The sequence below is a fragment of the Vicugna pacos genome, chromosome 24, assembly GCF_048564905.1.
Source record: "Vicugna pacos chromosome 24, VicPac4, whole genome shotgun sequence".
Taxonomy (NCBI): Eukaryota; Metazoa; Chordata; class Mammalia; order Artiodactyla; family Camelidae; genus Vicugna; species Vicugna pacos.
In genome coordinates, this window is record NC_133010.1 from 9,518,572 (window position 1) to 9,590,660 (window position 72,089).

The following is a 72,089-nucleotide window of genomic DNA, read 5'->3' on the forward strand; positions in this document are numbered from 1 at the left end:
AAACAAGCCCTTTACAAAGGGATATATAGGGATATCCATGAGGCAAATGAAAAAGTGCTCAACGTTATTAGTCATCAGAATTTAACCACCATGAGACATATTTACACTCTCATCAGAACGGCTAACATTTTAAAAAATGACTAAAACACTAAATATTGGTGAGGATGCAGAGCAACTAAAACTCACAAGCATTGTTGAAAACATTCTGGCGGTTTATCATAAAACTAAATTTACATCTTTCTACCCTCCAGCCCAGTAATTTACCCCTCCACATTTACTCAAAATAAATGAAATTATACATTCACAAACATTCTTGTACAAAAATGTTTTAGTAACTTCATTTACAACAGTAAAAAAAAAAAAAAACAAAACTGGAAATAGTCCAGGTGCCCATCAACAGGAGAATGAGTCAACAAAAGGTGATGTATTCTCTTAATGAAATATTATTTAGCAATAAAAAAGAACATATTACAAATACATGGAAAAAAACTGCATGGATTTCAAAAATGTACTGTGTGATAGAAATCTTACAGAAATCAATACATACTGTATGTCTCTGTGTGTGAAACTCTAGAAGAGGTATAACTAATTTATGATGGAAAAAAATCAGGATAATGACTGCCTCCAGAGGATGAGGACAGGATTTCCCTGGGAAAGGATATAAGATCTGAGATGATGGCACTGTTTTCTATTTTGATACGGGTTTATATTACATACATGTATGCTTCTGTCAAAATGCAATAAAAGTTCATTTAAGATTTGTGCATTTCTTTGTAGACAAAGTAGAAGGAAAAAAAATGGCAGACATGAGTTGAACTTTGGCTGATGACATGTGTAATGGAGTATCAGGACAAAGACAGTTTATGCCCACACTTTGCTTTAAGCCCCATCAAAGAAATGAGCTGAATGGATGAGTGGATGGATGGATGATGGAGTTCAGTGACATGTGGTGATGCAGTCTGAGTGTTGAACATTTAGATGCATAATCCTTTCACCTTTGCTTTGTGTTTCAAGCTTACCATAGTGTAACATTTGCCTAGTGGAACAGAATTGGAGGGAGGCTCCTACCTGATTTTTTATTTCTGCTCTCCACCCCCACAACATAATCGGAACATAGCCGATTAAAAAGCAAACAAACAATTCAGATCAAGTTCTTCCTTTGCCCAGAAGCCTCCACTGGATTCCCATCTCTTTCAGACCCAAGGACAAACCCCTGAGGTCACACTACTTTGTCCCCTCCTGTTCTATCTCTTTGACCTCAGCTCCTAACACCCCATGGGTTTTGCTCAGTCACACCGTCCCCATCAACCTTCATGCTGTTTCCCAAGCACATCCCACACTTTTCTCCTTAAAGGCTTTACCCATGCTGGACCATTCTTCCCCAGACATCCACAAGGTGAGGTCTCGGGCCTTTTCCCAGCTGTCACCCTCATAGAGACCCCTCCCTGCCTACTCTGTCTCAAGTGACTGTCATTCCCCCATGCGCACAACCTCTTCCCTGCTTCACGCCTTTCCCCTAGCATTCATCTCTAAAAACATGTTCCATTTGTACTGACTTCCCTCTTTCATTTCTTGACTCCATGGTAGGGAGTTTTGTGTTTTGCTTACTGTTCTTTCTCCAGGACGCATAACAGGGCCTGGCACATAGTAGGCATTCAGTCAGCATTTATGGAGTGAATACAACCTGTCATGTTCGTATGCTAACCCGGTGCTTATTAATAAACCATATTTTTCTTACACCTACCGGAATACATACAGGCCATCGTATTAGAGCAAATGTGGTGAGGTGTTGGGCTGGGAGCAAGATTACTCACTGACCGTGCGGTCTTGGATTTTTCACTTAGTCCTTTGGGTCATCATCACCTTCCCCTTTGACATGTGCTGTTGCATCAAACTGGGCTACTAAAAAACGTAAGGATGAGTCCTTCATACACCTGGAGGCACGGGAGAGCTGGGTAGGCAGGTTTTTAGAGCTCCCCCCATCACTTCTACCTCTCTTTTTTTTTTCCTTTTTTTCTTTTAACATATTGGCTTTTCATAACAGATTACATCTTTTCTTTGCTCCAGCTAATTATGTTAAAAAGCCATAGATGGAAAACCCACTCAAGTCACTAACAAAAAATGCTGCCATTGTATCTGAATCTGGGGACAGTGTTTGCAAAGTCATTATGAAAGCTCTAGGGCTCCCATTTTGGACCCACCCCTTTGGAATTATATGATTAGACCCCTTTGTGCTTCAGTTTCTTCACACAAAAAAGAAGGATGGGATTAACACAGGATCTGTGTAACAAGGCATTTTGTTTTTTGTTTGTTTATTGTTTTGAGATAAAATCATGTGAGATCAACCTTTTATAAAGCACATAATGTCATGACTGGCACAAGCTAAATGTTCAATAACTGACTGTCTTTTACCTTCATTACTTATTTCAGGATTCCTGGTATAACTGGCCTGTGAAGTCTAACTGTTGTTCTTCAAATTGTCCATTTAATATACATTATAAAGAGTAAAAGAGAAATATGTCTGGTATCCTCCAAAATATAGACAGTTGCAACTTCCTCCTCGCTCGGTTCCTCCACCTCCCTCCTGCCCCTCCAGCCACTACCCAGTATATCTCATCACCAGGCACACATATGTGACAATGATAAAAAGGTCTGTGCTGGGAACAATATAGTGGGTAATAAATCAAGGCTGGGAGGGGGGTACCAAGCAGGATGGGAGGAGGGGGGAAGGCATTGTGAATAATCAATGCAACAGACTCTGTAAGAACATGGCGAAACATCTTACTTAACATGCTTAATAAAGCTGGAGAGGGGAAAGCAGTGATAACATGGAAACAGGCTGTCAGGTTGCTCGAGAGCCTTTCGCCCACTCAGCCCAGAGCAGGGAGAGGAACGGAGCAGCCTCCACCGCGCTGGACCCAGCACCGACCGCCCATCCCACTCAGTGCTCAGTGTCTGGGATGGTACCCATTCTTCTTCCTGACTCTACGCCAACAGTTTCAGGAATAAAGAGGGGGAAAAAAAAGCTATTTGAAATGTTTCTAATTGTGGTTATATCCAGGAATACACAGCGATACTGCTGCAGAGCAAAAGGACCCCTCTCCACTTAGAGCAGAAAGATAAAAAGAATATTCAAGGATGCTTGAACCGAGATATGGAAGATACTTGCCCCAGAATGATGGCGCAGGAAAGAATTCCTGGGACACTGCAGTCCAGCCCTCTGGTGTGTGAGAGGGAGGGAAGAGAAGTTCATGGAAAACCAGCAGAAAGTCACACAGATAGTCAGTGTCAGAGTAGAAACTAGGGCCTCGGTGTCCAGTGTAAGACAGTAAATTGTAAGATGTGCCTTGCACACAGGAGATAACTCCACAAATGGGAGATCACTTTCTCTTTCCTTCATTCCTACCCTCTTTCACTTCTCTTTTCTGCATCTGGAGCTTAAAGAGAGATGGAAACAACCGAACGAGACCAGGCCACTAAAGACATTGGTTAGAAAGTTGGGTCTTCTACGGACTGGTATGATGCAGGACAAATCACTGACCTGGGGCCTCAGTGTCTTCCTTTCTAAGGCCTTGTAATCCTGCAAAACTACAAAGTAAGCATTCTTAATTTGAAGCATTTTAAAATTGAATATGACCCATTTACGTAATGGAAGGGGAGAAAAATACAAAGAAATGAAAAGTGCTATGATTTTATAAGGGCTCGCCCTTGGTAGCTTTGGAAGGAGGGTGTTAATGTTAAATTCTGTGGTGCCATCTTAGCAAGGCAAACAGAAGTGCAATGTTGGCTAACTGAATGATAAAAATAATACTTACCTTTGGTGTAGAATGCAAAGTCCTCAGTGGTGAGCCCTGATTGTATAAATGGAAGCAGCTATCAGAGCCCCAATCAGATTGGAAGGGACTCATTCCGATTATATCTGGGTGGTGCTGACCATGTGCCAGGCGTGGAGTGCCTTCTGTCCATGGAAGGCTACTCTTCTCAGATGCTGCAGCAGGATGAGGGCAACATGGTGACTCACTGCTCTGAGGGACCTGGGTCTGGGAAGAAAGCTAGAACCTCCTTAACCGGCATCCCAGCCCGGGCAGTGGGGTGGTAGATGGGGTAAAATGTTGACATGCTGCCCAGGAGATGCTCTTACCACATCCACAAGCGTCCCCTGCAGTACTTGACTTAGTAGATCAAGCATTTCTCTTGGAAGCTTTTCTGCCCCTAAAATTAGTACCAGCAACCTTGGTTGGGGACAGGAAATCTATCTTCAGAGACTCAGGATGCTGAGGACAGGGTATATGCACTTCTCATAAGCCTGGCTCAGTGCACTCTGGACAGAGGCAGCCAAATGACAGTGAAGCACATCGCAGACACAGCCCAGCCACGCCACCGGGGGAGAGTGGGCACGGCTTCTGCATCTTTGGTGCCTGCAGAGTGAGTGGGACAACAGATACTCTGCTTCCTCGCCCATCCTGAGCAACGTGGAGAAGTCAGAGTGAAACAGCAGGGGACGGAGCTGTGCAACGACAGACCAGCTGTGCCCCAGAGAAATAACGCCTGGGATCTGTCTGCATTGCCTCCTCTGGCTCACCCCTTCCGCATGTTCATTATCCCTGTTCCCCACCTCTCTGGCGAGCATCTCCTGGACCTCATCTAAGCTGTGTTTGTTTGTTTGTTTGATTTGTGTGTTTATTGTTCCCTTGATTCCCCTGATTCAAGCCTAACAAGTGATCAGGGTGAAAAATGATGCTCAGGAGATGACTGCTGATTGAGGAGTTGATTGAGGATCTGATTGCTTGACTCATTTGGAATAACTTGTCCAAATCTAGCTTACCACAAATTCTCACAGAAACTTAGGCGAGAAACCATTTTATTGTCTCACCAAAGATATGTGAGAGTTTTGTTAGGGCTCCTTGTCAGAATATTTTCAATGAGTTTTCTATTATACAACAAATTTTCTTTGGAGATCCCCTTTCCTCTCGCTTACAGCTCTCACTCGGCTTCTAATTCCAGCTCAAGCTGTATCTCCACACGCGGTCTCATCCCCCATCTCTCTCTAGCCCCCTCCCCACCCAAATCATATCCACTTTTTTTTTTTTCCAGAACGCAAAATATAGAAACAAGCACATGTTTGGACAAAATCAGTTTTCACTTGTGAAAAGTGGATGCTTTGTAAAATCACAGGCAACAAGAAAAATGTCAGAGAATGGAACCAAATGTTGGAGGGCTCACAAAACCTTCAGTCCTCAGTTGGATGAGCCGAGGAAGAGGTTTGCTAAAAATTAAAGAGTCAGGACATATACTGACTTTCTCCTGTCAGTACTCGGTGTTATGAGCAGATATGTGGGAGGAACCATGTGACAAAGGGATGTCTGTTCCCTTGTTTTCACACAGGGGTATTCCAAAAGTTACGTTCTCTTGAATAAGAAACATTGTTCAGGCTCTCGCTTCCAAATAGCAATGCTTTGAAAAGTTCTCAATTCGATTAACACTAATTATGTCTGTAATCCATGAAAAGAACGTGCTGTGAATACTTGGCTCTTCAGTTCCTGGGTCTTTCCATCTTTGTAATTTATCTGCATGAATGTCTTGGGCCATTAATTTGTCTTGGAGGACCTAGAATTCATCTCTGGCATAAAGTTTGAATTATCTGTTATTAATTGAAAGGATATGAGGCAAAATACCTGGTGTGTGACAATTGAGCTCAATCAATTTTTATTGGTTTCCAACTTCTTACGGGCCAGACCCCTCGAAAAGTGAAAAAGACACTGACCTCACCTTTGAGCATCTGTCATCTTGCAGGACAGGCAGGAATTGCACATCCTGCATCCGCTGGTTAAAAGGAATGATGTACAAGAGACAGCTGGAACAGGAGCGCACACTGCAGATTTCAAAGAATTTCTCAAGTCTTTTTGTCCATCTTCACACTACCTAAGGCATCTCGTCCAACATCCCCAGTTAGCAGGATTTCAATACACGTGGAGCAGTCAATTTTTCCAAAGTTAAGGCACTTTCCACCAAAGCTGGTAACTATTATACAAACTCTTTGAATTCACAAAACTAGATTCTACGTCTTAAGAGAATGGTTTTGAAAGATCTCAAATTTTTTTCAGCTTTCTTTGTAAAAGTAGTTTTGGGAATAAGATATGGTCTATCCTACCACGCATCTCATTGCCCCCACCACTCCTAAAGCAGAAATTGAATGATGGAAATTACACAGCGATCGTTTTAGACTTTGTATTTTTAGAGTTCCTAGAGTTATAATTCACTAAGTTTACTAGCATAAACACGACTCTTCCTTACTAACGTCTTTTCAAGTCGGGTCAACATAATTCCTTCTACCATGAGCTCCAACCTGTCCTTCGAAAGAACAAAGACAGAAACTATGTTCTTTGACCTTCAGGAGTTTATATTTAACAGTGTTTATGGTTTACAGAGTTAAGTGCTTTATGCAGGCATCACAGGTAACATTATGGAAAGCTATCTAATCAAACCTGGAAGTGGAAGATTATGGAATTTATGCATAGTTGCTGCCCAAATTGAAAAGGCTTTCCTGGAGGAGGTGAACTTGGGCTGAACCCTGAAACCAATAAGAATTGATGTGAGGAAGAGTTAGAATGAAGGTGTGACTCACATCAAAAACCAAAACCAGGAATGCAATAAGCATGATACTGTAAGTTCAGAAGGGTAGGTTGGAATTAAAGTATTCTTTGAAAATGTGCCTCTTAATTGTACAGGATAAAGACAAAACTTCCTAGCCAGGAATTCAAGTACCTTCAAACTCTAGATTCATCCTGCTTTTCCTGTTTCATTTCTGCGTCTTCCTCAATGACTAAGCCAGTCTTGGACTTTCCAAACACTATGCATTTTTCTTACCTTCCCTTTCTCTTTGAATGAGAGACTAATCTCTACTTTCTATTTCATTCTGCCAATCAATAATAATTCACCCGTGATAGACTTACGTGGAGGATTCTGGTCCTCCTCTGAGCTCAGTTATCACTTACTGCCTGTATCCAGATCTGTCTTGTTACAAACATGACATTGATATTTAAATTTTTTCAAAACCACTTCAAATTAGAATTGCAAACATCCTGAGGCTAGTGAACTTCTTTTAACACTCCCCATATCTACCCATATATTCCTATACATTATTTATAGTGTTTAACAGAGTCATGATACTCAGCTAATTGGTAGGCAGAGGGAAATATGGAAGGTAAATATCCTTTCCAGCATCTCTGAACTCTTACCATGTAATGTTTCTTCTGACCTTGTTTCAAGTCCCACATTGGTTTCAAGTCCTTGTTCCACCATTGTTTCCCAATGGAAACTCCAACAATCACTCATGCCCTGAGTCTCCAGGAGCTTTATTTTCAAATAGTTAATAAGAGTCACCTTGCTGAGTGTATTTGAAGGAAGAAGCCTAGAAAAAAAAAATGACGTGTTGTAGATACTGACCTATTTCTTCAGACTTTTGAATTTCTAAAGCCAACACCGTGGGCAAAATGGTACAGCTTCTTTTGATGCAAATACAAGCAGACAAGGGGACTGAGAAAATGGACCTCAGTGAAGGAGGAAGCAGTGACAAGAAGAAGAAAATCTTATCACAGGAAACGTTAAGTGACTGCCATGTTGTTTCTCTTGGAAGCTGGGCCTTGATGCAACTGAGTGATGCTGAAGGCTACTTAGCTTAAAATAATTCGTCCTCCCGAGCAGACGTGATCTGCCAGAGCAGATGTCATTTTTTGGTTTCTTAGGGACTAAATTTGGCTATGACCCATCCCCTAGAACTCCAATTCCTTCTTATGATTAGACGGCTTTTTTTTTTTTTTTTACTGCGTTCTTAGTGACCCAGAATGAGAATCCTCACAGCCGTAGAAGTGGATGAGCGCCTGGACCCAGGCGATAACTAAGTTCAACCAAGGGAATGAAGTTTGCAGCCCACAGCTAGGAGTCAGAACTTCATTTTTTTTTAATGCCTGTGGCTGACTGTGGACAGCAGTGCCCCATGCCAAGACAGCATTTAAATACCAAGGGATGAGATACATCATTGCACAGGCATTATGCCTGGCACCCACGCTCTCTCCAGATGGCTTGATGTGCAGAAATAGCCTTTGAGATCAAACTCAGTGTGGAGAAGTCCAAACTCGTGATCTGTCCCTCAGGACTTCTCTGTAGCACAAGTACCCCTGTGCTGCTTAGAGGCACACACAGCTCACAGTCCGGTAAGGTGCAACCGAGTATCAGAAATCATCCTTCTCACCAACAGCTCAGGTACTGATTGAGATCCTACCGTCTGCAGGACACTGAACTAAGCACTTAGAATATAGAGGGATATCGCATGACCATTGCCCTCAAGAGCTTCCAGTCTAGTAGGGGGTAAAGGCATATAAAGCCGTCACCCCTTATCCATGGGGAATATGTTTCAAGAACCCCAGTGAATGCCTGAAATCACAGATAGTACCAAACCCCATGGATAATACGGTTTTCCTGTAGATCTGTAGAAGTGAAACAAGGATTACTTGAACATAAGCACTGCAGTACCAGGACAGATGATCTGATAACCGAGAGGTCACTGCTGAGTGAGCCACGAGCAGGGTACTCTGGATGCTGGATAATTTACATCCAGGACGGGACCGTGCGAGACTTCATCACACTACTCAGAACAGTGCGCAATTTAAAACTTCTGAACTGTTTATTTCTGGAATTTTGTATTTAATATTTTCAGACTGCAGTTAACCGTGAGCAAATGAAACCACAGACAGCAAAGCCATGGATAAGAGAAGACTCCTGTGTCAGCAAACATAAACATCCATGAGTTTGCATCATAATACCATGTAATTGTTCTTACATTTTTTATTGAGTTATAGTCATTTTACAATGTTGCGTCAAATTCCAGTGTAGAGCACTAAAAGGTCCGCACAAAAACTACTAGAACTAGTTGAAGAATTCAGCAAGGTGGCAGGTGACGAGATTAATGGTCGAAAATCAGTTGCATTTCTTTATACTAACGATGAACCAACAGAAAAAGAAAGTAAAGAAACAATCCCCTTTAAAATAGCACCCAAAGTAATAGAACACCTAGGAATATATCTGACCAAGGAGGTGAAAGAATTAGACACAGAAAACTATAAACCACTGTGAAGGAAATTAAAGAAAACTTTAAAAAATGAAAAGGCATCCCATGCTCCTGGATTAGAAGAAACAATAATGTTAAAAATGCCATGTAATTTACGTACAGGAAGATGACGTAGAGTTTCAAAGAAGAAAAGCAGCATCTCGAATTCTGCAGCCAAACGCCCCAAAGACCAATAAACATCAGAGGTACTGACCCCAGAAATCATCTAGAGCAATGCTGGCCAAGGGAACTTTTTGTGACGATGAAAATGTTCTGTTCTGCACTGTCCAGTAGGATAACCTTTAGCCACATGTGGCTATGAGCTCTTGAAATGGGCTAGTGTGACCGAGAAACTAAATTTTAAATTGCATTTGATATGAATGTAGTGTAATTTAATTTTGATAGCCAACATGAGGCTAGCGACTTTCACATCGTATAAAGAAGCTCTTCTTGAATATACACCTATCACTCATTCTGCACGTGAAAACACAGGCACGGAGATGTTGAGTTGGCTACATTCAAGGGATGCGTTATTTAGAAGCTGTGCTAATTCCTGATCCAGCAGGATCCTGATCTCATATCAATGCTCATCAGGAAGAAAAGCGCTATTCTCATTGCATCGGGCAGGTGCAGGCCCTCTCGGCTTAACTTTGTGTTGTCCTCGTAAAAAAATCATGATCATTAGAATGTGTGCTCCTTGAGGGCGGGGGCTTCATCCATCTCGTTCACCGTCATATTCCCAACACTGAGAAGAGTAAATGGTGCACAGTAAATGAGCAAACGGCATGGACATAAATTAGTAAATGAATGGGCAAAACATTATGTGTTGTTACAAATATCTGACTGGGTGAATCAAGCTAATTAATACCGGGGGTAAGAATTCTGTGACCTAGATGAGGAACACTGCCTGCCTGCGGGATGGACGTGAGTTAGGCTGAAGGAAGAGCCCAGAGACAGCACTGACAGTTTACTGGCTAGGGAATCGGACAGGTCTCAAGCAAAGGTCCTGGAGTGACACCCCATGGTGTGCAGCAGACTGTTTTGTTGCCTTTTAAAATGCCAAGATTTATTAAAGTGCATTTTTACATGTAATGAAGTACAAGTGGATTCGTTCTGACATGTGCATACAGTCGTGGGACTATCACCGAGAGCAGATAAAATGCTCTCATCCCTCCGAAGACCTCCATCAGGCCCTTTTGCAGCCAGCCTCCTTCCCCGTCCCCAGACACACTGCTACCTACTGGATACGGTGAGCTCCACCATCCAATACCCAGAACTCAGTTCAGGTGCAACAAAGAAGCCAGGCATTTACTGGCCTTGTAGATTTCCCGTGCTCGGTCAATACTCACCGAATAAACAGGCTGTGTTTATTTCAGTAATTGCTTCTCCCAGCTAACTATTCGTCACAGGGATTTTTGTCCCCCTGCCCCCCCTTTTTTTCCTTATCCCATGGAATACCTAAAAGTGGAACCAGTACATACCAGATTCTCCAAGCTTCACTGGTTGGATTCTATGGAAAGGCATAAAGGCAGTTTCGAGCGGTCTCTACTCTTTCAGATGGACAAGGTGGAGGAGACCAGAAATTCTTTATCTTTTTTCCGTGTCTTTATTCTACATGGCGGCTCAGCAGATGTAGCTTTACAGTATAAAGCACATAAAAATCCACCTCGCCTAGTGAGATTTTAGGGAAGGGGTTGGGCAAGTAACCAGTGTGAAGTCCCGTTACTATTTTTATAAGTTGTAAAATGCTGTTTCTGCCTCACCTCTCCTCTTGCCTTTCTATCACTTTTTTGTTGGTTTAATAACTTCTCACATACATCTTTTATACAAATAAATCAAAAGATATTTCTGGGAAAATCCAGAAAAAGAAGGAAAGCCAAGCTTTCTGTTTCCCAGTGATGTGAACGCACACGGATGCACTTGCTCCTCCCCAGCGGAGTGGGCACGGGAATTAACCCACACGCTGGCACAGGAACTTCTTGTTCCTGCCAAACGTGTCAGCTGAGATGGAGTTGCTAATTTATTTATGGGGACATATGTCAATGTCACTCTGAGAAAATGGTTCCAGGACACACACACACACACAAACGGACGACTGTCAGGGCTGACCTTGCGTGTCGGTGGACTAGCCACCTGCTCACTCACTTCTTGGGAGATTAGGGGAGCCTGGGGGCCTGCCTCGTCTCGGTCCTTGCCCAGACTCTTTCTAAGTGAACTTCCCATGGTTTCCATCGAAACAAAGTCAGTGCCCCTACAAAAGAAATGTGTCGTATGCTCGCACAGTCATTCTCCACTAAATGTCATCAGAGAGCCAGTTTTGCTAGGGGTTGAAAGCAGGTATGAGAGCAAATGGGTAATGCTTACTACCAGACCCTAGGGGGAAGAGAGGGATGCAAAATAATGAAGCTGGAAGCCACAAAACGTCGCTGTCTGTAGAGATTTCTATAGACAAAACAATAAAGTGTAAACAATGTAAAAAGTGCATCTATTCATGTCTTAAACCCAAGTCTCAGAGGTAATCAAAGTTAGTTTCTCTGCAGCGCTGACCACGGGAAAACAATTTTGACATCTCTGTTTCATGCTCCGTAAGAGGCACTGTTTTCCTGTGGGTTATCTGAGATCCTTCTAACTTTCTTTAACACCTAGGATCCGAAGCTGTTCATGCACAGCAGGCAATGAAAGAAGTGCCTGTCCTAGGATCTTTGCCTGCCTTCATGTCTCCTGTTCAACAGAACCATTGTCCCTGCCTCTGTGATCGCTGAGTCTCCGGACCCTGACTGTTTGGGCTTTTGATAGCTACCTGCCTAGCTGACTTCCCTGGAAAGTAGCCTCTGACCTGCCAACTTCCTGCATCTTCCAGCCCTCGCTTGTGCGACCAAGCCCTCAGCCCCGTCTCCTCCTCGTCTAGTCTGCCTGAGATCGTTGCTCTCCTCTTCCCAGCAGGACACCCAGGGTCCTGCCTTGAACAACAAAGGGACATCAAAGCTTCACTACAAGGCTGAGACGACTGTTAGGACTGCTGTCTTTGCCGACAGTCTGATGGCGGTGGTCCTGGCGGGAAAGGAGGTAGAAATCAAGTTGATACTAGAAACCGTGGCAGAGAGATGGAATCTAGTCTCTGCTGTTGTCAGCTGCATGACCTTGGGTGGCAGACTTAAACTCTCTGAGCTTCAGTTTCCCCATCTATAATTGGGTGATACTAATATCCACCTTGGTGGCTCTTGGGAGAATTGAATGTTTGAAAGTGCCCAGGACAAGTCTTGGCACATAGTAGGTAATCAATACGCAGGAGATTCTTTTCTTCCTTCCTTAAAATAACTGAGCATGAGCCGAAGGTGAGAGTTGAGATTGGCGAATATCAATTTACTCCTTTGTGCTAGGACTTCCATTTCTTACACCTCAAATCTGCAGGCATCGCCCCTCTGTGTCAGAGGCCCCCTGTACACAATTTGGGCAGAGGATCCATAAGGTTCTTTGGTGTTTGGCAGCCCAGACATTGGATTCCCAGGATCTTTACCCCCTGAATTCAGAAGTCCTTTGGGTGTATTCCTTATTTCAGCACTGACAAAGCCGCATCAGAGGAGAAGAGAGATGATTAAAGGGAGACAAAGCAGTCATGAGAAAGACAGGATACAGTAGGAGAGAATATGTCAGAGACCTTGGAGGTAGGAAAAATATGGGGGAAAGAAGCAGAAAAAGCCCGGGAGTAGTGGAAGGAAAAAGGAATGCATTAGGAAGAAAAGGAGAATGGAAAAAATGTAAAAAACTCAAAGACAGGGGTCTTTAATATGACTGGGGAGGCTACAGGATGCAGAGCATCTCACTTTGAGGTCTCTTTTGACAAGCACATTTTCGAATGGAAATGATAATGGAAAAAAGAATCTGAGAATTCAGATTACTTCTCAGTTCTTATAGTAACCCAGTTTTCTCTTTGTTCAAGGTCATTCCGTCTTTGCTCTCCAAGTCTACACTAGAGCCTAGATTTGCATCGCATTAGGTTTAAAAGACCTCCCTGTGTAAGTATAAAGCTCTCCAAGGTCAAAGCCCAAGGACCCCAGGTTCACCATGCTCTTCAAAGGATCTAGCCCAGTGTTGCATGTAGTCAGGCTTAGACGAGGCAGGGCGTTGACTCTTCACCCACGCATCCATCTGTCCTCCAGGAGAGCTGATGAGTGCCCTTCGTAGCTCTTCAAAGAGGCTGGTCTGAATAAGGTAGCTTTGGGGGTGACGCACAGCTTTCTCTGGGACCAAAGAAGCCACTCAAAATGGAAAGGAGGCTCTAGGTAAAAAATAGGGTGAGAATTGTCTAGCTTGTCATCAAAGAACAGTTTCCAAAGGAGACTAAACCCCTACAAATGAGTTTGTGTCTGTGCAGATGTAAATCTTGTTGCTGTTTGTTTTGCTTTTTAAAATTTTATTCGGAAACCTCTTTCCTTGGGAAAATGGTTAGATGATCAGGAGGGGAAAAAAAAAAACACAGCTAGAGTCCTTTACAAGTAGAATAGTCAGTAGATTAAAAAGCCTGCTCCCCTATCTGCCATCTTGAAATTCCTGTGCATGCTCTTGTATGGAAAATCCCCTGCCAAGGCAACTTGGGTAACTGCAGTGTTACAATGGGAATTGGAATTTCACTGTCCCTGATTTCCACTGCACTTGGATCGCATGGCAAAAGTGGAACGGGCAGTGGATTAAAAGACCTAGCTATGGAAATTTGGATAAACTGGGTGACCTTGCCAAGCTTCAGTTTTCTCATCGGCAAGATAGCCAGGTATGAACTAACAAATGTAAAATCGCAGAACACAATGCTGGCCTTGTGATAAGAGATCTGTGAATGCTCATTGATGCAGTCTGGATTGTCTGTGTCTGTATCCTTTATCTTGTAGGTGTTATTAAATATGGCATTGTTGAGACTGACTTGCAATCTGATTCCTATTTAGTCCAAGTTTCTCAGAAAACATTCAGCATCTGAGTTTGGCAGTGATGGTAGTCGAGGCGAGGGAGACAATGAAAAAAAAAATCTAAGGGCACAGATAAAATTCTTCAGTAAGCAGAATTTGTACAGCTCCTTATCTAGAAACAAGACTTTAATTAAAATCTTGTGGTAGCTCACAGCGAAAAAGAATGCAACAATGAATATATGTATGTTCGTGTATAACTGAAAAATTGTGCTCTACGCTGGAATTTGACACAACATTGTAAACTGACTATAACTCAATAAAAAACAAGTAATTAAAAAAAAAGAAATCTGAGATAGAAAGTTTTCCAAATACAAAGTGACCACATTGTTAACCCATCACTCCCCTATAGTTCTTCATTTTGGCTTAAGCTCTCAATGAATCTGATGTGATATAATAAAAGAAAACGGGACTTGATTCAAGGGATCTGTATTTTAATCCCATCTCTGCTGCTTCCTAGTGAGTTAAACTAGACCTGGTGACTAAACAGACTTAAGTCTCAGACTCCCCATGTGTCATATGAGAACCCTCCACTACAAGATCATAGTTAAAGCCAGATGAGGTTAGATCCATTTGGCTATCTTGTATGTAGCAGCCATTAAATAACTGTCTATGGAAGCTGTAGTAATCCCTGGATGGAGGAAAGAGAGCCAGGCAGGGTTCTTTTCCATTTTCAGGTTAGGAAAAGAGCAATCAGTGAATCAAGCCTCACAAGTTAGAGGCAGAAGCATGGCTGGCACTCAGGATGCCTGATGCCTGATTTAGAGCTCAGAGCTATCACCTCTAAACAGTACCGTCTTGTTTTGTGACTAATCATATTGAAATTGTGCAGGTCTGGTGTCTAGATAACAGAATAGACCTGGTCCTGCGTTATTGAATGCAGCTAGTCATTTCCAGTTTATGCTCTCATTTCCACCACTGCCATCAGCCCAAGAGAGCACAGAAAAATCATCTCCAGTCCCACAACTGACCCAGGAATGACCTCCACTTGTTTGCTCTGTGTGTGGGACTCCTGGTTTTCTGCCTCTTTCTAATTCTTGACTACAGATTTATTTCCTGTTTCCATATATTCATGGACAACCACAGTGACATGGTCTCACCATATTTTATACCTCCGAGATCACAAAGTAACATCAGTTACTGTCACTCAGGTGGCTATGACAACAGTCATCCTGAAGTGAACCACCCATTATAACCTGCACAGTGAGTTACAACAGTTTAAGACAACAAACAACAACAAAAACAAACAAACTCCTGGAGATCACACTCGAGCATCCTTTTAAGGAATGCTGATTCATCAACCCTCTTCAAGGCTCAGAAGACAACATCATTTGCAGACACGTGAGCATCAGTGTCCAACTAAAGAAGTAATTGAGAAAAGTCAGAGTTTGAAAAGATTGAGTACCTCCCAAAGCAATGCATCTTGCCTATGTTTTCTATTTATGAATAACAACAGAGTTTTTCTTAAGAGCCTATGTCATAATAACTCTAAAAGAACTCTTCCAATTAAAACAAATTGAAAATACGAAAACTGTATCCAATTATTGTTCATTTCTCTGTTTTTCATTCATAAGAAATTTTTTTTTCTCTTGTATCTTTCCTATGAATGTCTTCCTTTACCATGAACGACATTATGTGTGGTGTCTTCCACTAGTAATCCATTCAGATTTCCTCCTCTGGCAGCTGCCCTGAGCTCCTTCTCAAGTCTTGATTCTGCCTGCAAATGCGATGGCAGTGCCCTCTGTAGTTTGGGGTGAGAGAGTAACTTTCCCCCATTTTTTTTCTTTCTTCACACAGATATCTAGATCAAATCCTCTGTTGTAATTTGGATAGATAATATGCAAAACTGATTTTATAATTGCTTCTTCAAATAAATTAGCTTTAGAGTCATTATTGCTATAAAGAGGAATAAAAGTATAGACATTATTATTCTGGAGCTAATTTCCTTGGATTTTTCATCTATAAAATAGGTTTTGGAATGTTCTGATTCATGAGCAAGCTTAAAAGATTATATAGAATAATACATCTGAATATACTTTTTTAAAAATGTAAAAAAGATACAGTCAACACTTACTGCTCACTTTTGTTATTCTTTTTTACGATTTGTCTGAAGATATTTTTGCTAAAAGTTCTAATACCAAAGTGAGGCCAGCAGACTTTAAAATCAGTTAAATCAAATAAAAAGTGGGTGAAAAACAGCTGGCCAAGGTGCCTTTGCTAAACCGGAAAGTTATGAGAAAAGTATAATGAGATTATATGGAGAACACAGCCCCGCAACCCGGCCCCATCTAGCCTCCATGTTTGAGTGACCACAATCTCATCTCGATGGTCCAACTCCATCTGAACTTGCAAGGACTAAGGAGAAAGGAAACTCAAAACCTCAGTCATGGACTGCCAAGATTTTGAAATATTATTTGACCTTGGATCATAAATCTGAAGGCAAAAAAAGAAATCAATCAATTCAATCTTTATGTGCAAATCACTCTGCTAAAAACCAACAAAAAATATCTTGATCTTTATACACCAGGACAAATGACTGAGAACTAATATGATTGGAAGTAAGCAAAATGAAATCCATACCTTATGTTTATGTAGTGCTTTAAAATTTACAGAAGAATTTCACACACCTTCTTATTTTGTCTTCACAGCAATTTGTGGAGGAGATTATTCCCATGATGGATGAGAGAGATTAATTGCTTTCTCAAAGTCACACAGACTGACTAGGTGGCAGAAGTTAGGAACTATGGCTAATTCACTGGTGCATCCCCACCTGACAGTGTCACACTACATTGTATATGACAAAGGAGTGTTTCAAAGAGCATGTGGCATTATGGTTCAGATGAGTAAAAGAACATGCTAGCCTAGCTGGTTAGGAGATGCTCCTGGAAACCATGACGATTACTTATGGTCAGAAAGGATGGGAAAAATGTAAACATCCCAGGGGAGTGGCAAATAGATACTCTAGGTGGAAAGAACTGAGAAAACAAAGTGAAAGAAGCGAGAAATTGTGTGGAAGATTCCAGAGGATTCATACATCAGCTTCCTGGCTTGACCTCCAGGGATCAAATTCATGCATGTCCCCTAACTGTTATAATTTCAGAAAGAATCATATGACTTGACCAGGAAAGCAACTGGTTCAGTCGTGAGTCACGAGGGGCAGGGATGAATTGGTGGCATTGCCAGCAGGGACATGCTGCTGGGTGCCTATGGTATAGCTGCAATGCTTCGTGGGTGGAAGTGAAATTAGTAAGTGGGAGGCAGAAACTAGTTAGTCTGCAGGAAAAAGAAATAATGAAACTGGAGACCCCAAATATGCCAAACTAGTGCAGGGCTTCAGGGCTTGGCACCTGTCTGCCCCTGCTGTACATACACAGCCCTCAGCTTCCACAGCTAATAAGCAGGCAGAGGAATGACAGGCTTTACCTAATGAAAATGGCAGCTATCAGTCTGTGGCTCAAAAGGTCTGGCTCCAGCTCCTCTTGCAGTTGATGGTTTGATCCTCATCGAATTAGCGGGGCTGCAACAAGGAGGCTGCATGTGAAAGCTGCCAAGTGTTCTTTTAAGTCCTCTCCAACTTTTTCCTTTGCGCTTCCCACGGAAAATTGCGGCTACTTAGAATTGCATGCGTTCTTTCCTTTCTCTCCCAGGAGAAGAGTGTTACTCTTTACTGAATACCTGTCACCAACAGCAGATTGGGAAACCTCAAAAATGTCTAACTGGGTCAGTATTTGGCTCAAGAATGTAATGATTTTCACCGATCATCACATTTACCTTTACATTCCATTCATCCAAATGCAAAGCCATAATATATGTGCCTCATTTATGATCTCTCAGTAGCCCGTGTGGCTTTCAGTCTTGACCTGATTGGTACTCAAATCAATTTGGCCTCAGTTGGTTGCTTTGGGTGACATATTCCCTCTCACAACAGGGCTTGGAGAGCAATGATGAACAGAGTCACTTAGACGGGACAACGCGGAGCTTAACTTACAAATTACGCAGATGCTCTGAAACATACCAACTGTGCGGGCCACCTCAGACCCCTCCTCCTCACAGTGTCAGACCCTCCCGCATTTTTCCACCTCTAGTGTTTACAATGGAAATGTCTACTTTTAACAGATACTTTTCAATAATTTAGCAGTTTCCTCAAAATGTTCTGTAGAGGCAGATAGAACAGGAATTTTCATCTTATTTTAGAGACAGTAAAACTGAGACTCAATGAAGCAAAGGGAGTTTGAAGGAATGTTTGGAGACCAGATCCCTCCACCCGGCTCTAAATCCAGTCCCCTTTCTATCACTAAAATTTTCTCTACGATTCTTTTCTGCAACCACGTGACTCAAAAATCTGGTCAGAGAGAAAGCTACCAAGGAAAGGAACATATATATTCACGTGTAAGAATAACCGGGCTTAGAGCATTCATGCAAGTTTTCCAAAGCCACACAGCTAGGAATCAAGGGAATAAGCACCACAGCTCGGGTTCTGAACGCCTCATCAGAAACAGATAATAAAATAGGTAGCCTTAAATTGCACCGCATGCAGGCTTTGGGAAGCGCCTCTGCAGTAACCAGACAACAGGCAGCCGAATGGTCAGCCCGGCGGCTCTGGATTCCTGAACAAAAGCCTCTGCTTGAAACAAGTGGCAAAAGCATGAAGTGCTCACAAAGAAATCAAATCAAATCAAATCAAATCAAATCAGCATTTGACTCCTTAAGGAAAGGTTCCTCGAGACAGCAGCCAGCAGGGCTGTCATGTAGGGCCGTGTGGCGTGCGGGCAGCCATCCATTCAGGCCACTGGCTACCAGCAGCTGACTCTAGGAGTGGTATTTGAATCTACCCTGAGGGGGGCCGGAGCCCACAGACAGCTGGGCCATCTGTTCTGATTATACCACATTACTCTCTACACTCAGTAATGAAGGCTCCTGAGTAATCTTTCATCAGAATGACTTCACGGCATTAAAAATGTATTTCAATACATAGCTTGTTTAAATATTTAACCCTCTTCGGCTTTGAGAGATTGATTCAGAGCTGCAGTGTTTATATGGGCAGGAAACATTGATTTTCACATGCATGCATGCATTAATTCAGGAAGACTTGGGCACACACCAAAGGTTTTGATAAATGGATCTTTAAATCTCGGACTTTAATGGAGAATATTGGTTTGCCGCCCAGATCCCGTCCCTCTGCCAGTATTTAAATATTTTCAATTCTCGTTCCCCGATGGTGAGGGGAGAAGTCAGTAGATGAACAGATTTTGGAAAATTATTTTGGGTAAAGTTTGTTTATACAACACACGCATTCACACACACACAGATTATTCACTTTGCTGGCCTGTAGTGGGAGCTATTTGCACATAGGGCTGTCCAACTTTCAGTAGATCTGTCTGCAGCTCACCTTTTTCTGGTATCTTGTCAATAAATCCAAAGACAGCAGTGCAGATTCAGCATATGCAGGGCCCAGGGACAGAAAGCCTTTTTAGGAATGTCTTTATGTGGTGGCATCATTTAAGCTCACTCCTGTACCCAGAATTACTTTATTTAATCCCCTACCTCCCTCACTTTATTTGAGGCTTCCATGCTGGGAGTTCTGGTTAACTCCAAACATCCTTGCAAACATCACTGTGTTTGGAAAACAAGCCTTGCTGTGCAGGAAGGACCATAAGACTTGTTGAAAGAGATTCTTAGCTCTCAGCTTCTAGGTACCGTGTAGATTGTTACTCAACATCACCTCCTTTATCTTCTCTCCAGATGTTAGCAACAAACCCATGAGATATTTAGCTGACGTATTATTATCACCACTGAGTAACTGAGAAAACAAGCCTCCATGAGTTTAAACTTTTCCAGCTGCCTTCAGCTGGCAAGTGGTAAGCTGGACGCTTGGCTTTTTAGATTGCCCACCATGTTGGTGAAGACACATCAGTCTTCTAAAAGAGATATTCATGGACTAATTAGCAAAATGAAATCAAGATCTACGGGCTGTATATTAAATATCAGACAATGTTTTGGCACTGGTATTACAGTGATAAATAGGGTGGAGTTCTGCCTTTAAGGAAGCTAGAGAAAGAAACAGGCTTTGGAGCAGAAACTTAGGAAGCAAAATGTTAGTACAGGGAGAACGATAAACACACTGCGGATATACTGGGAAGAGATGCTCTGCAGAGATCATCCAAACAATGAGTTAAGTGTTAACACAGCCCAAGTACAGACTTCCTCCGCCTCTGCAGCAAGAGTGTCGCCATAATGGCCTGAGGTTTCCATTAAATTTAATGAGTTAACGTCTTTCCTATGAATATAGGATGGTAGGAGTTATGTACCATTCTTGGGAGAAGTGAGAAATGGTTACTCATCGGTTTCTGTGTTTTGTGGTTGACTCTAGGGGAGAGTAAATGAACAGGATCATGGAAAGCTTCCTGGAAAAGAGAGAGCACTGAGGTTTTTTGGTTTTGGTTTTGGTTTTATACATAGTTTGATGTGAAAACACAAATAGTTCTTAATGGCAGTCCTATGCCCCAATGTACCTCCTGTACCACCACCCTATGTCTTCTCGGAATCATCTCCGTACATCTAAGTATTATGTAGATAATGCAATATTTTGTATTGACTTTAGACATTATTACTCACACAACATTGGCATCTTATCTTCTATATGTACACAAAATAGTAAGTCCCTCACTTAGTTAAAAACAGAATTATATTAACATTATAATAATTATACAAATATTATCCACTGCTGAGCCAAATAATATAGTAATCACATTCCCTTTCTTTACAACAGTTTGCTTTCCATCACTTTTCTATTTGCCTTTCTTTTTCTCTCTTGCTCTACCTGGTACACATAAACCCTACAGTTTTCCTGGATGTTCTACCATATCAGATATTCTGTTACCTCTTTCTGTTCCCTGAGGACTCTTCTACCAGACCATTCTTACTACAATCTAGACTTGACCTCTCTCTTGAAGAATGTTTTTTTCTTTACAAGTCTAAGGAATTCTTTTAAATACTCTCCTGGCATGATGACATTCTTTCCTGGATGTGAAATTTCAATCTGTCTTGGTTGACTAACTACACATTTCCAGAGCACATCATGTTGCTTCCCACAAAAGGGTGACTGCGAGGTAAATTTCTCCTCCTTGCTTGTCTTCGCTTTGTCCTCAAATGCAGCTGACATTTGGACTGGCTACTGAATTCTAGGTTGAAAACATTTGCTCCGAGTTTTGAAGGTATTCATGTCTAGCATTCGTTCTTGCTGTTTTGAAAACATAATCCATGCAAATCATTACTTTGTGTGTGGCTAGTAACTCTATTAACATTCCCTGCTCTTTTTCGCCCTCTGTGCTTAGGCCTGCCCTGCTGTCTTTCATGCTTCTCTCTCCGAGAAGGATGCTTTAGCTGTGTTTCTTCTTCACACCTGTTCTCTTGGCAAGTGTGAATGAATTCAGGAACAATCTTCATGTTATGAAATAAATTCGGGCATCCTTTCTAAAAATGAGATCTGTAAGAAGATGATCTCTGACAGAAAAAAGGGATTCTGTACTTCTTTATGAATTTGAGAATTATTGCATACACTAAATCCCACTCTTGGAGATTCGTAATTCACATAAGCATGACACAGTCTGCGTAAAATCTCCCATTAAAAACCACATAACTTTATTTAATATCCTTTCTCTGAAAACTATTGGACATTGGACCAATAGTGTGTTTAGAAATGTAACAACACATGTGTTTGTAAAAAAGAGATAATGCTTTGGTACATTAAGAAAATATTGGAATATAGTAAAAAAAATTGACAGAGAATGACAAAACTCGGATTTTAATTTGAGTTCTGTCACTAAACAACTATGTGATAATTGTCACCTTTTTTCCTAAAACATAGAATAATAGTTTCTTATCTTCTATTGCTTTAAGATAAATTTTTATGAATGAAATAGATCATTTCAATGATATATGACTAACTAGAGTGAGTGATGCTTTGGTAGAGGGTAAGAAAGTGCTTTCCCTGTTCTCTACAAGTGATACATGCAAATAAATGCCTTCCTAGTAGCCAGGTATGCTGGACCTCGTGCTCAAAGGTAACCAGGCTGAGCCTAAGAAGACTGAGGTTTGAAAAACAAACCATGAAGGAGAGGAATCTTAAGAAAGAAAGGAAAGAAAGAAAGAAAGAAAGAAAGAAAGAAAGAAAGAAAGAAAGGAAGGAAGGAAGGAAGGAAGGAAGGAAGGAAGGAAGGAAGGAAGGAAGGAAGGAAGGAAGGAAGAAAGAAAGAAAGAAAGGAAGGAAGGAAGGAAGGAAGGAAGGAAGGAAGGAAGGAAGGAAGGAGGGAGAGAGGGAGGAAGGAAGGAAGGAAGAAAAGAAAGAAAGAGAGAGACAGAAAGAAAGGAAGGAAGGAGGGAGGGGAAGGAAGGAAGGGAGAAAGGAAAAAAGGAAGGAAGGAAGGAAGGAAAATTGAGGATGCCTGTGCTGAAGGGATGGGGAGCAGGATTCAAGATGGTTACCCTTACCAAGTCTCTAATGTCAGTATGAAACTCACAAACATGAAGATGGACCCAGGCTTTGTTTCCATAAAGAAGAGGAATCCCCTGCACCTTGAGAACCTGTTAGGAAAAGTTAAGTTTCCCATACTTGTGACACAACTATCACAAAGGTGAGAGTTCTCGGACCTAGGACTTGACATTTGAATACGCACAATCTAGGGTTGTTATGTAGATCGGCTGTTGAAGCAAAGATGCTTGATCATTACAAACAGGGGAAGGGCCATAGCAGGGCACGTGCTAAATAGCTGAGGAGAGCAGGTCAATTGTGGTCATTCAACAGAGCAAGATAAATACAGTGGCCTGGAAGGACATGTTCTAATCTTCAGTCACACTTCAGACAATAATGCATACTGTCCAGGCTGATGTGAAGGAGATTCCCACCAAAGGATAGAGCCCAGAAATGCTATAAAATTCAAATTACCAAGAACAGCAGTCAAGGGCTACTCACTGGATCAGAGATTCAGTCTCAGGTTTTGGCTCATAGAAAAACTCCCACTGGACAGTATTTTGGCACACCATCCCCGATCAGAGTTGCAGAAATGGTATTAGGTTACTGAAGTAGAATTATTAAGTATTGGAAATATCAGATGGAAAAGATGTGGGTCCAGTGAATCCTCGCAAGACTAAGCTTCTTTAAAAGCAGTCAGATGCCATTTGAAGATCGTGGCATCTATCTCCCTTCATAATCTGCTCTTTGTGCATTTTGTTTTATGCTTTACAGTTTGGAGATCATTCTCTTTGATAGATAGAATGGGAGTGAAAGAAGATTTGAATGAATCATTCTGCCTTTGCTGTCATTTTTAACAGTACCTTAGCTAACCTAAGCCATGTTCTTCTTCCAGCTCTGTACAGAGTAAAAATTACCATTTACCTGAATCCAGTATTTGTTCTTAATTTTCACCTCGTTCTGGCTTTTCACTTTCCAAGTGAGCTTCTTAAAGATACAAGGGGCTCTTTCACATATCTGTTTGCATGTCCCTCTTTCTATCTTTGATGCATGTCCTTTAGAACATGACTTCATCAGATAATTCACATTTTAGTCACTCTGCTCCAGTTGGGGAGAGTTGAAAATACAGACAGGAAGTAAGAATATGTGTAATCAGCTAGTATTTTTCTCTTCCAGAAAGTGAATATACATATCAAGCATCCGAAAAAATATACACAAATTAGCCAATATGATAACTGCTATAGAGAACGTAGGATCAGTACGAAACTGAGAAACATAAAAGTGAATTTTTTTTTATCACTGCTACCTCTCAGAAGGTTTCTGGAGACACAACTGGTAACAAACAGGAGGCACAGAGAAAGAGGCAAGAGTCTGAATACTGATGGAGTCAGGGAAATCTACATGGTAGGATGTGGTGTCCATACGGATCACATGCTTAGTGATGCCTTCACCAGACAGCTCAGAGGAACCAGGTCATCTATTAAACAGTGTATATTTCTTTCTCAAAGTTGTTTTTTCCAAGATGATATAATCATGTTTCCCCAAGGTTCCTGTCACTGCAATTCTACCGATCAAGTTTTCCTGTTTATTACAGTCAATTATGGAATCTTACTGTTTTCTCATCCTCATGAAAGGCAAATTTATCAGCCAGTAGAGTCAGGAGATGCCATACAGTGCCTTTTGCAGATGTGAATTTTGAATAGATTCATGTATGCACTGATTTTCTCATTCAGTAATTCAACAAGTGATATCTGTGTATTCGATTCCTTGGGCGTGCTAGAATGACAATATCATTGCCCTAGCTTAGCTTAGAGTCTAAGAAGAAAAACAAATATTTCACAGATACTTGTGCAATGAATTACAGTTGTCATCAATGGTTTGAGGAAAAGGTAATTACGCTATGAGTAGATTTGGTAAGAGGATCCAAGCTCATCTGAGGGAAATGTGAGCTGACCCAGCTGATGGATGAATAGAGTTAGCCGGGAAAAGGGAAAGGGGACACCATAGTATGAAGGGCTAGCTATGAGAAGGTCCAGAAGGGAGCACAGAATATTTTAGAACTGATAGAAGACTCATGCAATTACAGAATAAGGATGAGTTGCAGAACAAGAATGAGAAATTCTCAAAAAGTAGCAAGGTGTCATACCACGGAAGGCCTTTCAGCTTATGTAAGAGCATTTGACATTCACTCTAATGATAATTGGAAGGTATTTTAAGAATTTTAAGCAAGAAAACGTCTTGAATGGATTTATTCCAAAAAATATATATATTTCTTTGGTGACTGAGCACACACAGATGCGAGAGAGATCTACTGGGAAGCAACTGCAAGAGGCCAGAGGAGGCATGATGCTAAGATGTGGATAGAGTGGCAGTAATGGAACAGTTTATATGTTGACCGTAGGGTTACAGAGGGTGACAGAGAGGACAGCAACTATTGGAAAGTGAGTAAGAAGGAGAAGTGATGAGATCTGAGATCTGCTTGATTTTATTTATTTATATTGGGTAGGCTAAAGAGCTATTGATAGAAGAAAGGAGAATACAAACAGAAAGTATGGTTAGGCAGAGAAGAGTTCACATGGATGTGGCAAATTGAAGAGAGAGGGATGAAAGAAAGATTTTGAGGTTGAGCACCATGGGTGTCACACACACACACACACACACACAAATCTCTCCCTTTCTCTCACCCACTCTCTTTCTTTCTCCTTCTCTCCATCTCTTCCTTTCTCTCTTCTCTCTCTCATGCACATATATACACATATCTTGTGCAAAAGACAAGTTGATTTTTAAAATATTTTTTCATGACTTGGTGTGGTTTTGAGAAATTTAAGTAAAGACTTAAGTTGACTAAGTTTTTTTTAAATTAAAATCTTGCTGAAACTGGACTGTTCGGGCAACTCCATTTTATTCAGGTTACAAAGAGGACTGAGTGATTGATTTGACTTAAATTTTTAGGGAGAGAAGATTGTCAAGTACAATACTCAGGTTTCTTACTTAAATAATTGTAAGGATGATATTTGCTGAGAAAAATATGAAAATATTTGAAAAGCTCTTGCTCCACCTCACACTCCCTGCATTTTAACTTCTTTGTGTGTCATTTTTGTGCTCTGTATTAGAAAAACTATAACCATATGTTTTCTCTCATGATTTTCTGTATAATAGCTTCTCACAATGATGTCACTTTGTTTCCTTTTTTTTAACTTAATCACCAAAGTGCTTTTCACTGTACTGTATCAGACAAGTTTTGAAGACTTCTGTTCAGAAATATGTTTCTTTGATTGCATCGCTATTTCCTCCTGTCCTTCATTTAAAAAGCTTTTTTTCTTTTAAGGCACAACCTTCATGTGTCATCTTCTAATCACTTGCCTGGACTCACTAAATTTCAGTGACAGTGTCATCACTGCATTTACATTCTTATGTCAAATTTCAAATTCATTCTTTAGACACCAAGTACTCAGTACACTGATATAGATAATCGCTCTTTTTGTTCCTTTTTTCTTTTATTTCCTTTTTTCCTTTTTTTTTGGCAACAAAATGTACTGAGTGTCTGCTATGTACTAGACATTTTCTGACCACTAGTATTATGAAAATGGACAAGGCTTCTTTTCATAAATTAGTGTCCTAGTTGGAAGGGAAGACATAGAAGGAAAATAAACATGAATACTGTGGATGAAGATATGTGGTATTGAGATAAATAAAACAGACTGATATCATGGTGACTTGAAAGCTACTTTGGCTTCCCTGGGAGGTGACATTTAAGATGATAATGGAATAAGAAGCTATATCACACCCTGTGAAGGCCATGAGGGGTAACATTCCAGGTAGAGGAGATAGGTCTAAGGCAAGAATGAGCTTGGGTTGTGTAAGGAAGAAAAAAAGGACCAAAATGACTGAGCCTTAATGGGAAAGGGAGGAGTGATCAGAGATAAGAGCTTTGTGGGCAAGGGCCAGGGGGTGAGTGTTTGCCCAAACGGAATGGCGCATCCTGAGAACAGTTTGAGCAGATGAGTGGTATAATCTGAATTACTCTTTTAAAACGTCCATGTACTGGCATTTTTGGGAGGATGACTCGAACACGGACATATGGAGAAGCAGGAGGTCAGTAGATGCTTGTCTTGAGAGTCCAGGGAAAAGATGGTTAATTCTTGATTTCGAATGATAGTGGATATTTCGAGGAGTGAACCAATTTGAAAAATACTTCAGAGGAACAATGGATGAGACTCATTTGAGGGACCGTGGTGGGCTGAGTAAAAGAGAGGTTAACAAGGAGGACCCCTCGATTCTCTACTTGAACAATTGAGTAGATGGGGGCGTCTTTCTCCCAAAGGGGTGGGGGAAATTTTTTTTTCATGAAAAATTAGAAGTTGCCTTTTTCTGTTTTGGCCAGGTAAAGTTTGAGACGGCTATTACATATTTATGTAGAATTTTTAAGCATCAGTTGGAGAACCTAGTCTGGAGTTTAGGGAAAGCCCGGGATAGAGACGAAGGATTTGCAGGTCATTTTAGAGACGCAAAGCAGAGCTCTGAGGATAACAAAGGTCACCCAGGTCACCCACGAAGAGGGAACAGAGATGAGGAGAGAAAGATCTAGAAGAGGCACAGAAGCCTGGAGAGACAGAGGTTAATCAGGTAAAAGAAAATCCTAGTAAGAGGACAGTATGTTCTCGCTGCGGAAGCTGAAGGAAAAACAAAGTGATATTTTGAAGAGAAGGGATCTTTTAATAGCTGATTGCTGCTGATGGGTCAAATAATATAAAAACAGAAACGTAAGCATCAGCACGTGCCCCATGGGACATAAACAATGCTCTAAAGAGATCATCTTGTACCTTCTATTTAAACATTTTTTATTGATTTATAATCATTTTACAATGTTGTGTCACATTCCAGTGTTCAGCGCAATTTTTCAGTTATACATGAACATATATATATATTCATTGTCACATTTTTTTCTCTGTGTCTTGTATCTTTATGGGAAAATTGCTCAGCACTTCCCCGTGTGTACGAAATACCTATTTTCCTGGACTCAAGTTCTACCCCATTGGTGGTTTAATTAATTTTTTGTTGTTGTTGTTGTTCACCAGAATCACCTAGAAGGTAATCCTCAGGATGGTAATTCTGCTCAGGGTAGTAATGGTCCTTCTCAGCTTCTGTTTCTTTGATCTGTGCTCCTGGGCATATCCACAGAAATGAAGAGCAGCCGGTAGGGCTGGCAAGTCAATGCAGATAAGAAGAATCTACTCAGGCCTCCTGGAGAACAGTCACATTTGGGAATCACAAGATTTGGAGTCAGACAGAATCAGGAGTGAGACCCATTTCTGACATTTACTGTGAGCCCAGGGGTCAGATGGCTACGTCTCTCTAAGATCAGATCCTTGAATGGGAGGCAGGGTCAATGAAACCTACCTCATAGGGCATATGTGCAGACAAAACGAGGTAATAAAGGGTAAGTGCTTAGCACGGTCCCTGGCACATGGTCAGTGCTTCATAAACGCCAACTACTACCAATAAAAATTATGACTGCACTTGCAGAGCTGGCCCGTGAAAGGGGGGGAGAACAGAAACTGGATCAGAAAAAGCACAAAGGTGCTGTGCAAGGTGCGATGATATGGACAAATATAGGAGAACACGGTAGAAATCCGTTTTGAATCGAACAGAGGTCACTCAAAGGGCCAACTAGCCATCCTGTTTAGTGACATCGTTTCTCGGTAAAACCGCAGGAGAGACGTGGGCTTGCCTCCAAACCGTCAGAACAAAACTCCTGGTAAAACTCACTTCTCGCAGGATTGAAGAACGCCTGCTCCGTAAGCAGCCCTCCCGGAGCCGTCTGTACCGTATTTACAGGTCAGCGGCAGCCCCCCGAGTTCCCTCACCACGTGCTCCATCCGCAGCTTTAATTTAGCTCGCTTTCCTTTCTCCTCGTTTCCTCTCCACATTGTCTAAGTGCTAATAATAATAATTCAATTTAATAACACCCATCCTCACAGAGTACTCTAGCCCATCCGGTCCTCAAGGACACCTAACCCTTCCCGGGCTCACCTCTCAGCTTCTTTATCACACTTGAAGCACATCATAAACTACGTCTTCCCCAGACCTTGTCATAAAGGGTGAGGCCGACATTGCAAGAATGAAGTCAGGGAAGTACAACCTTGAACTGGTTTATCTCCTCTCCTCCCCTCTTCTCTTTGACCCGTGCTTTTCCTTTGCAACCAGAAAGAGGAAAAACTTAAACTTGTGTTCCCACTGGGGCTTCCTGGGATGGCTCACTGTCTGTTTGGCAATTGAAGCCCGATCGCAGATGAGTGATGCTCGGCATTGACAGCTGCCTCAACAGTCATTAGTTTGCTAATAGAAATTGCTTTTTGATGATGCAGGTCAGGGTGATGGCCTCCAGTTTGTGGGTAAAGAAATTGAAACATGAAATGTTAAATGTCTTCTACCCAGTGACGGAGCTGAGGATATTAAGTGAGGGAAAGGACCCACTCAGCTGGCATTTAGCTCTCTGAAAACTTTAGCTTCTTGAAATGTATGAAAAGAAAAGGAAAAAATGTATATAACGTTTATGAACAGGCAAAATAATTATAATAATATGTGGTTAGAAACACTCCTGCATTTGATGAACACAATTGTGCTAGATTCATTTGTTCTCAGTTGACACAATTTTAACAACATTGTATATTTTGCCTCCAAGTACATTAAAAAAAAAAAACCTTTAAAGCCAGAAATGGTTTTAAATACTAGCTGAAAATTATTAAGTACAAATTATAGGATGGACATTATTGTTGTTAAATCTTTAATTTCATTATTTGGATCATTTATTTTTACCACATTACGGGTGAGAAAACTAGGACCTTGAGGGGATAACTCACTTAAACAAAGTCACACAGCAGTTTGAAGGAAAAGACAGAATGTAACTTCTGTATCTATAACATCTTACTCCATCTGAAAAAAAACAAGACACCACCTACCACATGAAATTGCTCTGAGATCGTGTCTGAATGTATAATAAAGAGTTAGAAAGATAAACAGGAAAGATCTTATTTTTGCAGAAATTCCTAGGAAAGGGGCACAATGTTAAGCTGTCATCAGTGTCTTAATGAAGATTAATTGGCAGTGAGAAACTGGTCAGGCTGGGCAGAGAACTAGACGAAGACAGGCAGCGTTCCTAACCACCATAGAGCACCGAAGCCTCCACTCTGAGTTTTCATTAATTTCTTTTTTTTATCAGGGTCCACTCTGTAAAACCAGACTGTAGATGTTAGACTCTGTAATTCTCAGTGCCGCCCTCTCTTGGCATCCTTCTGCAGAGCGGCACACACACTGCCCAGCCCAGGACCACTAGCTGGTGCATAAGGATGACCTTGCCAGGCATTTGGAAGAGGTCCCACCAAATGGGTGTCAGATTGGGAACTAGCTACTGGAGTCTTCAGGACTTTCACACTTTCTCCTCTCAGTTGCACTGATTTCTCTATTAGTGATTTTTTAAAACATTTTTTTATTGAGTTATAGTCATTTTACAATGTTGTGTTAAATTCCAGTGTAGAGCACAATTTTTCAGTTATATATGAACGTACATATATTCATTGTCACATTTTTTTTCGCTGTGAGCTACAAGATCTTGTATATATTTCCCTGTGCTATACAGTATAATCTTGTTTATCTATTCTACATATGCCTGTCAGTATCTACAAATTTTGAACCCCCAGTCTGTCCCTTCCCACCCTCCGCCCTCTTGGCAACCACAAGTTTGTATTCTATGTCTATGAGTCTGTTTCTGTTTTGTATTTATGTTCTTTTTTTTTTCAGATTCCACATATGAGAGACCTCATATTGTATTTTTCTTTCTCTTTCTGGCTTACTTCACTTAGAATGACATTCTCCAGGAGCATCCATGTTGCTGCAAATGGCGTTATGTTGACATTTTTATGGCTGCATAGTATTCCATTGTATAAATATACCACATCTTCTTTATCCAGTCATCTGTCGATGGACATTTAGGCTGTTTCCATGCCTTGGCTGTTGCAAATAGTGCTGCTATAGTGATTTCTACCTTTGGAAATCTTCTGTTGTTTTGCTTTCTACCACTATATCCTATAGTGACAGCGGACCTGGCAACTTTTGCTGAAAACTTATCTGTCTTCATTGAAAAGGAACTGATCATAATTCACTCTGAAGAGCAGGAAGCAAACATGTCTATACGTTTTGTAGTGGAGGCTGTGATTCTATGGTATGCAGCCCAGACCTTCTCCTTTTAAGGAGCAAAGTACTATTTCTTCCAGGTTGTGGGAATATTGGCAGCTGACAGCTCAGAGGTGAACTCTTCTATGAGAATTGCTTTGACCAGAAGAGAGTCACCTTTACTGAGGTCACACTCTTTCCTGAGAGCATCCCACATTCAGTGACCGAGTCACATGAGTAGATAAAACAATGGCTGCCTTGTCTCCATGTGGAAGGCTTCCGAAAGGCCATTTCAGGTCAGGAGTTCTCATCAAATTGTCCTACTGCCTTTGTTGTGTGTGCATAAAAGTTATCTTCATCCTCTACCCAATTCTGCATCCTTTAGTCTCTCATAAGGGTGGTTTCTGGAATCCTGGAATTGGAATATATCCAGTATGACCTTGCATTTCTTGCCTGGTAGACCTGATTCATCATTTTTATCTCAGAACTTGCTTCCCACTTGGTTTTGGTACAACAGAGGACTGTATCCTGAGTAGCTCTGTACTGGACCAAGGGAGCCTCTTTGGAACAGAAGGTGTGGCAACACATAGATGACCACAAATGGGATCTGATGGTCATATCGTATTCCACGCCACCCAGATGATGCCAATCTCCTAGAATGAGCTGTAAATAAGGCACCAGCCTGGTGGTGATAACCCTGTGAGGAAGGCATGCCATCTTCCAGGTCCCATCGAGGATCCCTACTGTTTATAAGACATCAAGGATTCCAACAGTTTATATCATGGGTCTGGCACCCAAGACACAGAGCTAGGAGGGGCCCACTGACTATCAGCTTCAGTGGTTCACTTGGGGAATGTGTGCTTCCCATCTCCAAAACTGGGGGCTCTACAAGATTAGAGGTCCTAGTCCCTGGAAAGAGAAGCCTTCTAACGGGGGAAAGGGGGGAAGCATGAATACCATTGAACTTTAAGCTACGTCTCCCACCCCATCACCTCAGCTTCATTGTTCCACGAGACCAGCAGGAAGGCAAAGTGAAAGTTATGCATCCTACCAGGAAGCGATGGGAATGCTGTTACACTATGCAGAATAGAACGCGTTGGACACACACTTGGAAAATGTCTTGGTGTCACTTGGCTTAACTTTGGTGAGTATCCATGGCCATTTAAGACCCGCACTAATGGGAGCTCCAGCTCATCCCACTAAGCTTGATTTTGCATTTCCACGGGCAAAGAGACCCATCAGAATCCAAGAGGAGCTTATTACACACAGTGCATCTGACAGTAACAAGGGATTAACTAGCCTAAATTGTAGCGGATGCTGTGATAACACTGCCCAGATCCCTACCCTTTAAGACAGAGGCGCTCATTCCTCCACTGCTGGGACTGTTGGCTGTTGACAGCCCCCAGCTTAGTAGCTCCCCTGGAATTCCCCAGTGCTAAAGAGAACCATCTCATGCAAGCGTACTTTCTCATCTCAGAGACTTATCTAGTGACTGATTGATGTATATCCCACAGCTGTTATCTCCTGAGAGCACTCCCCAATAAATTTGATGTTTGCCAGTCATTGTCTCAGAGTTTATTTCCAGAGGATCTCAACCCCGTATACCTATATATCTCTACCTGTCCAGGGAGAATTGAATTAAAACCAGACAAAATGAAGCCAACAAACAGAAAGCAGTACCTTCACCCTCCGAAAAGAAGTTTTAATATGGAAGGAGTTTCCAAGAATCTCTGCTTTCCCAGAGGGAGAAATATGTGGGGAAGGAAATACTTTCAGGAGACCATTAAATCATACTTATGCTTTGCCACTCTAAGTGTAATTCAAGGTCTAGCAACACCAGCCTCACCTGGGAGTTTGTGAAAAATGCAAACTTCCTAACCCCATCCCAGACCTACTGAATCACCATATGCATTTCACAGAATTCCCCAGATGTTTGGTGTATATATCCAAGTTTGAAAAGAACTGCTGTAGAACAGGACTTTTTAATTTTTTTTGAATTGCATATTCTTATCTTTAAAAAAAATTGAGCATGTACTCCTAATATTTCTATTATAGATAATGATATAACATAATATTTATTGTTTATTATATATGGTAATATATAATATAAAAGCTATATAATATTTATCATTTATAATGATACTGTGTACAATTATACTAATATGTCATAAGCATTGAAAAAACATTCACAATTCAGAGACTAAGAGGAATAAGGCCAAACTATTATGGGCAATAGTCACAGTTTCCTCCCACTCCTCCCTCAGGAGATTGTCACATCCATCCACCTTGGATGTGCATTCTCCATATTGGCGATGTCTGCTCCATGTGCAGACACTTCTCATCCTGTGCATTAGGTAGAGTCTTAGGAGAGAGAACAATGGGAGTATCAAGATTAGGAAAAGCCAGGTAACCCCACTCCTGGGCATATATCCAGAAGGAACCCTACTTCAAAAAGACACCTGCACCCCAATGTTCATAGCAGCACTATTTACAGTAGCCAAGACATGGAAACAGCCTAAATGTTCATCAACAGATGACTGGATAAAAAAGTTGTGGTATATTTATACAATGGAATACTACTCAGCCATAAAAACGACAACATAATGCCATTTGCAGCAACATGGATGTCCCTGGAGAATGTCATTCTAAGTGAAGTAAGCCAGAAAGAGAAAGAAAAATAACATAGGAGATCACTCATATGTGGACTATCTATAAAGGAAAAAAAAAAGAAGACAATGAACTTAAATATAAAACAGAACAGACTCACAGACATAGAATACAAACTTGCGGTTGCCAGTAGGGAGGGGGGTGGGAAGGGACAAACTGGGAGTTCAAGATTGGTAGAAACTGACAGGTAAATATAGAATAGATAAACAAGTATATACTGTTTGGCACAGGGAAATATATACAAGATCTTCTGGTAGCTCATGGTGAAAAAGAATATGAATATATGTATATTCATGTATGACTGAGAAATTTTGCTGTACACCAGAAATTGACACAACATTGTAAACTGACTGTAACTCAATAAAATTAAAAAAAAACAAAACAGGGATTGTTTTCTCTGCGGACTGGGAATGGGAAGAAAATTAGAGTGTCTTGAATCATCCAAGTGGTGACAGCAACTAAAAAGGCCACCATCTCAAATCGCCTGGCAGATTCCAGGGAGAGAGGAAGCTTCTCGTCCGTTCTCCGTTCTGTGAGATTCTGGTCCAAGATGCTCACCAAACCTGTCCATTTTTTTCACATGGGATACTTGCTATTTGCAGGTATCTGATTGAATTTTCAGCAGCTGCTTAGCAGGTCATTTCATTTGTCAGGTAGACGAAGGTAATGAGAATTTATCAGCCCCCAGTGGAGATTCACAGCTGATCTGTCACCACACATTTCTATAAATATTGCTCTTATTTACCCAGGATGCATTTCAAATTAGCAGGCGATTATACACACATACTTTATGCAATATATATACCTACATATATGCGTATAAAAATGTTTGACACACACACATACAATACATACACAGACCAGGGTTTACAGCTCTGTTCCTCATTTTTCTGGCACATCAAGATGGACCAATGGTACAGTGAGGCCGGAAGTGCCTCATTTGACATCCTCAATGATAACTGCATTAATGCCCAGGCTTCGGAGATTGGTATGGAATCTGATCAGGACCCCTGGTGTGGGAGCTGAGCTCTATTGTTCTACAAGGAAGAAAGCGTCCTATAATTTCACTGAAAGCGGAAGGGCAGCAAAGTGATATTATTTAGAATCTGCTCAAAGTAATAGTCCCTGTGTCAGCTGCCTGGTGAGCCTTTCTGTCAGCCGTGGAAGGTTGCTTGGGACTGAGAAAAAAAAAAGTCTCTCTCCAAATGCAAGATAATTAAAGTATTTGAGTGAGTTAGGAACAGGGCGGGGGTCTCAGGAAGGCAAGCAAGAGGCTTTGCTTTCCAACAAAGGAAGCGATGTAGGAACTGGCAGCAGCAATAGCCGAGGTGGTTCAGTGTTCTGAGCGGTGGGCAGAGGGCATGGTTCCAGAATGTCTGAGCTGGGTGGCAAGGTGAGCTGTCGCTGGTGAAACATTTCCTCAAACCAAGGTCTTTTATAATTTATTTTTTATTGAAGTCTAGTTGATGTACAATATTATATGTTATAGGCGTACAAATAGTGATTCTCAGTTTTAAAGATTATACTCCATTTATAGTTATTATAAAATATTGGCTATGTTCCCTGCATGGTACAGTTTTTCCTGATAGCTTGTTTTATACGTAGTCGTTTGTGCCTCTTAATCTCCTACCCTTGTATTCCCCTCTCCCAACCCTGTCCCCACTGGTAGCCACTAGTTTGTCCTCTGTATCTATGAGTCTGCTTCTTTTTTGTTATATTCACTAGCTTGTATTTTTTTTTAATATCCAACGTTTTTATTTATTTATTTTTAACATTATTTTATTGAGTTATAGTCAGTTTACAATGTTGTGTCAAATTCCAGTGTAGAGCACAATTTTTCAGTTATACATGAACATATATATATATATATATATTCATTGTCACATTTTTTTTGCTGTGAACCACCACAAGATCCTGTATATATTTCCCTGTGCTACACAGTATAATCTTGTTTATCTATTCTGCATTTTGTAGTTTGTATTTTTTAGATTACAAAACATCCCATTAGGGATGTATGGGGGGAATAAAGCTTTTTCACCCACGATGTCTCCTCAAGTTCACTCTGTCCATCCTTCTTAACTCGATACACAAGAAAATGGTAATAAACCTACAAATAAGAGAATCCATGGAAATGAAAATGAAGATCTGTTAGCTTTATTGGATTTTTCTCTAACTCTGCCTCTCTGTGTTCAGAGACCCATCAGTAGCATCCTTTCTCCAGTGTCCACACCCGAATGTTCTGCTCCCACCTGTAGCCACTGCTTCTGGTTTAGAACTTTTTATTTCCAAATCCAGGCAGCCTCCTAGCCCTGATTAAAGTGTATGGATTTATATCACCCACCACGGCACTTCTGTCCTCTCCCACCACTGTTCTATAATTTGAAATGAAGCTGCTGAGGAAAGAGCACTGCGTTTGCAAATGGCAGGGAGATGGGTGACTTCCATTTCTGACCCTCATTACCCATTAATCTTAGACCTGGATATGCTACAGAATCAGACAGATCTGGTTCAAATCTGAGATCTTTTCCTTTGTTGTAGAATCTTGGGCAAATGACTTATCTCTCTAAACCTCACTTTCCTCATCTTCAAATGGAGATAATACTCATTGCACTAATTATACCATGGAACCAAGTAAAATCCCATACATGCGGTCTGTAGGAGAGCAGCTAGGATGCTCTAAGTGGCAACGTAGATAAATGACAGTTTTCATAAATTTTATGTTAAGCACCCGACCCAGAGCCCAACACCTCATGAACGCCCTGTCGGTTTTATTCCTTATTCTTTTCCTGAAATATGTCTTGAGTACTTTCTTGACATTCAGACAACAGCTTTAATTCTGGACACAGTGATGACTGCTTTACTGAGTTTCCATGGCCAACCCTGGACTAGGTCAGAATCTCAGGCCTCCATCCTGCCCAGTATTTTTCTAGCTCCGTTTCCCACAATGAACTAGTGACTTAGAGGCATACCTCACTGAATCTTAATATTTGAACCACAAGGAACCCTATAAGACTTTTTTCCATGCGTTAACTATCAGCTCTGTATATGCGTGTGTGTGTGTGTGTGTGTGTGGCTGACTGATGCTGAGAGGTCATGGGAGTTCTACATTAAAAAGAAAAATGAATCCTCCTCTTCAAACTGGTCCTATTACTTTCCTGGGGCTTTCATAACAAATTCAATGAGCCTGGTAACTCGAAACAACATAAATTTATTATTTTATTGTTCTAGAGGCCAGAAGTCTGAAATCAAGGTGTTGGCACGGACGTGCTCCCCCTGAAGGTTTTAGGGGAGGAGACTTCTTGTCTCTTTCAGCTTCTAGTTGCTCCCAGAAACCCTTAGCTTCCTTGGCATCTTCGCTCTAATCTCTGTCAATCACCCTGGTCACATTGCTTCTTCCTCTTCATGTGTCCCCGTGTCTTCTCTTCTGTATCTTCTAAGGGCACCTCTTATTGTATTTAAGGCACATCCCGCTAATCCAAGATAATCTCCCTCATCTCAAGATCCTTAACTTAATTACACAGACAAATACCCTTTTTCCAATTAAGGTCACATTCATAGGTTCTGGGATTTCGGAAAAGGACATATCATTTTGCAGGTCACTAATCTATTCACTATACTAGAGAAAGGAGGAAAAAAGTAGAAAAAATGGACATAGATCCCCCACATTGGAGATTTATACCTTGTCTAAAGGCTTAGCTCCTCCCCACCCCCGCAAAAAAACACACGGGCAGCTGGAATACACTTTCCCTTCTCAGCCCTCAGGTTTGACTCTGTGGAAGGATCAGACTGCAGAGGTGCCATTTAAAAAGCTGTATAAAATCACCTCCCAGGTGAAATAATCAAGGTATTAATTGACCTCTCTGTTGATTTGTTTCTTCTACGAATACTTCACACAAGGGCTTGTTTTTCTGGTTTAAGGCCGTCGATCCTAATTTGCCCACACTCTGATCACCTGAAATAATTTCTTTCCTTATTCCTCACCTATTTCCAGCATTTATGTTCGGTTATCACACCCCCCACCCACTGTCATCATTGCTCTAGGCTGGATGTATGAAGTTCTTTGAATAATCTTTCTCTGTAGGTCATATCCTCTAATCCTTTTATCATTTTTGGATCCTCTCCAACTTATCAATGTCTCCTTCTAAAACAAGCAGCCGAAATGCTACAAGAAGTGCTCGGCACCTTGTTTTTAAACAGAGAGAGAACGGATGTTCACAAAGAAGTCGGGGGATTTTCAGAAACACTGTCTGGAATTAAATCACACGTATTAAGTCAGCCTTTTCCCAGCGCGTTATGCACTCTTCCACTGCCTCAGTAACTGCATCAATGTCTTCCAACCGTCAGGGGAAATGGAGAAAACAGATGGTTCTGGGTGGATTAGTTACGTTTAAAAATAATAGTAGCCGCCATGTACGCCATACCCACCACGCGCTACGGCATGCACTTTGTGTGTGCTTGTTACCTTGCGGAATTCGGATCCCCTCAGTTGCACAGACGAGAAGGCAAAGGCTGAGAGGACACAGGAGCTTTGCGGCTGTCTGCGCAACTGCGGAATCGTGATGCTAGGGTTCAGTCCCTGGTTTGGTTGCGGAATCTGTGGTCCATGATACCGCACCTCAGTCAGACGCCGGGTCACGTGTTAAACCCTCAGTGAAACACTAAGCATACTACCTCATTTAAAGGCTAGTTTCCTGAATATTCAGTTTGATGGCTGGATTCAGCGATTTGATTTTCTCCAAAATGATTTGCTTGTCTGGATTTGGCCTTTGAATCAAGACTAACCTTTCTAAAGGGTCATTACCTTAAAAGGTCATTTAATCTATACCCATGCCTTGAGGGTGCCATTCAGGAAGGTAATTCTTCAATGTCAATAAAGAGTTCTCTTTGCAACTTTAACTCTGTTTCTTTTCAAAACTGTTCTGCAGAAGTTTGCAGTGGATCTACTTAAAACGGGTTTCAATCAAGTCAATATATACAACTCGATCATCTATTCTACTCAGTCCTGATCTGGGTTCTATAAGTTTTGCAAGGAAAAAAATTTATATATATATATATATATACACACACATACACACACACACACACACACACATATGTGTGTATATATATATATATAAAACTTTTGATAAAGAAATAGGTCTTACAGAAGATAAGGCTCAAGAAAATATAGATGGGAAATACTCAGATAGTCTATGATCCAGTTACTGCATAAACTGGGGATTTATAAACCTGTTTAATCAAAAATAGCTGAGAGGTTTAAAACCTGCATTCCAAGCTGATACCAGACCAACTGGATCATATTCTCAAAGGTTGAGGCCTGGGGCTTGGTGGTTAAACAACAACAACAAAAAAACAACAACTTCAAATAATTATTACTATCAATTATACTCGTGACCAGACTGTTGGCAGAATACACGAACGTTGGTATTAACAAGCATAATATCTTACTGCTATTTAGTGTTTTCCAGTTTTCAAAGTAATTTTCCATCAACCACTATTTCATTTGACCTTTGCAATCAACCAAACTGTTCTGTAGACCAACTGACAGAGTCAAGTAGCATATGATAACACTAAAGCTCACGGTACTGAACCATCAGTCAGTAGCCCCTACCCTCAGTCACCTGGGTAGTAACTGGTAGAGCTGGGCTGCAGGTAGCCCAGCTCTGAGTCCTTCCCAGGCAATGAAGCTGGCAGCCTTCGATGGGAAAAGATGTAAGCTAGGAAGGAAAAAAACCCTCCTTGGGAAGAAATAAAGAAAACTGAATTGGGCTCCAGCCCTGCTTCTCACTAGCTACGTGGTCTTTAACAATTCAACTTGTCTTTCCGGGCCTTGTACTGGGAAGAACATAAGCGCTGGACTCCCACCGCCTTTGGTCCCAATCTTGGTTCTGTCACAATAGCTCAGGTACCGTGGACAAGTTACTTCATCTCTCTGTGCCTTGTCATCCTCACCTGGAAAATGGGCTACTGTGAAGCTTAAATGTGTGGATATATGTAATCTACAATGTGTGCGTGCGTGCACACACGCACACACGTCGAGAGAGAGAACAGTACAACAGTTTCTATAAAGTCCTGAATGTCCCATTATTTCTCGTTTAGAGAAATTTCTCGTTTAGAGAAATTAATCAGGTAAGTGCAAAGTTTTGATTAGGCATAGATTTTTTTAACACTGACTCTTAGAAGAGAGTCTTACACAGTGAAATCACATATGATGAACAGTTTAGAAATGAGAAGCGCTGATACAATCATCATTTCCCTACTTTCAGGAAAAATACATTTAATGATAGTTGGCATTTAGAGGTTACGTAATGTGTGCCGGCCGCTGCGCTAAATGTCCGACATGCTTTATCTCCCTTAATCCGCAACACAATCCCATGACCTGTGAACACGCTTTCATCCTTATTTTACAGATAAGGAAGCTGAAAGGTAGGAAAGCTAAGTAAGTTGTCAGGGTGGGGAGTAGGATGGCGGGGACTAGCCCGCAGGTCACTGGTATCCAGAACGTGCTCTCTTTCATTCCCTCCCAACCCCCCCTCCACCCACACCCACCTGCAGTCTTCAGCACCATCTATTAGCTACACAAACTCTATCATCACATCAACCCCCTTCTCAGACCAGCCCTTCCTAGAACTGAGCCACGTGCCCCAAATTATTCCCCCTTCACAATGAAACTGTCATTTTCTGTTTTCAGCCAGGTAATGTATGCAGAGAAATCTGACTATGTAATTTCCAGCAAGGACGGCTTCACAGGAAGAAAGATAATCTTTACATTTCTGGGGGAATTTATTTTCTTAAAAGGGTTGGTTAACTGAACAACATCTTTACTCAGTGGTGTGTTAGGCTGTGAAAAGATGAAATAGAGGATGTGGCCTGGATTAGGGAGATACTGTGAGGGAAAGACCCTTGTGTAGCCCTTGACAGAGCCTGTGGGTGCAGGTTTAAAAGAGGCCACAGCCATATTCCAAGGATTCACGTATTTGAAAGTGAAAAACTGAATGTGCCCAAGTAAGACTGGTGTTTGGAGGACAAGACGCTCTTTCATCATTTTATTAAAGAAGCCACAAAGAGATGGCAGGAAGGGGGACCGCATGTCCTTTCTCCCGAGCTGCCTGCTCAGCCTCCTTCCCATTTTATTAAATCCAAGAAAGAAGCATTGTCCTTTGCTTGACAGCAAACGGCCATACAACATTGGCTTCATCTCCTCCGAAAGTCAGCACTAAGGTGTTCTCTATAGCATGGTATTTACAGACTAAAAAAGGGTGACATTTCCAGGATAAAGACAGCCAGCTCTGTGGTAGGATCAGCTGCCTGGAAACCCACTTCAGTTAGAAATGACTGTTTTTCCAGTTGCCCCATCACCTGTTTTTCTGTAGAAAAGGTTTTTTTCCTTTTTTGGAGAAATCTACAGATTCCCTTTAAAGTGCTCTGTCCCACAAGCACATAGCAAGCCTGGCAGGGAGCCTGAAGAGAAGGGGAGGGGTCTCTCCTATTCACAACATCCTGGAGGGGGTCCGGGGGAGGAGGCAGAACTCTGAGTCTCTTCATCTCTCTGCACACCGATGGGCTGTCACCCAGAAATGCCTTTGAGAGTCTCCTCTGTGAAGCCAAAGTTGGCTCTGACCTCAAGAAGTTGACACTTTGAAGTAAACACAAAGAAAGGTAACTAACAATTCCAGAGTCAGTTGGAGGGTGATACTGAATGTAGGTGGTAACATTACTACCCTGATCGTTCTACCCGCTAAACAGTGTATATACGTGTGAGTGTGTGCTGTGCGTATGTGAGTATGCATACAGTTTATACATGAATTTGCATTATACATACACATATGTGTGTGTATATATATAATCTCCTTTACGACAATACTGTTTCTATCAGCACCTGATGACATGAAGATTAGGGAGGGCTTTCCCAAGTACATTTACCTAGTAAGTGAGTCGTGGAGAAATCTCCAGACCCCACTTTGTCAGACTCCAGAGCACATGTTTTTAATACCTCCTAATAGCAGAGTGAATAAAACAAGTGTTTAAGGGAAAAAATAAAAACAAGAATCACTAGAGGCTGCAATCATCTATGGAAATCAAGAAGCGAGACTGGACAGGTCCTTGACAAATGGGCAGGGTCAAGATCAAAGGGCAGCAGAAAGCCAGGCATGGGATGGATTAAATAGTGTGAACAACTGTGCCCAGATGACAATGCGGGTGGGGGCACGATGGGAAGATTTTGATTAGAAGGTGATCTTAGGGTTTAGATCTCATCCTGGGGGCACTGGAAAGTCACAGAATATACTCAAGTAAGACACATGACACAATATCCTTTCCTAATAAGAAACTGTCTCCTGAAGGCTTCTTTTAAATGTGGTCATCTATTGCAGTTGCGTTACAAATGAACGCATGGTGCAAGAGTCCTTATATTTTAGAGACATAGATTGAAATATTTAAGGATGAAATAGGAGGATGTTTAGCGTTTGCTTTAAAAAACAAATCCACTGTGTGCATTGGGGGAAGAGGGGTAGGAGTGAAAACCAACCTGGCTTCATGTTGGAAGCATCTAAAACTGGTCTGCAGGTTCATGGAGTTTCGTGATACTGTTCCGCTTGCACATGTCTTAAGATTTTTCCATAATAGTAAATTAAATAAGAATCATTAGCAACTTAAGTGCTGCTTTAAATGGCGAGTATAAAATAAAACAGAAGATAATAAAGCTACCTGTGAATTTTTGATACTGTGAAATAAAACATCAATGAATTTTCCAAAAAAAAAAAAAGTGAGCTTGGTTTCAGGAACAGCTCTAAAGTCACTTCCCATTATATTATTAACTTAGAAAAGTACGTCTGGTAATAGCGATGCCTTACACGCATATAATCCTTTGCTTCAAAGTATTTCACAATCATCATTTTGTATGCTGTTCATAGGAATCCTGAGAGTAACTGGGCTCCCAGCGTGAAACGTGTCCTACTTGGCATCGAGTGAGAGGATTCTGGTGGGGACTTTTAAATATCTTGCTTTGACCTCTGAAGTTCCCACGGAAGTTGAAAATTTAGCAGAGACAGAAAGCAACGACAAAAGAATGGTGATTGTCATTGTGTTGAAGGAGGTGCAAAGACCCAAACGCATCAACAAAAGTCTGAAAATAAGAATCCCAGCCTCTACTTTGTCCACAGAAGGCCCTCAATGAACGCGCTCTGACAAGCGAGTGACCCATTTTCTTAACCTTGTACAGTTAAAATCGCCAACTACACGAGTCCCATATTCAAGCCTGCTGAGATGGTTTCACATGCCTGTAATAAACACATTCTAAGCGCCTACAAGGGGTCAGTTTTAGTCTCTTCCTGATAGTTTCAAAAAGTTTACCTTATCTTTTGTTTTTGCCTTGCCTTGTGCATTCGGACTCGTATGAGAAAGAAGACAAAGACTAGAATGAATGATGAGCCCACCCAGCTTGGTAGGTCTAGAAAGAGTCTGAGGATTATGGAGCCGAAAACACCTTTTGTTTTACACACGTTTTTTTCAGTACATCCTTCCTTCTCTTTTCTGTTTCCAAACCCATTTTCCCCAGGTACTGAGAGCTAACAAGAGGTAGTAGAATTTATTGAAAAGAACAAGAATTTGAATTCCTTAAACCATACTGATGCCAACAATTTTGTTCTTGGGCAAGTGTCTCTGGGTTTTATACTCTTCATTTTACGTTGTGTTAAAACCTTGGTCATTTAATATGAGATTAGTTGCTACATCTAGTCTTAAATGCCATATGTGAACACCTCCGAGTTTGTGAGGCTGGTCTAGGTCTAAAGAGTTATTTTCAAGACCCAAACAAATGAAGCTCAAATGGTAGAATTCAACCACTATGTTTGATAGTGGAGGCGGAGGTAGGGTACCAGGTGCCCTTGTGTGCAGAGTCCCATATGTCACGATGTGTTATGCCCTGTTCCAGATCTGATAGGCCAGAAAGGTATCTGTGACATAAGAAGTCAAAATTAAAACGCAGCTCACTCATTAAGCTGTCCTGATGGCAAACTTGCTGGCCTCTTTCCATGCATTGCCAAGCATTATTTTGGTGTTTTAGAGGTTTGGTCAGTAGGCCATTAAATGCTTTGAGCTCCATTTTCCTTCTCTATAAAAACAGTATGACACTGATGACTAGTGGGCTGTTATATTTATGTCAGCATGAATAATGTAGTAAAAGTGATAACAATCATATAATGGTCATATTTTATATGATCGTTACTTACCATGGTGTAATTAATGTATCCTATCTTCATTATTTAATATGGGCCTCCTGCCCTGTTTCATGTAGACAGCTGTTTACGTGGGGACCCAGATGCTAACAGTGTCTTGTCTGCCATAGCTGAAGAGAGAGGTGGGAAAGGAAGCCATTCAGCAAATGTATTCCTGATGCCTTCTCTTCCCCCCACAGCCGGTTTCTAGGATGCTGTGCTTTGGAATAACATTGGCTACAGATTCTACAACAGATTCTGCAAAAATGTGATGGCCAGCCCTTGACGAATGTGTGTATGCCGGGGACATCACCACATTACTCGTGGAGTGTGTACTGAGATTCTTATCTTACAAGAAATGTCTTCAGGCTTGGGAAGTGACTTGCCCCAAGACTCAAAACCAGGAAGGGGCAAAACCAATACTGGCTCCAGTTCATTCCATGGGTGAGCCCTTCTGACACTCCACCATTTCCCTTGCTTGCAACAGTGCCTTGGTAGGAAGCCAGGAGAGAGCAACTGGTTTTGTAACTAAATCAGGTAAATAGCATGGATCATCATTACACTTGGAGCCTTGAATTAATTTACACTTTGTTGAGCAAAATTGAAAGTCAGGTGATAAAAAAACATGAGACGGAAACATTGAGAAAGTCGCTCAACATAGGAGGTGGCTACCTGGGACGGCTGCATCCCAGCACGCGTGGGGATGCTCAGAGCAGCCTTGGATTCCCACCTCTGCATCGAGCTCCGTATCTGGTGGTGGACACTCCCCACCTCATCATCACTGCTGACAAGGGGCTCACTGCTCCTTTGAAAACGGTGAGTTGTGGCATTGATGGACCCCGCCCTACCCTGACCCCACCCTGCTTTCCCCGTCCCCCTCACTGCAGGCATATTGGTGTGAGGAGGCTGACCGGCCAATATAATGGGCCTGCTGAGACTGTGATGCAGGAAAAAAACCGGGGCTGTTTGTGTTAGAACTTCCTTTCCTTTTCCATTTTTGATTAAGCTCTGGCTTTGAGCATCAAAAAGGATGTCGTTTCCCTGGCAGCAGATCTGTCGAGCAGTTGCTAATGAGGCCACCACAGCGAGCGTTCTTTCTGGAGAGACGTGTGGGAACAAGCAAGTCTTGCACTGCTCCTCAAGTGCGCGCTTTGCCCAAATCTGTCCGCTTAGTTCTCCAGTTTAGAGATTTATAGAATCATAAGGCTCCACCAGCAAGCCTTAGCTATTAAGCATCCTGGGGGGAGATCTTAGCTGGTGGAGAGAAGGTATTGAGTCTGATGGGCCCAGGGGCCCAGAGAGACCCACTGAGGCCGTGTCAAGATCAGGGGGACACCTCAAATGCAAGGGGACTTGCTAAACACCAGTATTCTTTGGACCTTCACCCACACTCAGACTTCTACCCTCCGTATAAGGGTCTGTGTGTGTGCATGTGTGTGCGTGTGCATGTGTGAGTGCATGTGTGGATGGCAGGAATAGGGCAATGGACAGGTCGATAATGATGGCAGAAGAGACGAAGCCCATCATTTGGAATGTCTGTTCCTTTAGGTGAATGACAAGTTGTTGGGGAGGGGGTGGCAGTTAGAGGTGTTTCTTAGTTGTATCAAAAACAAACTAGCTTCTATAATTTAAGACATATATTCATACTGGCTAGCTCAGAGAGTCTCCAGGGTATGCAACCCAGAAGCATACACAAAGCCATACCACAGAACTGGCCCCATGGAGACGACCTGGTACCTCTGCCAGGCAAAAATACCATGGAAGCCAGGTCTGGATGCTCCTGTTAGAACCTTTAGGAAGTGGTAGGGACTCCAGGTGGGGTCCAGTTCTTTAAATTACCATCCTCCAATTCACAGTCCATCCCTTGAGACTGACTGACAGACAGGAGGGGGCCCTAGCTGCAAAGGAGGCTGGAGTATTGGGTACCTGCCTCCTACCAAGCGTGAAAAGGTAGGGAGCACAGCACCATGGCTTGAAAAGTGTGCTCAGTCGCTGGAAGACCTCAAAACTGACAAATACCTGTGTGAATCGGAATCTGCGCAGGAGAAATTGCAAGCAGGAATGGGATTAAAAGGAACTACGAGACAAGTAAGCCCTTGAGGATGGAAATAAACTGACAGAAAACTAGAAGGGTACCAGGGACTATGATTAGAAGTCAAGCAAGACAGTTGGATGATCTATTCTGGGAATCAAGGATGCTGCTAGGTGGTGTTAAAACAAGTACTGAGAGATGCTGGGAGACACACTAGGAGCAGCTAGCTAATTAAGGTCCTACTCTATCGGATCCCTAGGCCAGGCCCTTCTTGATTTAGGGGCAAGGTGGATCTGCGTATTTTCAGTCTTTCTTTGGTTTTGTGACGTTTTTGTCTGGTCTTCATAGGGGCCAAAAGAAACGAACAGATCTTAACGTTCATTTATTCAACAAAATAATCGTGCACATGCAAAGTGCCAGGCACATGGTCTAGGCACTAGAGGTAATGGAGAGGGGTGAAACGCCATCCCTATCTTCAGTGTGTCTGCAGTCTACGGAGAACAGATGCAAAACAGTGGGGCAGGTCAAGATGGGGCGGAAGCAACAACTGCTATTCTTTTGTCTGATCTTTTCTTCCATCATAGGTTTTATCCCAACTGGAACTTACACATTCGTTTGATTATGTATTTGTATAAAGATCTCTGTCCCGCTGGAATGTACTGGAAACGAGGGCAAAGATTTCTGCTCACCACTCGGTATTCTTTGTCTAGTATAAAGTAGATGCTAATAAGTTTGTGCTGATAGAGTGAATTAGTGGATGGCGATGAACTGTGAATTGCGCCTTCCCGGTTGAGTGTTACTAGGTGGACGTTAGATGATGGAGAGGTGGAGGGAATCCTAGAAAGAAGGCCAGTGTTGCTTAGGGCACAGAAGTAAAAGGCCTCGGTAAGGCCAGAATCTATAAATCACTTGGTGCTGTCGAAATATAAATACTTAAGCCAATTAAGATGGCTATGAGGTTGGAAGCCAACAGAGGTCAGATATGAAAGGCCTTTACATTAGTTTCCTAATTCTGTGTATTCTGTCTGGATTTTCTCATAGCTTCCATGGATCAAGAATCCAGGCATGGCATGGTTGGTCCCTCTACTCACGGTCTCACAAGGCTGCAATCAAGAGGGTGAGTCTGGGGTCCCATCTGAGACTTGGAATCTTCTTCCAAGCATGTGTGTTTGTTGGAAAACTTCATTTCCTGCCAGCTATAAAACTCATGATGGCTTGCTTCTTCGAGGCCAGAGGGAGAGTCTCTCTCATCAGGAAGGACCAATCTGTCTTTTAGAGACTCTTCAACTGATTAAGTCAGGCTCACCCTCATGAAATTTCCCATTGATATGAAGTGTAAGTTAATCATGAGAGTGACATCTGCCACATTCATAGGTGCCAGACACATTTGGGGAGGGAAGGGGATCAGGCAGGCCAGGGCACAGAAGTTTGAGGTCTATCTTAGAATTCTGCCTACCACAACACTGAACATTGTACAAAGGGGCTTGTCATCTCTCCCAAGTCATGGGGAGTCACCAAAAGGTTATGAGAAGAGGGATGATGAGAGCATACTGTTTCTCTGTGAATCAGGGGCATGGATGATGGATTTTAGAGGGCCTGTATTTGGTGGACAAGATACTAGACTGTGGCAGAGATCTAAGTGTAAGATGATGGGGCAGTGGGAGTGAATGCTGCCACTGTCTACCCGCCACTCAGACCAGAAGCGTAGACCTCATTCCTGATTTCTCTACTTGTCTTACTATCCACATTCCAGCCATCAGCAAGCCGTATCAACTATAAGTCTCACATATGGAAAGAATGTATAACTCTCTCCATGGCTATCCCTTAGCCAAAGCTGCCATCATCTCTACCATTCACATTCATTCTTCATATCTTTTAAAATATAGTTTAGATTTATGTTACTGTCCTTCCCATGGGTTCCCATTGCACTGAAGTGAATTAAAACTCTTTACCATATCTCACTGGGTCCTTTCCTCTGCTTATCTTTCAGACACAATGTTAGGCTCTGAAACCACTATGCTCCAGCTAAAGGCCCTTTGCTGTGTGCTAAATGGGTCGACAGTCCATCACCCCAGGGCCTTTGCTGCTGTGGTTCCTCCAGCTTGCACTGCTCCGCCTCCAGACATTTGTAGCTGGCTCCCTCACATCATCCAGGGCTCAGCTACAATGTCACTCTGATAAAGAGGACAAGCAAGTTGGTTTTAATCATAATACCTTATTTTATCATCATCATAAGGTATACACATACGGAATTAACTTCCTTTGTTTATGATTTGCTTCTCCCACTAAAAAGAAGTTCCAAGAGAGCATCTCCCTTTTCACTCATTGTCTCTAATATGTACACCTAAGGCTGATACATATCAGATTGTTTAATAGGTATCTACTGAACAAGTATAGCATTGGAAGAAATCTTTAAATTATTTCCCCTTGAGGATTAACTGAATGCAACTGACAATGGAAATAAAACATGAAAAGTTCCTGGCTTCTTTAAATTTGGGTCACTGAAATTAAAAAAATAGAGAGAAAAGAACAGGATTTGGACAGAAGATAAAGGGTATAAGTGCAAACAGACAATTAATGAGACCTATAAGAAAACCTTGTAAAGAGCTTTATGGAGTTTTCAGAAGGAAACTGATCAGGGATGCAGTGACTTACAATGCAGTGATCAGACTATGACACAGCCATTCTATTCAATATGAAGAACTTGCTGGTGACTTTGGGGGAGACATGCCTTTGTTATCTACAGAATCAAGCTGAAGGCTGGGCAAACTTCAAGTATCCCAAATACGAGTCATTTAATTAAGTAATCACTTGGTTTGAATACTCTGCGAGACCCAAGAGGTGTAGGATTTAGAGAGACACACCTCTGCCTGTAAGAACAAATGCCTTTAAACCATTCTCCTTGGTTTAACAAAGGAGTGAGTCTAACTATTCAAGGATTATGGAGTGATTTCTGTTCTTGCTGAGGGTGGGTAGATCTTTTATCTGAGATTTTCATGCCCAGCATGTTTTCCTCCAAATGTTTTTCTTGCCTTTCTGAAAGGCCATGTTTATTTAAAGGAAAATCTAATCTGTCTGTGCCTGATGCTTTTCCATTTAGCTCAGCCAAATGTTTTTTTCCTAAGAATTGCGTGCTGATCGAGTGGTGCCGTTGCTTGTCAGATGTGAAAGTCACACTTACATGGTGAAAAATCTCCTGACCCTTCCAAAAAGCATGAATTCAGTTTGAGAGGGGCCACCCCAGGGAGTCTGTCCCGGGTTACGGGCTTAGGAGTTGTGAAATGGTGTCGCGTGCCCTCTCACTAGAGGCCAGCACTGAAAAGGAGCGAGCGCTGGAGAATGCTCACCCCTATGGCAGGGCTCTGTTTTATTCCCCAGTCCACCATTCATTCAGCAAGTTAATGTGTTTCAACTTTTCTTCCTGGGTGAGTACCACTGATCGACTGACTGCCTGGGGTGTTGAGACACAAAGTGTTCCTCAACGAGGAACAGAAAATATTGGTGGAGTGTTTGGGTCAGATCACAGGGTCCGTCTCCCCACTTGAATTCACACCCAGCCCACCAAGGAGAATCCTGGGCTGGGGAGGATGCAGCTGCCCAAGCCTGGTTTAAACAGAAGAGAGGAATGTGGATGTGGATGGAGTCTTGTTGTTGTGTGTAGATTTGTTTTTGCTTTCCATCTTGACTCCTCACTAAGAAACACTGCATTCGGGGGACAGTGACTAACTCCTTCGCTGGCCTCCCCTGAACACCAGCAGAGGGTGGAGGATGCTGACGCCCTGCTCCCCGGGTCACAGGGGCCTTCCGGGCTGCAGCGATGGTGGCTCTCCCTCCAATGCAGTCTTCCTATGACACTCACCTCTGCGCCCTGGATACCCGGCAGTTCCCCAGTCTATTCGCTTCGTTCTCTGCCTCCCAGTATCAGAAAGAAATGCCATACATTATGGCATCATGCCCGTTTTCTTGCTCTCTTTTCTTGCCTAGCCTCCAGGGTTGCCTGTCTCCATGCCCACCAAACAGAGTAAACCACTCTGATTGTTGAGCAATCCGGGTCTCACCTGCGCCCTTGACAGCTGTTACTTTTTAGGAATAAAACTAAAATCTGTATCAGAGGTTTATGTCTTGGATTACATGAGAAAAACAAAAACACTTAGCACAGTCATTCTACTGAAAGGATTCGGTGAATGATGACTTTTAGAGTAATGATGTCCTATGGTCATTTACTTCCATTTTCCATTCATCTTCTTCCTCACCTCATTTTACTTTCCATCCAATGATATAAATTAGCTGCATCTGCATGGGATGATTGGGAGATAGAGTTCTCATTGTCTACAATTCCAAAAGAACAAAGGGGCACCTAGCGCTGTAGCCATGGTGATACTGGCATAAAATTCATGCCTATAGTATCCCCTGGGCTAATTTACCTCACCTTGTCTGATTTTTAATGTAAGATTCATTGAACTGTAAGGGTCTCCCACTTTTTGCAGGAAATGTTTGCCTATAAATTTACATTTCTCCCCCTAGAATCCATCAGGTATCAGCATTTTAATATTTCATGTACTGCAACCATACCTTCAGGACACGCGATTTGTTTACATAGCAAATGAGCTATTGGGAATTCCTTTCAGGAGAAGTTTTCATTCTTTGAATAATTCTAATGATGGCTGAGTTTCTAGAAAAATCTTCATGAGGTTTTGTATTATTCATGGAAGAAACTATACCTCCCAGTTTATTGAACGACCAGATCCCTTTCCAAGTAAACTCACAGTAAGATGTCTTGAGACATTGGTATAAAAAATATGGCCACAATATGGTCTTCTGCAAACAAGCTAGATATTTTTTATACTAAGTATGCACATCCAGTTTTTAGTATTATAAGGGCAGATATCTAACAGATAAAATTAAAGAAAGAACAACACCATCACTGGTTTGTTGTGTCTTCTGACGAGTAGGTACATTCATGGGTTGTGCTCTGCATATAGTTGGACCATGGGGGAATTAAAGAGCTGTACCCATCCTCGCATTTCCTAACGCCCTCACCACCCTGCACTGTACACAACTGGAGAGATGGGCTGAGGTCTACTCTCGTGTTCCTCCAAGTGCTCAACCCACTGACTCTTACCATACTGGCATCAAAAGAGTTTAATACATTGATTGTTCAATAAGTGCATAAGAGTTTTTCCTTTTTCTTTTTCTTAAAGATTAAAAGAAACAACAGGAAGCAAGTGGAGAGAAGAAAAGTGAAGGAGCATAGGAAAAAAAATGTATCACTTAGTGTGGGAGTATCTGCCCTTCCTCTCACGTCTGCTAGAAAGGAGTAAGCTAGGAAAATGATTACCATGATCACAATCATCTTGATGTCGGATTAAAAACTTAAATGTCTAGCTTATCTGCAGAGTGGGGAGTTTGTTTTCCTATTTTTAACCTGCGCCCTGCTTAGCCACCTTCTATCCTTATGCTTGGGTTTCAGAGAAATGCCATGATGCCCTCTCATTATTTCTGTTTGGATTCAGGCTCCCATAGGATTTCCTCTCACAGCGACCTGGAGGGTACACAAAAGCAGCCTCAAAGACCCAGCTATGCCTTTATCCAAAGTGTGACTTCAGCCCTACCTAGGGGAGCCTCTACGCTTTTTGAGGCTAATTTGCGGCTCCCAGCGTATCAGAGTAAAGCCATCTTCCAAAATGAAGGCACGTCCAGACCCACATTTCTACCCAAAATGCCACACGGAGAAATGAGGGTCTTGCTCCCACTTCTGAGACTGCTGCCAAGTATGTCTCATAAACACCACCTCAAGAGGATGTCAGAAATCTGAACTGATTTTCAATCTTTTCAACAAGGGTTGTTCTTTAAAAGTGACTCCATTGTAGTCACTAGAGGTTCCATAGGGCCCTTCCCTAATGAGGTTCAAGTTAAGAGAAAGAGATGAGATTTTTGCATGGAGATAACATTCTTATTCCTCAAGTATCTGCAAAAAAAAAAAATCAAGAAAATAAAGAATAAGCTGGAATATTTTTTAAGAGATACATGTCAAAAATCCAATGCTTTAAAACGTATTCTATTAATTTTTATGTGGGTCACATTCATACAATAACTCATAGTTTACATTTTCCACCATTATACAAATATTGAATTTCACAAAACGTTTACACTTGCCACATGATGAACAAAATATTTTCAATTATATTTCCTATTGTACTCTATTTATTTAAATAACAAAAGTGAATCCTTACCACTGAATTGATTTTCCAACCCATTAATGGATCCTGACCCACAGCTGCAAATCCCTGTCTCAAAAACTGACACTCTATGAATTTATATTTTACAAACAATTCTTAGTAATGTTGGTGGTTAATCCCAGCACACGGAAACTAAAAACAGCCAATTGCACAGTTAAGCAAGATTGGTAGAAGTAAGAATGAAAGCAAAGACATAAACTCTTCCAGCAAGGCACTGAAGGACCTGAAGCAAGTCCCGAAGTAAGCAAATGGGGACCACTTAGTGCTGGAGCAAATAACTGCTCGTACATCAGTATCCCGACGGGGCAGCTGCATTATAGCTCCCGTCAACAAGGACATTGATAACGTTGACCTCAAGTCACCAAGAAAACTTTAATTGACGCTCCTCATAACATACTTAAAGCAATTTAACCAATTATTGAGCAACTCCTTCACTAAAAGCATTGCATTTAAATAGCCTACAGACCATTTTGGAGTTATTTTTGAACAAAAATATTTATTCCTACCATAAAAGGAAGAGAATTTTGCAGGTTTTAAAACATATCTCCAGCGTGGAAGGCTTCCAACTTGCAAGGATTTCCCCCTCCGTACACCACCCCGGTAACAGAGCCTCCCAGCACATCAAGTGGTTTAACAGTCTAAAAAAATGGACCTGTGGGAAATACTACTTGTATTATATTTCATATCACTCCCAAGTGGCAGAAACAAGTCTATCCTTCTGCTACAGAGGCTAATCCTGAATCCATACCTCCTAATTCTCTAAGTGACCCCTCCTGTCATAGTTGGGTATCTCTCAACTCTACCCCACCCTCTCCTCTCTGGACCACTCCCGACACACTCCCTCATCTCAGCACAGGCACCAAGATCTCTGTCCAGCCATCTCAGCATTTTGTGAAATGCTCTGGCTTTTTCTCTGACAATTCAGTCTTCAACTCCTTGTATTCCCTTACAGGATTTCTTCCACTTTTTCTTCTACCCAAGTTTAGGTGCTTTCTTATCTCATAATGTACATTCCATCTTTATTTTCCAATTTTAGATTATAGAGTCTTATTGATTCTGTACCAAGTAGCCAGAGAGAGAAAGGAGTGAAAAGGCAGGGGATGGACACAGGCTAAGCTTTCCTTTTGACAGAGGACACTGGAGTTCCTTGAAATCTATGAACCACTTAAAAGTTATCTTCAGCTATCTGGAATAGCAACTTGTGCAGTATAGTTTCTTCCTAAATGATGGTGTAAAAGTACTTCACTTGTTTTTATGCCACAATTTTTTCAAGCTGGCTTGCTGATAGAATTTTAGGACATCTGGTAGAACACATGATTGTCCCCACAACTTGAGAGAATGTCTCATCTAGGTATGACTGAAGACAATGGGTTTCACAAAGACTCTCTAAGCTCCAGAGTGCTTAGAGTCTTTGCGCTTAAAGGAAATGCTATGACTTAGAAAATGAATATTTGCTCAAACAAAATCCCATTATTTTGTGGAAAATGTTGCCCTATCAAAATCCCAATAAGTTATTTTGTGGATATTGACAACTGATTCTAAAGTTAATATGGAAAGGCAAAATATCCATAAGAGTCACCACAATACTGATGAAGGAGAACAAAGTCAGAGGCCTAACACCACCATATAAGTCAAGATTTACTATAAGCTACCGTAATCAAGGCAGTGTGGTACTTATGAAGGAACAGAAAAACTGATCAGTGAACCAGATTAAAGAGCCCACAAACAGATATCCACACCAATTCAGTCAACTGATCTTTGACAGAGGAGTAACGATAATTGGACAGAGAAAGGGTAGTCTTTTCAAACATACACACTTGATGCTGGAACAACTGGACATCCACATGCAAAAATATGAATAAATAAAAGAATCTAGGCACAGACCTTTCACAAAACTTAACTTAAAATGGATCATAGACCTAAAACATAAAACACAAAGCTACAAAACTTCTAGAAGATACCTCAGGAGTAAACCTAGAGAACCTTGGCTATGACAATGACTTTTTAGACACAACACCAAAGTCACTACTTGAGTTGTATGTCACAAGTTCGATATAAATTACTTTATCTTTCAATTTTGATATATTTATGTCTTCTAACCATAGGTTATTTAGAGGTGTATTTTTTATTTTCAAACAAAAGAGTTTTCAGGTTAGCTTTCCAGTTATTACAGATTAATTTTAATTATAGTCAATGGTCACGGTCATGTTCAGTCTTTTGAAATTTGTTGAGAATTGCTTAATGTCCCACTGTGTGGTCAGTTCTGGTAAAGGCTTCATGAAAACTTGAAAATAATTTGTTATGCTGTTATTAGGGTAAGGGTTCCACTGAATCATGTTTGGCCACTGAGTCAAGTTCATAGAAAATGTCATTCAAGTTTTTTCTATCATTTATATTGGATTTTTTTGGCCCACAAGTTCTATCAAGTATTGAGAGAAGTTTGTAATCTAAAATATATTTGTAGATATGCCTGTGTCTCTAAGTTTGTCAATTTGCTTTATATGTTTTTTGTCAATGTTATTAGGTACATATCCTTTTAATGTTGTCATATTTTTCTGGTGAGTCAACTCATACCATTATGAAATAATCCTTTCACTGTTAGTAATGCTTTTTTTTTGCCTTAAAGCTTCTTTGATTGATACAATATTGTTATTTTATATATATTTGATACATATAAAATATATTCCATTATATTATTTCTATTTATATATAATATAGTGCATAATATATTTATTATGTTATATATTATTCTTACAGGTCGGATTTGGCCTGCAGCTCATGTTTGCCAAACCCTCCTGTGCATATCCCACTGACAGTAACAGAGCCATCCATAACCCATGAATGCCAATGTAAACAGATGAAAAGATGCTCCAGAAAATCCTGCTTTCTCTAACCAAAGATTAAGAAAGAAGAATGGTTCCATTCCATCCTACCTGGTGCTTCAGGGACCCAAGATCAGAGCTCTGTTGATAATTCCTGATACACTAAGGCCAACAGAGACAGTTCTCTTTCTCCTCTCCAAATGGGGAGAAAAGGCCACATTGTCTATCCTTCCTTAAAACTAAGCAAATGACAAAAGAGACAGGGTACCCCACCTGCTTTCACTGATACAGTGTGTGGGGTGGATCATGGAGAGAAGGAGCTAATGCAAAGGATTCTTTAAATCTGTGTATAAAGTTATTAGCAAAGCCCTGAGTATCTCATGGTGAAATAAACCAGAATCAACAAAGCAAAAGTTGTGAGAACTCAACTACAGAGTGGAACACTGCAAGATTTTGAAAATTCAATCGACTATAGTACCATATTTAACAAAATTACAAGATACGCACTCTAGACCTAAATAGGTTGATTGTCTGCTTAGATATTATATTAAAATAAAAACTAGACTCTCATACATAATACTAAAATTAGTCAGAATAAAATCCAAGTTTATTTGCCATATTAAGAACAGGAAAATCTCAACTCAAATGAGAAATGACAATCAACACATGTCAACACAGAGATGAGACAGATGTTAGAATTATTTACAAGATTTTAAAGCAGCTATCAAAATGTACCATGGAATTGTAAACAAGCTTGAAAAAACAAAAAAATAGAATATCTTAGCCGAGAATTAGAACATACAAAAAAAAAAAAGAGAATTTTACAATTAAAACAAAATAGTTACTGAAATAAAATACTTAATGGGCTCATAATAAGAATAGAAATGACAGAATAAAGAATCAATGAATGATGGAAAGATCTCTTTTCCCTATAAATTGTGCTAGAGAAATTGGGTATCCACTCATTAACTGTCTGAGTCTAGAGGTGGGGATTGAGATTGACTGCAATAGAATATGAAGATTCTTTTGGAGGGGTATAAATGTTCTGTAACTAAATTGTTTTAATGACTGTACAACTCTGTAAATTTACTAAACATCATTGAACTTCAAATAGGTGAATTTTATGGTTTTTAAATTATATTACAATAAAACTGTTAAACAGAGAGATAAATAGGTAAGAAATAAACTGAAAAAGATGACTAATATTGAAGATTCATTTTTAATTATTTTGAGTTTTAGAATAAGAAAATTTAAAAAATGGAAAAGAAAATTATACTGAAGAAACAGTTTTAAATAATTTCCCCAAACTGAAAGATAACATAAAAAATGACATGTGAAACTAAATCCTACACCTAATATCATACTTAAAGGTGAAAGGCTAAACTCTTGTCATCTATAATCAGAAAACAAAATATTCACTCTCACTGCTGGTATCACTTTTATTCAACGCCCTACTTGAGAATCTAGCCAGTGCAACAAGGCAGGAAACAAAATAATAGTTTTACAAGTTGGAAAGAACAAAATAAAACATATTTTGAGACCTAAAAAAATCCCAATTGATGTACAAAAAAGCGAGTAGAGCTGAAAAGTGAGTTTAGTACAGTCATAGGATAGAAAGTCAAATTGTGAAAGTCAGTTTTATTTGATACGCTAGCAAGGACCAATCGAAAATTTAAATTAATTGAAGCATATCATTTATTATAACTCCAAAATCATAAGCTACAAAATATCATGTATAAATATTATGAAGTACGTGAAAGATCAAGAAGCTGAAACTATAAAATGCTGATGAGAATCTAAAATCTAAATAATTAGACATTAATAATTAATAGACATAGACCATATTTATAAATTAGAGGATCTAATATTATCAAGATATCAGTTTCTTCCCAACTAACCTATATATTTAATGCAATCCTAATCAAAATTCCAGTAAATTTTTTGCAGAAATTTATAAGATGACCCTAAAATATAAAAGGAATCGAAACAAAATAAATGTTTCTACAGTCAGTCATGGAAGAAAGGAATAGCTGAAATCTTGGCAAAAACAAAAAAATTCAGAGAAAAATGCATAGTGTAATAGAGACAGAGGTCGCAGCAAGACAACTGTGAAGCTGGTCCAGAAAACAAGGATTTCCGACAGTAGCAGGTGAACATTAGATTCCAGAAGGGAAGTCTCCAAGGAAAATATGGCACTGCTATTTTATGAGATAAGTAACTCTTAATGAGACGGAAGTTAAAGATGTTCTACATTTCTGACACAGAGCTCAGAGACAGATTAATGATATTAAGAGAAAGTAAAGAAAAGGAACAAAAAACAATTGTATATTCAAAGAAGAAAATGTGATACCAAAGAAATGCAATTTTGTGCGGGTGTGTGTGTTTGTGTGAGATTGACAGTGATCATGTAAGTGTTAAACCATTTTTGCGATAGAGTAGGAAGTCAAGAAAAAGGAATTTTAAAAATCAGGAAATAGTATACATTTGTCATTTCAGAACACAGCATTAAATAACTGAAGAAACAGTTAAAATACATAAAATTAGAATTAAAGTGCAGAAGTATGGGGCAGGAAACCATTATTTATTATAAAAGATATATTGCAATAATGTGTATCTCATTAAATTTTTACCATATACTTCAATATTTCTTAAAATTTTACTAAAGTGTAGCACACATATAAAATAATGCATTTATTACTGGCGTGCAAACAATTTTCACCAAGTTGTTATCAATTTCTCAAGGCCCAATTAAAATCTGACATCCTCCATGAATTCTTACCCTAAGAATCTTCAATAGTCTTGCCATTTATGTCAGACGTCACTACTGCTCCTGCTCATCTTAAGTCCACATGTTGACTTGTATGATCCTTCAGCCACTACATACGTGTTCATTAAGTCCAGAACAATGTGTAAGTCTTCTGAGGATGTAAGATCCATTGAGAACCAATAATTGGAGTGAGCCAGCTGCCCAACTACCTGAGTTACTTCTGCATTGTGTTTAATCATGAATGAGACAAATGGAAACTACAATGTCATACATGTCAACTCTGGTATCCACACCAAGATCCGTGTGCACATGTGTGTGTAGAAATATAAATTGTTCCTACTATTACTCAGTCAAGAAACGTACTATTGTCCTGAATTTAATTTAAAAAATGTTTTTATAACCCTAGCTTTTTTCTGGAAGTGTTGACTCCTAGCTACTGACAAATCCTGTGTTTACTGAGTACAAACAAAATCTACATTCTAAATATAGTATCTTTCACATTCTTAAATATATTTAGTTGGTAGGGTTACATACATTTCGAGAAAGATGTAATGAAAAGCTAATTATTTCACACAAATAAGGGAGAAATGGGTACCAATCTTATGGAGGTTCTGACTCTGAAGACCTCTGGAAACAAGCCTACAAGTGACCTTGTTTCTGCAGAAGCAAGAAAAGAAACTTAGGCAAAATAACAAATCTAACTTTATTTTTCAGTGAAATGCAGTGAAATCCTCTTCCTTTATTCCCCCAATGAAATTCCCCAACACTCACTAATCTTATTTTAGAAATAAAAAATTACTGAAAAGATAAGAGGGTAGTTAAGTGTAAGAATTACAAACCTTGGAAGAGAGGTAAACATTCTTTTAACAAATAGAAAGTCAGTTTGTTTTCATCACTACTAAACCAATATTGAACATACATCTTAAACCATAGGGTTTTAAAGGGAACCAAATTATTACACTCAAATGTCTCTATTTGACCATGAATTTTTCTACTCAACAAAGTTTATTCTAATGTCTTCATTTTCTCCCAAAACATTTATTATATATATTCTTTACTTTGGATAAATAATTAAACTGGATGCCTGGAACTTTCCAGATTTTAGCACTGAAAGTGCTGCTTCTGGGAAATCCTCCAGTCAGGGGTAAATTGGGATGGCTGGTCACCTTTGACCTCTGGGATCACCTGGCTCCTGGTCAGCACAGGGAAGTTTTAGTAGGTAATTGTAGACTGAATTGAAGAGATGAGGAATGAAGCAACATCAAGGAATCTATGCTTCTTTCAGTTAGGGGTCAGCTCAGGTTGAGAGAGGAAAGGGATCTCTTGAAACTCTCTTTGAGGAAGCCACATAAAACTGGATACACTGGGTTATAGGCGGAAAGTTTGCCGTCACACTCACTGCTTTACCCAGCTTGTCTGGCTCTACTCTGAATCCTGTCTTAAACGCAGCATCCTTGTATTCTTGAGAAAAACTGAACTTACGCGGCAGGACATAAATAGCTAGAGAGAAAAATCTCGTTCAATATAGGCCAGAGAAAATCCAAACCCCCGCAGATCCCCACCCTGAGCCCTCACGCTGGAGGAGTTAACAGCATTACATCACCAGGGACTGCTCCCATTGGCTGATGGTACCTGAGGGACCAGAACACCTGCTCCTGGGACTAACTCTTTCCTTCCCTTGCTAAGCATCAGAAGCCTGGGCATCACAGACTAGAACAAAGGCCCTGGGCAAGGACAGCCTTCCAGAGGGGCACACCCTTCCAGGTCACTGCCTCAACATGCAAGTCAGAGTGAGCATGTCTGCGGGCCGGACACAGCGAGCCCAGGAGAGAACTCTCCTCCTGAGGAAGCCTAAGATGCTGGCTTGACTGGGAGTTGAAAGAGATCTCCAGTGAACTAAATGCGTTTGCTTTCTTCTCTCACTAGTCCTCTCGGAAAAGATTCTCATTCTAATAAGTTTTGACAAAAGCTGGCAAGGGGAGCAGGTGCCAATGAATCCAACCAGTCGCAGGCATTAGAGGCATCGTAGGCACCAGAGGACAGAGGTGTTGCCATGGGAACCAAGTGAAAGGTGCTTGGTGGTAGCTGGTTAGGAGGTTTGTTTTCTTGTTTAAGACAGAGCTGAGCAGCTGCAAGTCATGCTCTCTGTTTTCTACTGTAGCATCGGTGGGGAAATCCCCCTGCTCTTCATCTCCCCCATCCCCAGCCTTAAATAGGATTTGAGGAATTTAATTTCTCTGCTAACATGAATAATGCTTAAATATGAGGCACACCAAAATCCTTTGAAAAGGTATTTGCAGCAAATCAGGACAGTTCTAGTCACAGAACTCTTTATGTTGGAGAGAAAATTGTTGCTTCAGGGTCAGGGTGGTGTTTTTCAGCGGGATTTGAAGACATCATTTTGAGCTGCAACACTCTTACCCTAGCTTGCATAAACATCTTTCCATCATGTGTTCTTTGGCAGTCATACTTCCAGTTTTTCGGACTAATATACCTTGGAAGGGACTGGAACATAGGACTGCTTAAAGAAAGGGATGGGATCTCTTATTTTTTCAGGTATTTCTGAAGTCTTCTAAAGACAATGAAAAAAGGGAAGAGGGACATTAAGAGTTGAAAAATGGTAATTATGCAGCAACAAGTATTATAATCGGAGCTACTATAATCTAGTCCTCTTCTAAGACAGTGGCAGACACAGCAGAGGGTCAAAATTAGGACTCTGGTGACCTGCCAGGCTGAGGGAGCAATGGAATCCTCTGGACCAGACAGACAGAGAAATAGTGGAGGGGATACAGGAGGTCTGAGATACAGGACACTGGAGGAGCAGGTCACGTGGATAAGACGCTCATATCCTGATAGTGGGTGAAGAGCATTCGCTTTTTGAAGCAAGACTAAGGGGGATAACTAGCAGATGCCATAAGTTGGGTCATGACAGTGCCAAGCAAGTAGAAACATTATACCAAGCATGGAAGGACAGCACCACTGAGCTAGCAAAACTGGAGACTGGTTGCTGAAACTAGAGTTCAGGCTTAGTTATAGAATCTGGACCAAGACTGGTTGCTAGCATCCATGCATAAGGGAAAAGTAGAACTAGCAACCTGTGTGTTGTAAGGCTGAGTCACTGGGGCACGGACCCAGCATTCTTTGAATTGACCCCCAGTGTTATCTCTGTAAAGCAGGTTGTAGTTAATGATGACAATTTTGAAGGTGATTAGAGACACAAGAGAAAGATTCCTCATTTCAGGGATACTTCAAATGCCCTGCATTCAAGTAACTTATAATTCTGTTGTGAAAAACAAGGCTTCATACACACAGGTTTCATGAGAGCACAGTTATATACCACCCAGATATACAGGTCCTCAGCGCAGCAGAGAGAACAGAAGGTGGAGATTGGCATGGATTGGAATAAGTGGTGGGACTTGGACTCCTAGAAAAACCACCTTGCATCCATTCATTTGCTCCTGAATCCAACAAATCTTTAATGAGTGCCTACTTTGGACAGGTGTTCCCTTAGATTCAAGGAATACATGCTGGACAAAACCATCATGCTCATTACCCTGAGGGAGATTATAGTCTAGTATCATAAGTGTTCAGTATGTGTACATGAGTGTGACTGAATATGTGTATGTTTTTATAGAAATGTAAGATTGATATTACAGAAAAAAGGAAAACCTAAACATGGCAGGTGAAATAATTTGAATATAGAGCAATTTTCACATAAAAGCAGCAGTAATCTTTGTGAGTGTCAAGGAAGTTATTTTACAAAGCACTTTCGTAGGAATAAACTGGAAACACAGACTCCAGACCAAGAAATGACTGATTACTTTAAGCACGTTCTTCTAAATTGGGCATAGAGGCTGCATCTGGATTACAGCCCATCAGCCCATTATATAATGCACACTCTCTGTAGAGTGAAAAGCCAAGACTGGTGATTAAGTCAATGGCATATATGAATTTAGCATATTAGTCATGTCCTAAAGGAATTTTAAAGGATTTTAATGCAGTATACAAAATTCGTTTTTATGTGGGTATGTGGGGTCCAGAAGATTATTGTTAAAAATTAAAGGGTTCAGATTTTAGTCTTTACTAGTCATAGAGAAATCAAGAAAGAGCTCTGAATATAAAGAACTCAATTAAAAATAGTTAGAATAGTTGAACAGGCTTTTCTTCAAAGAAGAGGAATGGCCAATGGGTATAAGAAGAGATATTCAAAATCATTAGTCATCATGGAAATGTATATTAAAGCCACAATGAGATAACACTTCACACCCACCAGTATGATTAATAAAAATGCAAAACAAAACAAAAGACAATTAAGTATTAGAAAAGTTACGGAGAAATGGGAGCCCCCTACTTTGCTGGTTGAGATCGAAAATGGCACAGCCTCTTTGGGAAATAGTTTGATGGCTCCTGAAAATGCTAAATGTAGAGTTACCATGCAGCTGAGTAACTCCCCTCCACCATATTTACCCAGAGACACGAAACAGTTCTACCTCTATATTTGCACATGATCGTTCATAGCAGCATTATTGACAATAGCCCCAAAGTGAAACAATTCAAATAAGAATCAACTGGTGAACAGAAAAGAATGTGGTATTTTTGGGGGGAAACAAATAGAACGCTGTCAATTGAAGGGAGTGAAGCGCTGCTACGTACTACAACACGGATGAATCTCAAAAACATTATCCTAAGTGAAAAAAATCCAGACCATAAAAAGACTGCATATTGTATGATTCAGCTTACATGAAAAGTCTAGAACTGGGCAAATCTGTAGAAACAGAAAGTAGCTCTGTTGCCTCCGGGTGTGGTAATGGAAATGAAAATTAACTGTAAAGGGCACCAGAGATCTTTTTAGACGATGGAAAATGTCTTAAAACTGAAATGTTGTAATGGTTACACAACTCTGGAAGTGTATTAAAATTATTAAATTGTAGACTTAAAATTGAAAACTTCTATGGTATATAAATGATACCTCAATAAAGATGAAAGAAAAAAAAAAGACTTGCCACTAATTGTGAGAAAATATTTGCTAATCATATAGAGGATTTTTATCTAGAATATACAAAGAATTCTCAAACTCATAAAATCAGAAAGCCACACAATTAATAAATGGGCTAAAGAGTTGAGAAGGTAATTCACCAAAAGAATATATATGCATGAAAAATAAACACACAAAAGGTGTTTAATTTAGTTATTGGAGAAATACAAATAAAAGTCAAGATGAGATGCAACTGCATATGTATTAGAAGGGCTGAAAAGAGACTTGCAGGGGGTGGTTTTGGGGTCTGTGAATTGGGGCACTCAAACTTTGTTCTCCTTCCCCGCAGGACAGCTGCTGGACCAAGAGGCTGTCTCAGCACTGCGTTTTATGGGCGTGGGAAGGGGATGGTATGGATACATTGAAACTGTTCTTCCTACCCTCTTCAATGTGTCTGTCTTTGTTTTGGTCCTCCATCCAGGTGCTGTAATCGCTCACTGGATTCCAGAGCTCTCGTGAAGGTATTTTTGTCCATGGGTGATTGTCAAATCAGCGTTTCTGTTAGGACACAAGCGATGGAACCTCCTGCTCTACTGCTTTGCTGGTGTCACTCTCACATTTGCTTCTGTTAGTTATCTTTTCCCAAGAGTTGAGATTTTTCATGAGTCTATATATGCCAAGTAGTTCTGGATTGTATCCTGGACGTCTTTAATATTACATTCTGAGACGCTGTGTCTCATTGAAGTCCTTTGGGGAAATGATGTCTTGTGATTTTTATAGCACCTCTCAAAGAGTCATCGAAGCCTCCTGGACTGGGATGGGGTTAATTTACCAACATTTCTGGGCTCTGGGCAGAGTGACAGGTGACCTTCCAAGGTTCCAGAGAAGCCCGCAGGCAGAGACACAGATATCAGGCCAGCAACTGGAAGTTGGCCAGCATCTTTGAAATGCTTGAGTCCATGGAATACAATGGGTTCCAGCAAGTCTGCTATGCTGTGACTTTATTTTGAGATATTAGTCTATTTCCACCCTCATTTATCCCTCCACCCCAGGCCAGTCAAGTGACTTGATCTGTCTTTCAGCTCTGCCGTTTTCCTTTAGGAAGGAAATATACATGAATAGAAATTCTACGCCTTTCAAGATTTTGTATCCCCCGTACTTAAGCTTTTTGGGCTTTAAAAACACAAACAAGTTGATTCAGCAAGAAGCAAGGGAAAGGCTGAAGGGTGAATGACAGAGAAAAGCAGGGATGAGAAAGAAGTTTACAGATCTCAATATTGGTGGGGCCAAGCACACACATGGAGATGTCCTAGAGACAAATAGGTGCCCAGAGAGCAGGGGCCTCGATAAGGTTCCTCAAGACTCAAGTTCACGGCAGAAGGGCAGTCACTTCTAAAGAAGCCATTCAGATGGGCAACTATAGGAAGCAATGATACATGAAACATTTTTTTAACTTTATATTGTTTTAAAAGAAGATGACTTGTTCAGAGCTCATTTGAATATTCATGTGTTTAAAATTTCAATGCACTGAATATCTGGGTGTATTTCAACATGAAAAGAATGCATACTCTGAACTGTGCTAAACATTTAACAATGTTATACCCAAATTACCTATTGTTTAATACTAAAAAAAAAAAGCACAGTGTAGCAGAAAACTAGAATATCAAAGACTGCTATTGCATTCTTTATGTATGATTCATGATCATTTGTTTCTTCCTTATGAATTGTTCCATTTCTTCTTTAATTGTATCATGAAGAAACTTCAGAACAATGTAGGGGGGAAAAAAGGCAACTCCAAACAGTAGATTTCAATGCTTTAAAATTTTAAGAGAATTTCTTTGATATTTCATTACTAAGAATGATAGTTGCTGTGGTATCTTAGAGTGACACTTGTCCAGCAAAAGAAATTCCTTTCCAGTCCTAGTTTGTTTGGAGGTTTTATTATGAATGAGTGTTGAAACTTCTCAAATGCCTTTCCTCTATCTATTAAGATGAATTAATACGAGCATATTATCTTCACTTTTAATCTGTTAGTATAATGAGGTATTCTAACAGCATTTCCTATGTTCAACCATCAAATTAGTTCTAGAAGAAACTCAACCTGGTCATAAGTTGTTTTCACATGTCTGGAAATAGTTTGTGAATATTTAATTTAAAACTTGGAGACTATCTGATGATCTTGTTCCATGTTATCATTTAGTCTGGATGTGTTAACAAGGTCATACTAGATCAAAAATGGAGGTAACAGTGGTCCACATCTTTCTATCATCTGGGAAAAAAATGTGTATAAAACAAACAGTATTCTTAAGAGGAGTATAAAAATACGCCAGGAAGGACATCTCGAAATGGTGTTTTTGAGGACATAATATGAAGTCCTAACACAACATTTCTGATAGTGCCAGGTTTTCTATTTTTTAAAAGCAAGCTTCAGTGATTTATACTCTTTGGGGGAAACTGACCATTTAATCTAAGCTTTCAACTTATTGTTACAAAACTGTTTAGAATATTGACATATGATTTTTTGGAGGGTGTAGCAGGTCCACATGAATGTCCTCTTTTTATCCCTAAAATTACTCATTTGTGCTCTTCTTTCTTTATTTTTTGAATGATTATTGTCAGCAATTTGTCTACTTTATTAAGCTCCATAAGACAGTAGCGACTGGTTTGGTTGGCCCTCTGTAGTTATCTCTGTTTCATACTTTATTATTTTCTACTCTTATCTTCATTATTCACTCTCCTCTTTCTTTGAGTTTACTTTTTCCCCTTTCTGTATTTGAAAGCATCCACCACTATTTTTTAATTTTTTTAAGGTTATAAATCTCTCTTCTGGCATCTCTTTAAATGAATCCCAACGTTTTTCGATGTATTATGGGTTTTTGTCATTCAGTTGAGATTACTTTTAATTTTCATTATGATTTTTGGTTTATGGTGGTGTTTTAATTTATGATTTATTTAATCTAATAAATTCTTTACTCTGTACGTGCAGGGATGTGTGTGTCTGACTACAGGTGTTTGCACATTTGCATATCTTTGTGGTTTAGGTCTAAAGGGAGCAGAATAGTGGGTTTGCTGTATGGAGTCATCCTCACAGGTTAGAAGATAATTCACTTGAAGTAAATAAAAGCAAATAGGATACCTTGGAAAGTTTATTGCCTTTCAAATGGGAAAAGATTGAGTTAATTATGACGTCAGATCATCACAAGATTTCTTGGGGTTATGGAGGAAAGGACATAACGTCTCCAAGCACCTGTTCTGCTCCCTAATCTTAGCTGGTGGCTGGTGAAAATTTAGCTCATCAGGGACTAAGGGTGTGCAAATATACCAACTTAGATACACACTTATGCATACATTCATGCCTACCAAATACACAGTATCACTCAGACGTCTACACATACAGCTGTTAATTTGGAGTTTTCTGGGAAGTGGCAGTACAGCTGCCCCAATAGCTGTGAAAGAAGAGCACTATACCAGTCCACACTGGAAAATACGTGGACTTTGATGAAAAGGATACACAATTTCAGCAGAATAAACGTCATGTGCCGACACACAAAGAGAAAGGAAAATGAAGCTAAGAGCTCGTTATTTCTCAGTCGTGTGATTCAAAAAGAAAATTCTGAAATTCTCAGCATAAAACCCCCCATGGGTTTCCCTATTGGAATAAGACAAATGATAATAGCCTGCATGATTTTCGTCCTTGGAAAATGGAAGTGAGGAAAATCTTAATGAGTCTTAATTGTGGGCGATGATGGTGAGAGGTGAGTGGCAGAGACCTTGCACGTGAAGTCATTCCTCCTGCTAGAAAATCTAAGGGCGAGGGTTAAAATCGAGGAGACTATTTTTATTTATTCTCGACAGTTAATTAGAAAATGAAGTAAATCTGTTTTAAAGAAACACACTCCCATTTTTTCCTCTAGTTAGCGGGAAGAAGAGGGGAGGAGAATTAGAGAAGCCAAGGTAAATAGAGAATCATCAGCATCTTTTTCTTTCAAATTCCAGGAGAAGAGGTCACAATCTTCCAGTGTTCCTTTGAAATGTCAAAACTCAACCTTAATAATACTGGCCTCACGCAGGCAGCTCTGCATACAAAAGAAAGAGGCTAGAAAGCTGCCAATCAGATTTACTTCTGTCTGACTGAATGAATGTGCACAAGGGCAGGCAGAGCTTCTTTGTCGGGAGTGGAGGATGGAATTTAAAATATCTTTCACTTATTCAAACTAACAGAAGAGGGGCAGTCATGGGAATTAGTGATTAGTGTAAATTATTGAACAATCTTTTGAAAATTTCATTCCAGAATGTCTGTGCACACTAAGGGTTAGATGGGCACAGAAAGACATGATATTTTATGAAGCACAGACTACATTGATTACATTGAAGTAAATGTTGAGGGATGAGTTCATGTCCTTTGGGGACCTAGTTTGTAAATAAATAGCCAATAGTTATTTTCTGGGAAGATATCAATTGAGTGTGTGTTGACTGGAGCAAACCATAAGCTTTTCTAGACATAAAAAGCACTTTTCAATGCTGAGTGTTTTGTACATGATGTGGGCTGAATTGTGCCCCTCCAAAATTCACATGTTGAATTGCTAACTCTCAGTAGCTCAAAATGTTATTATATTTGGAGGTAGGATCTTTAAAGAGGTAATTAAGTTAAAACTAGGTCATTAGGGTTGGTCCTAATCCTATGACTAATCCAACATGAATGCTGTCTTTATAAGAAGAAGAAATTAGACACAGACACATTTAAATGGGGACTCCATGTGATGATGAATATTGAGCAATGTGCACTAAGAAATCAAAGTGAATATTGATAATATAAAAGAAAATTATAATAGAAATTCTAATTAAGCCTTCCTGATGCAATTCAAGAATAGTATGAAACTAAAAATTCTAAACCATCAAAACAAAGCTGTAAGAAAGATGTGAAAAACTAAAGTATACTTTGAATGTCTCCTTCATAGTGATGGTGAATAACGGTGCAGAAAAGCAAAATTAGAGATTTCAAGGTCCAACCACACATCTAATGCAACTGACTTCTTGCAAAGGGATCCAGGAACCTGAGCTTCTGTTAAGCTCACCTGTGATTCTGATGAGACTAATTGGCTGGCAGGCTTTTGGGAACCACTGACTCAGAGGACAGTTTCTGATGCTAGAAATAAACTTGCACGTTGCCTGTCAATACCCAGGTTCCTCTCACCCACATTTCCAGATAACTGGATGTAAAGGCACTTCCTCTGTCTTAATTACAATTCCATTAGGTGGAACCTCATGTAACACAATGAAAAAGATTTCTTAGAGGCTGATTCTGGAAGTGCTATGGACTTGGACTTTGATTTTTTTTTATGAAAAATGTGAATTGGATTAAATGAACAATAATATCACCTGCAGCTTCAAATTTAAATGAATTTATAAAGCACCATACCTAGGAATGATGTTTAGGGAAATTGCAGAATTCTGTTCAGGAAATGATCAGAAACTCATGGTGTGGACCACTTGCCAATAGGTACCTGGAAGGGAGGCTGGACGCATGATATCATTTCTACAAGTTATATATTATTATGATATATTATTATATGTTTTATTGCATGTATATATTATTATATATTATTTTTCCTATTCCTATAATGCTTTATTCATCTAAACACATAATAAGTACATGTATTTTTAAATAAGGCAGTGAGTCAACGAGAACAAAGTTCCTTGGGTGTACCTTGGGAAATACGAGATGAAATCAAATCAGAAATGAAATAGTTTAGTGCTACTATTGACAAGTAACCACTGACTGAGAGGTCAAATCTTAAATTTGAATGTCTAGAATAAATGAATCTAAACAGATTCCTCAGAAGGCTTGCTGAAAACAAAATCGAAAGGAAACAGTGACAAGGGGAACAGAGGGCAGACTGAATAAAGAGTGGAGATGAAGTTTTATGATAATTTTGTAGTCTTAAAGTCATCAAATTTCAGGTTTGGAAGGGACCCTAAAGGTCATTCCTGCCAATCACACATCTAATTCTTGAAAACCCTAATTCTGCTCCCCTCCAGCGAGATGACTCACTAGTCACGCTGAAGACTTGACTTTTCCTCCATGGAAAGTTCTAACTGTAAAATGTTTCTTTTTAGCACTTTATCCTATCTGTCTGATACTTCCTCCCTTAGGATCTATTTTACATATGGACCTATGATGGCATAAGTCTTATAACTTTTCTATGTGACACACACACACACACACACACACACATACACACACTTCCACAGAATCTTCTGATCTTCTATTTAAAAGATCTTCTATATAAAAAAGATTTCTAATCTTCTCATATATTATTCAAATGGCATGGTCTTAATTCCTGATTTCCCCTCTCTAAACTTCCTTTAGGAGTTCATATTCTGGTAATCAGAATTGTTTGAAGACTGTAAAACAGGGGTAGATTAACATTATTCTTGTTCCTATGTTTTACTTAGATGACTGTTCCCCAACACCAGGGCAGATCTGTCTTTTGGTAGCCACTGTGACAACAAGTATACTGGGTAGTCAAAATAAACATAACCATAAAACATTTTTTGCCACTAATATCTAAAGTTCTCATGCAACAATATTCTGTATCTCAATATAAGCCATTCATGCAAATAACTCAGTGTAAAGCATTCTCAGACCACCAAAACCTTTCTTCAGTGTTTGCATTAATCCAGTTACTAGCATCTATTTATGATCTTATAATACAATACTTATTTAAGTAATTAGTTATGTAACTTCCATTTTTTGTAATTCACAAAAAAGACCTTGCCAAATGCCCTGTTAAAATACAGATATGTCAAAACTACCTGATTCACCCCATATAACAGACTAGCGGCAGAGAAAAATTTTGCCTTGCCTTTTTTTTTAACCCGTGGTGAATCCCACTGTCTTGAATGTTTCTAATGCTATGCACTCTCAAGCCATCTCTTTAATGCACCTTTATAAAAACATGCTGAAGTTTGATTAAAAAAAAAGTTGAGTAGTTGAAGAAATTACTCTTTTTTCTTTGCAAAACGATCTGTAATTTGAGCATTTCACTTCTCTATTTCATCTTTTATTTTCCAAAGTTCCTCAAAGAACACTGAGCACCTAATTTGACACTTTATTCAAGAGCCTGAAATATAATTAATCTTAGTCTTGAATTTATGTAGGGCGGCAAGATGTTTTACAAATTTTTTCCAGCAACTATGCAGACCTCACTGATGTTCATTCTACCTTCCCATGTCAGCAGAAAAGGCAAAAGTGAATACAAGTTGCTAAGTTCCACTTTGTCTCCAATATCCACTGATATTACATGATGAAAAAATATATATTCATATAGATAGCTTAGTTTTCATCTATCTCTCTGTCAATATTTCTGGAAAGCATTGCTTAGTGTTTGAATTTTTGCTCCAAACAGATTTTGAAGTTTGATTTGTCTTAGTCTTTATGGGAAAATTATCTCAAGAATTGCTGAAATGACCACACAATTGCTTTCTTTGACTAGGCGTACTCCGAGATAAATTCAGGCCAGCATCTGATTAATCACCAAACCACCTCTGACAGAAGGACACCAGTGGCTCACTGGGTCCCTCGGGACTTCAGTTAGTTCAGAACAAGGGTCTCCAAACACTCAAAGGGTCTGGAGATTTCTCTTTTCCCAACATCTATTTGTTAAAGGTTACCTTGGGGAAAGTAAACAAGAAGATAAAAGTGTGTAACTCTGACTGTAGGGTAAGATCCTTCCTCAAAGGAACTTAAGTCTAATTTTAATTCAAGGAGCTCTGGATCTGTGAACTGACTCTGGACTGAAAACTGGATAAAGGGCCATTATTCTCTATCACGTGAGCTTGATTCAGGATGCTGGTCAGCAGACAGAGGTTTCTGGTTATACCAGCTGTCTCAGTCAGTGTAGGCTACCACGACAAAACATCGAGTTGGGTGGCTCAAACAACAAACATGTACTTCTCACAATACTGAAGGCTGGAAGTCTCAGATCAAGGTGCCACTGGGTTCGGTGTCTGAAGAGAGCCTGCTTCCTGGTTCATAGTTCCTGGTCTTCCTGTCATGTCCACACATGGTGGAGAGGAGAGTGAGGAAGCAAGCTCTCCTCTGACTCTCATAAGAGCATCCATCTCATTTATGAGGGCTCTAACCTCATGACTTCATCTAATTCTAATCATCTCCTAAAGGCCCCATCTTTTAATACCATCACATTGAGGGGTAGGGTCTCAACATGTGAATTTGGGGGAGAGACAAACTTTCAGTCTACAACACAAATCAAGGAGGCAGTAAGTGGCATGCCCATTTATTTTGGTTTTGGGAACCTCATCAAGTAGCCATTTCAAATGGACCAAGCCACTTTGATAACTCCTTCTGACCTTTGATTTTTTTTTATATCACCCAGACCCACCCGGTGCTGACACTTGGTTTTAGCCTTCCAGGGCGCCCTCAGATCCACTGAGCTCAAATCCATGGCTGGACTTCTCACATTTATCCCGTCCACAGCAGGTGGCTAATTGTTGGTTCACAAACTCAGGAATTTCCTGGGTGAAATCTGAAATGGGTGCCTCTGTACAAGGAGGGCAATAGAAAACCTAAGAAAGAGGAAGACCACTCCAGACTGACAGGTGGCAGTTGTAATAAACAGGGGAACTTCCACACACAGCTTGTCTTGGGTGACAAAAGATGAGCAGGTCCCTCAACTGCCCAGTGGAACCGAAAGAGTTTATACAGTGGCCTTAATTGGGTTCAGTCACAGACACCATCCAGATGGTCTTAAGAACACATTGCTCTCTCAAGGCTGCATCCTTGAACCTGGGTTCCACTGTGAGAACCCAAGGCAGAACGTTCATGCTAACAGTTGAAGGCCAGATGGACTCCCTAACTAAGACTTCCAATTGAAGAACGCTGTTAGCATTATACTACCAAGTTGTAGGCAATTAAAAATGAAAAGATATATGTATTTATGGTCTGACTGTTTATAAGTTGTGTGTGTGAAAGAGAAAGAGAAAGACAGGGAGAGGGGAAAGGAGAGAGAGGGGGCTGGGGGGAGAGAGAGGGGGTGAGGGGAGAGAGAGAACCTCAAAAAATACAGCAAAATAACAGCCTTGTTTTCATTTGTTTCTCAAATTAGGGCCTCAATTAATACATCACAAATTGTCTGAGGACCGCTCCAGGAAAGATTAATGCAAGAGTGAGGCATCCTACCTTTTATCTCAATTGTGTGACAGAAGTCTTGCAAAGTTGAAAAGCTGCTAATTTAGTAGTCAACGGTGTCAAATAAAATTTCTAAACTGTATGTCTATAAAAGAACATCTTAGCAATAAGGCACAGCAAATATGCTTCAAAACAGTGCAGTCAGCAAATCTGTTTCAGGTTTTGAAATATCTAGCAATGACATTTATTAGAAAGAAACTATAATATATCAGTGATATAAAAAGCTGTCTCTTCATCAGCATTGCTTTATTATAGGCACTAATTTTGTACAAAATCCTTTAGATTCTTTGCAAAACACCTGCTGAACTTAAAGAAATATGGTGAGTGCTTGCACAGGGACAGATGCAGCTTAATCACATAATACTGAATTTGACTTTGTGGTGCTTAACAATAAACGAACTGAGCATACCAGTACAGAAGGCTTAAATCTTCCTCAAATTTGTATAAAGTTTTCAGTGAATA

The 72,089-nt window shown here is 40.4% G+C and overlaps 1 long non-coding RNA gene across 1 annotated transcript; it reads right to left on the reverse strand.

Annotated features, from left to right (window-relative positions):
- Positions 1 to 12,865: 12,865 nt before the first annotated feature.
- Positions 12,866 to 49,927, reverse strand: LOC140688878 (uncharacterized). Its single transcript, XR_012063723.1, has 4 exons — positions 49,841 to 49,927; positions 43,600 to 43,715; positions 17,485 to 17,578; positions 12,866 to 13,385 (listed from the first exon to the last, which is right to left on the reverse strand). It is a non-coding gene; the product is annotated as an uncharacterized lncRNA (long non-coding RNA).
- Between the last annotated feature and the right edge of the window lie 22,162 nt (positions 49,928 to 72,089).